The sequence below is a fragment of the Scomber scombrus genome, chromosome 9, assembly GCF_963691925.1.
Source record: "Scomber scombrus chromosome 9, fScoSco1.1, whole genome shotgun sequence".
NCBI classification, from domain to species: Eukaryota; Metazoa; Chordata; class Actinopteri; order Scombriformes; family Scombridae; genus Scomber; species Scomber scombrus.
The window spans coordinates 1,265,544-1,325,543 of NC_084978.1; the positions used below are offsets into that span (position 1 = coordinate 1,265,544).

The 60,000-nt window shown below is 40.4% G+C and overlaps 2 protein-coding genes across 2 annotated transcripts; both read left to right on the plus strand.

Annotated features, from left to right (window-relative positions):
* The first annotated feature begins 1,460 nt into the window (after window positions 1-1,460).
* Window positions 1,461-11,150, plus strand: LOC133985962 (NLR family CARD domain-containing protein 3-like). The gene is made up of 10 exons (XM_062425719.1): window positions 1,461-1,563; window positions 1,919-2,032; window positions 2,944-3,022; window positions 3,214-3,442; window positions 3,685-5,452; window positions 5,553-5,726; window positions 5,822-5,995; window positions 8,032-8,205; window positions 8,846-8,892; window positions 9,942-11,150. The coding sequence occupies exons 1-10, from the start codon at window positions 1,475-1,477 to the stop codon at window positions 10,505-10,507; spliced, it is 3,414 nt and encodes a 1,137-aa protein (XP_062281703.1). The 5' UTR covers window positions 1,461-1,474; the 3' UTR covers window positions 10,508-11,150.
* Window positions 11,151-19,676: 8,526 nt separating this feature from the next.
* Window positions 19,677-29,685, plus strand: LOC133985963 (NLR family CARD domain-containing protein 3-like). The gene is made up of 10 exons (XM_062425720.1): window positions 19,677-19,783; window positions 20,932-21,039; window positions 21,173-21,251; window positions 21,443-21,671; window positions 21,922-23,704; window positions 23,803-23,976; window positions 24,067-24,240; window positions 25,814-25,987; window positions 26,925-26,971; window positions 29,117-29,685. Exons 1-10 carry the CDS (start codon window positions 19,695-19,697, stop codon window positions 29,683-29,685), a joined length of 3,426 nt encoding a protein of 1,141 aa, XP_062281704.1. The 5' UTR covers window positions 19,677-19,694.
* Window positions 29,686-60,000: the final 30,315 nt, after the last annotated feature.

The following is a 60,000-nucleotide window of genomic DNA, read 5'->3' on the forward strand; positions in this document are numbered from 1 at the left end:
GTGTATTAATAAAGATATGATGAATATGATGTAAAGTGAGAAATGTATTTAACCCTGTAGAAAGCAGAGAAATCTCTCCGTATATTCACACTGTAATGAAGGTTTCCAGAGAACTGATTGCAGATATAATGATCAGTCATCACGACATTAAGCAGGACGCTGGTTTGGCTGCTATGAAGTAAAGCTTTCATCATTTTATTCAACTTACTGATTATAGCCTCATTTTATATTTATTGTTAAACCATCTCCAATATAGTTTGTCCCAGTTTTTACCACATTAAGAGTTTGGTTAGAGTACAGGCCTTTGTTTCTAAGGCTTTATCTTCATTTTCACATTCTTTTTCTTTTCTTGTCATTATTTAAAGCGGGCTTGGTGCAGTTCTAGAGCTCTATCTAAATCATCCAGGAGTTATGAGCTCCATATAAATTCAGAGATGTCCTTTTTGTGTGTTTCTAGTATAACACTGGTTGCCTGTATTTCAGTGGATACTTGCTTATGATGTGTGATCTTCTGAGAGTGTACTGCTGTTTTCTTTTCTCTATTTTTGGGTTCAAAGCTTTATTAGGAGCCTCCATTCCTGCCTGTGTATTTCAGCTGTTTGTATCAAGTGATTTAGTCAGTGCTGCATGTTTTTAAAGTGTTACTGAGCAGTTAGTTGTTCATGTGTGAACTCTGTCACACTATTACTAATAATAATGTACATTGATGTTAATATTACTACTGTACTACCCATTGTTCCACTATGACAGCACTATGTAAACTTTCACTGACTGTTAATACCATAAAATGAGTTATATGAGTATGAACATGTAATATACAGTATGTACCTGATATAATATAAAGATTAGATTCATCTTTTGGGTCATTTTCAAATGGTACAGCACCCTGCCCAACAACTGAAACTGGCTGTTAAAGGGTTTGGGTACGATGACATTCATTGTACTAAACGTTAGCTAAATAGGCTAAAGTGATTGACTGTTGTTTTTGTAAAACTGTTTCTTGAAGTCAGTAATTGTGTGTTTGATTCATTGAATTGGTCATATCAAAGGTCACCTCATTCAGTCATCTTGAACCTGACAAACATTATGACAGTTATTATAATAACTAATCCACAGTCCAACAAGAAGAGGTTGTTTAACAGGTGGGACGGTTAGTGATTAACAGGTAATACAAGTCATATGATAATATACTATGAAATATTTTCAAAGAAGATGACAGAAATACTGTTGAAAACATCTTTTCATTCATGATATTCAGTTATTTAATCAGGCAAATGAAAAGTCAGTGGAACATTTATAAACTAAGTTATTAAACATTACATTTCAGTGAAAGTCTTTAAATAGTTGGATACTTTGGCTCCATCTGGTGGTGGAATGAATAATGACAGGATGTTAGACAGCAGTGCGGTGTGATGTGCAGCTGGTTGTAATGAATGAGCATGTTGTTGTGTTTGTGTGAAGGTGTTTCTCTGCTATGGATCAGTGTGAGGACAGAGAGGAGGGAGTCCCTCCCTCTAAAAGCTCTCTGTGTGGGGAACATGACAGCCAGACCAAAGCTCAGAGGTGAGATGAGGATCTCTAACTGTCCGTCACTGTTCTCCACTCACATCATTCCACCATCATTATTCACACTCACTGTCACATCTGACACTCAACTACTGAATAATAAGTCACAATAACTCAGAATGAACTACTAACTTTGTGAGTTAACAAAGAGCTCAACCACTGATTAGTCAACTAATCAACTAAGATGAGACAGCATCTTTCATCAGATGAGAGTTTGATGAACAGGAGAACGTTTCTCATCCACTGTCTTCTTACTGATTTTCATTCTGCTTCTAAAACTTCAGCTGCTGACAGTCTGCTCAAAATTCATCTTTTTAAACTTTTTAATTTGTTCATTGTTCGATTGTTTCAGGATGCAGCAGCAGAGAGCAGACTCTCCTGAACCCAGCTGTGTGTCCATGAAGAGTGACCGGTCTATGGATCATCCTCCTATTAAGTTTAAAGATGGACAACCTTTTGATGGAAGGTAAGAATTTAAAAATGGTTGGTTGGTTGTTTGGGCTGAATAAACCTCCTGTGTTATGCGGGACAGAGCACTATAGTGCTCAAAAACCAACAGACAGGCTCACAGACCATAAAGGGAAAGCAGTTCAAAGGTTGAAACCAGCAGGAACAGGTAACAAGAGGAACAGGAACAGACAGGAACAGCATCACAATCTAGTTTTCTAGAATGAAAGAAAATGACTGAGAGCAGTATATGTAGTGAGGAGCTGATGAGGGAATTACACAGTGGCAGCAGGTGAGCAGGTGGGTTTGAAACTGAAGGCAGGGACAGAAACAGACAGGACAACACAAACAGAGCTTAAACAGGAATCATGACACTCGCCCCCTCAAGGGACAGCTCCCAAATGTCCCTCCAGGCTGGTCAGGAGGGAGAAAACACAGAGGAGAAAGTACGTAGGACAGATGGACAGGACCACTCTGGAGGCTGAAAGAGCTGCTCAGGACAGAAACTTTGGGGGATCAAGGTGTCAACAAAACCACTTAGAAAGGAAACCAAGAGACAGGAGGACCTCAGCAGGGTGGTAGGTGGCTGGGTGTCTGTGTAGGCACTGAGCAGCAGAGACTCAGTGAAGCTGGACAGCAGTTCTTTGGTGTTAACTACATGCTTTTTTTCACTTCTTTATTCATATCAGGATAAAGAAGAAAGCAGACTCTCCTGAACCCAGCTGTGTGTCCATGAAGAGTGACTGGTCTATGGAGCCTCCTCTTGTGTTTAGAGATGGACAACGTGCTGATGGAAGGTAAGAATTTGACATCCGGTAATCAGAGCAGCATTTACAGGAGTTCATTTAGTCATCATGACAGAACATCTTTAATAAGCTGAGTGCAGATTTGAGTCATTAAATGTCCTTAAACGTGATGTTTTGTCCACAGATTTCATCAGCAGAGCTCAGAGGTTCCCAGTGATCAGTCTGCACAGCAGCATCAAACACAGCTGGACGCCATATTTATGGTGTGTACATGTAAAAACACACCTTTTACTATTAACTCCATCAACCACAGATGAAATACTAAAGGAACATTCAGGTCCTAACAGTGTCAATGCTGCTATGTTTAGACCAGCAGGCCTTCAGACTGACACATGAATCACATGTTGTGTTCTACCAGTTTAAATGAAAGGTTCACTTTATCTTTCTGTTCCAGCTGCTGGAGGAGAACATCGTCACTTTTGTGAAGAACGAGCTGAAGAGAGTCCAGAGGGGTCTGAGTCCAGATGACCCAGGATGCTTAGAGAGTCAGAGTGATGATGAGGAGGTGTTGGACGGTGAGGAGGAAGAGCAGAGGAGGAGCAGCAGAGAGGCATTTCTGAAGATCACAGTGCACTTCCTGAGGAGAATGAAGCAGGAGGAGCTGGCTGATCGTCTGCAAAGCAGTAAGAGGATTTTAACAGATTTAACATGATGGAGAGGAAATAGAGGCAACATGGGAGAGGTTTATATTTCAAACTCTGCTGTAAATATGCTGCACACATCTGCATCAGATCAGAGGCTGTTCGTCCTCCACTGATGAGCTGAATAAAACTGATGGAGGAGGAAAAACTACACAGTCACACTTACATTTTTAGACTTTCTGTAGGATCCACTCACTGATTTCATTTGTTGTTTGTTCATTCAGGAGCTCGTGCTGCAAAGTGTCGACTTAAACTCAAGTCTAACCTGCAGGAGAAGTTCCAGTGTGTGTTTGAGGGGATCGCTAAAGCAGGAAACCCAACTCTTCTGAATCAGATCTACACACCGCTCTACATCACAGAGGGAGGGACTGCAGAGGTCAATGATGAACATGAGATCAGACAGATTGAAACAGCATCCAGGAAACCAGACAGACCAGAAACAACAATCAGACAAGAAGACATCTTTAAAGTCTCACCTGGAAGAGATGAACCAATCAGAACAGTGATGACAAAGGGAGTGGCTGGCATTGGGAAAACAGTCTTAACACAGAAGTTCACTCTGGACTGGGCTGAAGACAAAGCCAACCAGGACATACACTTCACATTTCCATTCACTTTCAGAGAGCTGAATGTGCTGAAAGAGAAAAAGTACAGCTTGGTGGAACTTGTTCATCACTTCTTTACTGAAACCAAAGAAGCAGGAATCTGCAGGTTTGAAGAGTTCCCGGTTGTGTTCATCTTTGACGGTCTGGATGAGTGTCGACTTCCTCTGGACTTCCACAACACTGAGATCCTGACTGATGTTACAGAGTCCACCTCAGTGGATGTGCTGCTGACAAACCTCATCGGGGGGAAACTGCTTCCCTCTGCTCGCCTCTGGATAACCACACGACCTGCAGCAGCCAATCAGATCCCTCCTGAGTGTGTCGACATGATGACAGAGGTCAGAGGGTTCACTGACCCACAGAAGGAGGAGTACTTCAGGAAGAGATTCAGAGATAAGAAGCAGGCCAGAGCCATCATCTCCCACATCAAGACATCACGAAGCCTCCACATCATGTGCCACATCCCAGTCTTCTGCTGGATCACTGCTACAGTTCTGGAGGATGTGTTGAAAAGCAGACAGAGAGGAAAGCTGCCCAAGACCCTGACTGAGATGTACATCCACTTCCTGGTGGTTCAGACCAAACTGAAGAACATCAAGTATGATGGAGGAGCTGAGACAGATCCACACTGGAGTCCAGAGAGCAATAAGATGATTGAGTCTCTGGGAAAACTGGCTTTCGAGCAGCTGCAGAAAGGCAACCTGATCTTCTATGAATCAGACCTGACAGAGTGTGGTATCGATATCAGAGCAGCCTCAGTGTACTCAGGAGTGTTCACACAGGTCTTTAAAGAGGAGAGAGGGCTGTACCAGGACAAGGTGTTTTGCTTTGTCCATCTGAGTGTTCAGGAGTTTCTGGCCGCTCTTCATGTCCATCTGACATTCATCAACTCTCGAGTCAATCTGCTGGAAGAAGGACAAACATGCCAGACACCTCTTTACCAGAGAGCTGTGGACGAGGCCTTAAAGAGTCCAAATGGACACCTGGACTTGTTCCTGCGCTTCCTCCTGGGTCTTTCACTGCAGACCAATCAGACTCTCCTACGAGTTCTGCTGACACAGACAGGAAGTAACTCACAGACCAATCAGAAAACAGTTGAGTACATCAAGAAGAAGATCAGTGAGAATGTGTCTGCAGAGAGAAGCATCAATCTGTTCCACTGTCTGAATGAACTGAATGACCATTCTCTAGTGGAGCAGATCCAACGGTCCCTGAGATCAGGAATTCTCTCCAGAAAGAAAATGTCTCCTGCTCAGTGGTCAGCTCTGGTCTTCATCTTACTGTCATCAAAAAAATATCTGGACGTGTTTGACTTGAAGAAATACTCTGCCTCAGAGGAGGCTCTTCTGAGGCTGCTGCCAGTGGTCAACGCCTCCAACAAAGCTCTGTAAGTGCACACAGAACTATCCAGATTAATGTACTTTAATCTTTGCTCAATGAAGAAAAGTAATGTTTGCAATTCTTTTGTTCTGCTGATTCTTCTTCAGGTTGAATGACTGTAACCTCTCAGAGAGAAGCTGTGCAGCTCTGTCCTCAGTTCTCAGCTCCCAGTCCTCTAGTCTGAGAGATCTGGACCTGAGTAACAACAACCTGCAGGATTCAGGAGTGAAGCAGCTTTCTGCTGGACTGGAGAGTCCACACTGTGGACTGGAAACTCTCAGGTCAGGATTCAACTGTCTGTAAAAGTTTGCCCACCAATCTATTATTGTCTTTATATATTGGATCTGTGAATTAACTTATTAAAATTCTTCTCCAGGTTGACTGACTGTAACCTCTCAGAGAGAAGCTGTGCAGCTCTGTCCTCAGTTCTCAGCTCCCAGTCCTCTAGTCTGAGAGATCTGGACCTGAATAACAACAACCTGCAGGATTCAGGAGTGAAGCAGCTTTCTGCTGGACTGGAGAGTCCACACTGTGGACTGGAAACTCTCAGGTCAGTTTTATTACTGTGTATATAAAATAATACTTTTGGCTTCTCCCAGTTTGTAGTTTACATGAAGAGTTTTTGATACCAAAAATATTTTTTGTACTGTCTGAGCTGAGGTGATGTAACATCAGGTAAGTAAAATTCCTTCCACACCAACTTGTGAGTCAGGAAATATGTTTCTGTCATTTAATCTTCAGTGAAGACTCAATGTGCCGGATGCAAGAACAGCATTTTTTTCTTAAATCAGTTTTCTCGGGAGGTGGAACTTACGAATCTGCCACGTCGGAATGATCAAACACGCGTATCACCAGGAAACAGTTTAAATGAAATTCATAAACATGATGAATCCCACCTGTTCTCAATGAACGTGTGTTTAGAGAATAGTAAATTAACATGAATGATGCACCCAAATTACCACATAAGGTCAGACATCCGGCAGGCTGTAGAATTACATTCATGTTTCTACATGCAGGTGAACATAAAAAGCAGATCTGCTGCTCAGGAAATGTTGAACATAATTTTCTTTACATTTAACCTTTTTGTGGAAAATACAAATTAAATGTTTAAACACTAAGTTGCCTAATTAAATGATTGTGATCACACAGTGAACAATGTTGGAATGCAAAACAAGAACTAAGTTTAAGCATCAGTATCTAACTTTAATGGCTTTTCTTCTGCCAGCATAAATCAGAATTCAGCCTCCATTTCACTCCTTCTAACCTAAAATGTATCTGCATAACACCAACATACAGCAGGGGGCGCTGTGAGTAAAAATAAAGGCCTGAAGGATAAAATCCTCTTTATTGAGTAGAGAATTTTTAAAATCTCATCAGAACTGGTGTGTGTGTTCACACACCTTGACCAGAAGGGGGCGTACGTGAGAATGCTTTTTATTGATTACAGCTCGGCATTCAATACCATCGTCCCCAGCAGACTCATCACCAGACTGCTTGGCCCGGGTCTCAATGGCACTCTGTGTGGATTAAAAAAATTCTTTCCCATCTCCCACAGACAGTCAGACTTGGCACACTTCTCTCTCCCAGTCTGCCCCTCAGCACTGGGGAACCACAGGGTTGTGTTCTGAGTCCAATGCTTTATTCACTGTACACATCTGACTGCACTCCCACATACCTCACAAACACAATAATCAGATTTGCAGATGACACAACAGTGGTGGGACTAATTTCAAACAACAATGAAACATACTACAGAGAGCAAATACATATTTTTGACTTCAGGACACTGTGAGGACCACACTCCCCTAACCATCCGTAGACAGGAAGTGGACAGGGTCACCAGCTTTAGGTATCTGAGGACACACATCAGTGAGGACCTCACATGGAGAACCAACTCCTCTGTCCTAATTAAAAAGGCTCAACAGCAGCTCTACTTCTTACACACTCTGAAAAAGAACAACCTGTCTGCAGAGCTGCTCAGAACCTTTTACCACTGTTCCACAGAAAGTGTTCTAACATACTGTCTAACAGCTGGACTCTGAACTGTACAGAGGCAGACCGGAAAAGTTTCCACAGACTTATAAAAACCTCAATCATTAGACTCACCCGGCCCTCTATGGAGGACATCTTCAGGACCTGCTGCCTCCTCAGAACTGACAACATCCTGAAGGATGCAACCCACCCCTGTCATCACCTGTTCTCTCTGTTACCCTCTGGGAGGCGCTACAGAGCACTTAAAGCTCATACCTCCAGACTGAAGGACAACTTTTAACCCTAACCCATCACTGAACTGAACAAACGCTGCCCCACCACTGTGTCATGAACTGTACTGAGAATCATTTTTCTACAACCTCAAACTCAAAGTGCAATATTGTTTATATTCTTGTGCAACACTGCTTTCTATCTGCTTTTAATGATTTTTTAAATATATATATATATATATATATATATATATATATATATATATATATTAATTGGTGTATGTTGATTTCCTTTTTTTTATATTTAGGCATGGTACGGTAAGTTTCGTTGTACTTCTTGGTAACTTTATTGCAATGACAATAAAGTTTATTCTATTCTATTCAGTCTGTCAGGATGTCTGATCACAGAGGAAGGCTGTGCTTCTCTGGCCTCAGCTCTGAGCTCCAACCCCTCCCATCTGAGAGAGCTGGACCTGAGATACAATCATCCAGGAGACTCAGGAGAGAAGATCCTGTCTGCTGGACTGAAGGATCCACACTGGAGACTGGACACTCTCAGGTATGGACAGACAGGTGGACACTCTCAGGTATGGACAGACAGATGGACACTCTCAGGTATGGACAGACAGATGGACACTCTCAGGTATGGACAGACAGGTAGACACTCTCAGGTATGGACAGACAGATGGACACTCTCAGGTATGGACAGACAGATGGACACTCTCAGGTATGGACAGACAGGTGGACACTCTCAGGTATGGACAGACAGATGGACACTCTCAGGTATGGACAGACAGGTGGACACTCTCAGGTATGGACAGACAGATGGACACTCTCAGGTATGGACAGACAGATGGACACTCTCAGGTATGGACAGACAGGTGGACACTCTCAGGTATGGACAGACAGGTGGACACTCTCAGGTACGGACAGACAGGTGGACAATCTCAGGTATGGACAGACAGATGGACATTCTCAGGTATGGACAGACAGGTGGACTCTCTCAGGTATAGACAGGCGGACACTCTCAGGTATGGACAGACAGATGGACACTCTCAGGTACGGACGGACAGATGGACACTCTCAGGTATGGACAGATGGACAGACACTCTGACTAACTGAGGGACTTTGGTTCATGTTTAATGGTGGATATGAGTGAAGGTGTATGAAGCTGATTGTGTCTTTGTCTCTTCCTCCAGGATGGACCATGGTGGACTGCAGAGACTGAAACCTGGTCTGAGGAAGTGTGAGTGTGTTTTCAGTTTGATTCATGAGAACTTTGAGAAAAACTGGATGAAATATGTAAAAGAAGTGAAAATAGTTCAAAATGATGGAAAATGTGTTTTGGCAGAAATGGGCGTGGCCTAAACTTACATTCATCTTGAACCAATGAATCCATGAAACAGAAATTTCCTTCTGTTGGTCACAGTTCAGGAGTTAAAAGAGAAATGTTTTATAAATGTCCACATGGTGGCGCTACCTGCTCCAAAATGTGCCTCATGTCTCTCCTGCAGATAAAGTTCATTCATTCATACTGACTTCAGCTGTTTGGAGCATTTGGACAAAAATGTGTTTGTAACAGACGACAGTTTGAGATGAAAATAACAGACTTGATGTGCAAAGACCTTCACTTTACACCAAACACATGAAAAAAACTTGAATATTGTAGTGGCCAAAAACCTCCAGATGAGTCTGTCCTTTAACTCCTGTCCTATTTATGTTTTACCAAGGTGGAGTGAGCAGTGTGTCTGACGCGCAGTCACAAAAGATCCAGTGAGCAGTGTTGTTCTCAGATGAATTTATTGTCAAAACATGAAAAAAATAAATAAAGCAAAATATGACGTTTTCTTATGAGTCCATTGATCTGATGATGCTGCGGTCAATGACAGTATCACTGCTTCCGGCTGCCAATCCCCCGTCTTACATCAGCCTTCAAAACGTAAAGGTTAAGCCCGCCCTCACCACCTGAGGAGGGAGGAGGGCGCACTCTTACTGCTACAAATAAAATTCATTGTTTTTAATCAATAATTCATCTTAAATAATCAATATATCCTGTAAACAGAAATAAACTAAATAACCTTAAATGTCATGTTGACTGTTAATGTTCTAACTGAACTGTTAAAGGTCCACTTACTCTGTATGTCCAAAGCTTTCAGTCACATCTCATGGTCTTCCTCAGTTGTCATGGAGATGGTTTAAGTTTGAATGGTTTCATTTCAGTGCTTGTCAGTAAAGTTGTTCATAAATCAACAGATGATAAACTGCAGCTGTATTGTGTCTCGTTCTCTCCATCAGATGCCTGTGAACTGGAACTGGATCCAAACACAATGAACAGAAAACTCAAACTGTCTGATAACAACAGGAAGGTGAGACGTGTGGAGAAGGATCAGCCATATCCTGATCATCCAGAAAGATTTGATGACTATCTTCAGCTGCTGTGTAGAAATGATCTGACTGGTCACTGTTACTGGGAGGTCGAGTGGAGAGGAACAGTTTTTATATCAGTGAGTTACAGAAGAATCAGCAGGAAAGGAAACAGTTATGACTGTTGGTTTGGATGTAATGATCAGTCCTGGAGTCTGAGATGCTCTGATGAGGGTCGTTACTATGTCTGGCACAATAAGAGAGAAACACTCATCTCCTCCTCCTCCTCCTCCTCCTCCTCCTCCTCCTCCTCCTCCTCTGTCTCTAACAGAATAGCAGTGTATGTGGACTATCCTGCTGGCACTCTGTCCTTCTACAGAGTCTCCTCTGACACACTGATCCACCTCCACACCTTCAACACCACATTCACTGAACCTCTGTGTGCTGGGTTTGGGTTCTGGTGGCCTGGTTCCTCAGTCTCTCTGTGTCCTCTGTAGGAGGGAGAGTCTCTCTGTGTCCTCTGTAGGAGGGAGAGTCTCTCTGTGTCTCTGTAGGAGGGAGAGTCTCTCTGTGTCCTCTGTAGGAGGGAGAGTCTCTCTGTGTCCTCTGTAGGAGGGAGAGTCTCTCTGTGTCTCTGTAGGAGGGAGAGTCTCTCTGTGTCCTCTGTAGGAGGGAGAGTCTCTCTGTGTCTCTGTAGGAGGGAGAGTCTCTCTGTGTCCTCTGTAGGAGGGAGAGTCTCTCTGTGTCCTCTGTAGGAGGGAGAGTCTCTCAGACAGAAACTCTGCTGAGTGAAGATCAGCTGTTGGAATCAAACATCACACACACTCTGCACTGTGAAGCAGATCTGTCTCAGACTCAAACACTCAGTTATTTTTCCTTCTACATGATTCATTGATTAGTGTCAGTTGACTCTGCTGTTGTTACTGTCAGGATCCAATGAGCAGCATGCAGCTCTATTCATGTTTCAATCCAATAACATCTCTCACTGTGTTTTTGTGCTTCTCACATGTATTTTATCTCTGCATCATCAATAAAAACTATTGATGGTATTATTGTTGAACGCATCCTCACTTTACTGACACAAAAAGCAGTGTGTAGTCGGCTCACATTTCAGATGTCTATGAGTTGTTAACAGCTCCGCCAAATAGTGATCTTTCTCTCTAAACTTCTCACATGCTTTCATTTCAATAAATGTTCAAATGATCCAATATTTCAGCAAAAATCAAACATTATTTGGTCTTGTGAATTCATGCATACACTTTGGAAAGACATTATCTTCTTTATGTTAACAATGTTTTCTCTGACTTTATTCTTTACTACAGAAATTTTATATTTGGTTGTTATGATCACAGTAATAAGGACAATAATGCATTTTTCCTCATCAGTCTGATCTTACTTCTTGCCAAACTTCACATTCAAAACCATGTCAGCTGTCATCAGGTAACAGCATTCAGCCTCACGTTGAAGAGCATTCACAACATTGAACATTTTCCTCATGTTTAATCAGCCGTAAGTTTTATTTTACTCTGAAGTTTCTCTTAATGGTATTAAACCCAATTATTCCCACTGTACCTGTTTGTTGAAATTTCACAATAAAACACTGTTTTCGCTATGCTGTTTTTGTTCCTTATGTTATTTTCAGGGGGCTTTAGAGGGGTGGGCTTTAATTTTGTTTTATTTTATTCATTTGTTGGTTGTTAACAGTTGTTGTGGTCGGTAACTCTAAATATCATCTCCTATCATTCATGAAATCTAGAAATATTCTACTTGAATTTTGACTTTATGGTCAAAACCAAGTCAAAAGATCTAAATGTTATTCTGACTTTGACCTTTTCCCAGACTAATTCCTTTATAGGTTATAGTTAGTTTTTAGTTCTTCATTATCATCCATCTACTTCAGGATGTCTTACTCTATCACAGCTACACATTTGGTTACATTTCACTGCAGCAAAGTAGAGAAATCTCACCTCAAAAATAAATAAACTCTATTTACAGTATCCTAACCTTTGACCTTACATCAAACTAATTTCTTCATAGGTTAGTTGATCATTGTCTTTGCATCTACTTCCTGATGTCTTACTCTATCTCAGCTACACATTTGGTTACATGTCACTGCAGCAAAGTGGAGAATCGCTACGTGAACCAAACTCACAAACAGCAGCTGACTTTACTGCAGTCAGTTGTCCATGTCTGTCTGACAGACTGTCATCAATCAACCTCTGAAATTACATTTGGTGCTGGACTCAAAATCCTAATCCAGCCTATCATTTATACAATAATGTTTCTGTCTTCTTCGTAAAAGAAAACAGCCACTATTGAACTTCTGATTTAAATGCTTCAATGGCGCCACCTGCTGGACAAGTGAAGAGTTAAAAGCAGTTTGTGTGTGAAGCAGTGAGAGTTTCCGTTTCCGTTTCCTAATTTCATCTTTAAATCTCTACCAGTGTTTGAAGAAAGGAATAATCCAAATGTACGTCTTTTAAGATTTAGTGGTTGCGTTTCCCTTTTGTTAAATGAAACACCTGCTTAACAAACACAACAACGCCTCAGCTCTCTGTTGTGTTAGCTTCAATGAGTTCACCTCTCCATGAAAGAAAGAAAGAAAGAAAGAAGACATCAGGTGAGTCAGATACACTTTCTCTCTGATGGTTAAACATCTCTGTGTCTGCTGAACAAAGCAGCAGAGATCAAATAATGAGCTGCAGGTAGTTTTAATTGAGTTTAATTGACTTCAGTCAGTTGTTGATGTTGTGTGATTTGTGTATCAGTGTGAAGGAGGTCTGACTGCTGCTTAGTGACACTTTCTTCTTTTTTAAACTGAGCTGTTTAAAGTTTAAAGACTGTGTAAAGTGAATTCAGACATTTTCTTCTAAACACATTAAATAGGTCATAAATGTATTTCTTATGTTGTGGGGCTGTCATGGTTGACACGACTCTGCAACATCGCGTGGACATCGGGGGCAGTGCCTCTGGATTGGCAAACTGGGGTGGTGGTCCCTCTTTTTAAGAAGGGGGACCGGAGGGTGTGTTCCAACTATAGGGGGATCACACTCCTCAGCCTCCCTAGTAAGGTCTATTCGGGGGTACTGGAGAGGAGGGTCCGTCGGATAGTCGAACCTCGGATTCAGGAGGAGCAATGTGGTTTTCGTCCGGGTCGTGGAACTGTGGAACTGTGGACCAGCTCTACACCCTCTGCAGGATCCTTGAGGGTGCATGGGAGTTTGCCCAACCAGTCCACATGTGCTTTGTGGACTTGGAAAAGGCATTCGACCGTGTCCCTCGAGGGTCCTGTGGGGGGTTCTCCGGGAGTACGGGGTATCGGACCCCCTGATACAGGCCGTCCGTTCCCTGTACGACCGGTGTCAGAGCTTGGTCCGCATAGCTGGTAGTAAGTCGGACTCGTTTCCGGTGGGGGTTGGACTCCGCCAGGGCTGCCCTTTGTCACCGATCCTGTTCATAATTTTTATGGACAGGATTTCTAGGCGCAGCCAGGGCGTTGAAAGGTTCCGGTTTGGTGACCTCAGGATTGGGTCACTGCTTTTTGCAGATGATGTGGTCCTGTTGGCTTCATCAGACCGTGACCTCCAACTCTCACTGGATCGGTTCGCCGCCGAGTGTGAAGCGGCCGGGATGAGAATCAGCACCTCCAAATCCGAGTCCATGGTACTCAGCCGGAAAAGGGTGGAGTGCACCCTTCGGGTCGGGGATGAGATCCTGCCCCAAGTGGAGGAGTTCAAGTACCTCGGGATCTTGTTCACGAGTGAGGGAAGGATGGAGCGGGAGATTGACAGGCGGATCGGTGCGGCGTCTGCAGTAATGCGGGCTCTGCACAGATCCGTCGTGGTGAAGAGAGAGCTGAGCCGAAAGGCGAAGCTCGAGATTTACCAGTCGATCTTCGTTCCTACCCTCAGCTATGGTCATGAGCTTTGGGTAGTGACCGAAAGAACGAGATCGCGGGTACAAGCGGCCGAAATGAGCTTCCTCCGTAGGGTGGCTGGGCTCTCCCTTAGAGATAGGGTGAGAAGCTCGGTCATCCGGGAGGAGCTCGGAGTAGACCCGCTTCTCCTCCGCGTTGAAAGAGCCAGATGAGGTGGCTCGGGCATCTAGTTAGGATGCCTCCCGGACGCCTCCCGGGTGAGGTGTTCAGGGCACGTCCCACCGGTAGGAGACCCCGGGGAAGACCCAGGACATGCTGGAGAGACTATGTCTCTCGGCTGGCCTGGGAACGCCTCGGGATCCCCCGTGAAGAGCTGGACGAAGTGGCTGGGGAGAGGGAAGTCTGGGTTTCCCTGCTTAGGCTGCTGCCCCCGCGACACGACCCCGGATAAGCGGAAAGAAGATGGATGGATGGATGGAAATGTATTTCTAAAAAAGGCTTCACAAACTGTGTTTCAAGATTTCTGTGTCTGGATTTAATGGGCGGGTCTGAAAATCACTGCTGCGTTACGTAACGGTTTAGCATAAACCCGCTCCTGCTGATGTACTTATAAAAACATTCAGCGCACACTACTACTACAGTCTACAGTTAGCCAGTTAGCTGAGTTAGCTGCCGAGCTAGCAACTGAGCTAGCCGCCGAGTTAGTTGCCAAGCTAGCAGCTGAAATAGCCGCCGGGCTAACGGCTGAGCTAGCAGCAGAAAGCTCTCAGACGTAGCTCCATGTTTCTGGTAGAGGTGGTGACTATGATTGACAGGTGACACTTTGTAGGGGGCGGGGCTTCAGCTGACTTGGCGGGCACTCCCACAGCGTAATTTTCCGAACTTTCCTCATTGTTCTACCTATTCTATGATTTGCCCTTTACCCACTTTGTCACGGTATCCAAATTACTGATGATTATTTGTCAAAAATTGCATTATGTGAATATTTTGTGAAGGCACCAACAGTCATCCCTACAATATAGTTGTGATATTGATATCGAAGTATTTGGTCCAAAATATTGTGATATTTGATTTTATCCATATTGCACTTTGAGAGGGAAATTAAGAGGTTATATCTATTTAAAAAAGTTGTCTTTTAAGTCCTTTTTGGATTTATTAAACCAAACATATCTTTTTCTACATTGTGTTTGTTCAATGTAGAAAACTAATTGTCTTTACTTCTCAATTAAAAGACTTCCAGATGTCTTGGAAGTGCAGCAGGCGCCAGAGTATTTTTTGTGGTTCAACTATGGTGGGGCTAACCCATACAGCGGTGGGGCTCAAATCAATGCCAGATCACCCAATTCAACACAACACAATACTACCACACAACAGCCAAGAGTCAAAACACTTCTCCAACAAATTAAATATGCTAATTAAGCAACAAGACCGAAGCAAGGAAGGAACAGACAACACGCAAAACGCAATAACAAAGTCAGCAAAGTTTCCAAAAACAATATTAAAACTCACCAGATTGAGATTTTCAAATGAGTACAATCCGCCGGGTTTTTTTTCGCTCACATGAGTAAGGTACGGACTGACAGGTTCCCCACTGATCTCAGGACAGTGACAGTCCATGTTGATTAATAATAACGGCGATACTGGAGGCCGACTCTTAATGAACCCATATCAGTGACAGTTGTCATCGCAGCTGCCTGAATGCCGTTACGACGTGGAGGCGCTGTTGCCCTCCGCACTTTTCTTGGTTGTTTTATGGTAGGGCTAACACAATTCTTGATGGGGCTATAGCCCAACCAAGCCCTACCCTGGCGCCGTTTATGTAGAAGTGGATCATTTAGTTCCCCTATCCACTTGCCGTGCCCGTTTGTTTTTGATCTTTTACTGTGAAGGCGTCATGAGCAAAACAGGAAGTGGACGTAACGGTTGTCTTGGAGACGTTGCCTTGACAACGCAAAGGGCCCGTCAGTTAACAGTGTTAAGGAAAGATTATGAAGTTATTATTTATGAAAAGGTTTTACATCTATGATCAAGTGACCTAGCCGGAAAGGGAACCAGGTATTGTTTGTTTTGCTGTATTTTATTAATAGTGTAAATATAATATATTTATGTTAAGTCATATTTGGGTTTTATTAGACTCATTTATAACGGTTGAAGGCAACGGATGAATGAATAACGGTTAAATGCTAATGTTAAAACATTTCTTGTGATTTTATATGATAAATATGTTAGTGAAAGTTTCTATTGATGCCTATCTGTACATTTTAATGGAGTCTGATTGATGTTTGTGCTTGTGTCTTATATACGCTCATTTATTTATTTGTTGATTTATTTTGCTGTAGCTCTTACGGTGTTTTTGGAAGAAAAGAAAAGGATAATTATTAATGTTCAAAGCAAAGGAAACGGTGAACATAAGTAATAAAGTCTTCTTAAGAAACATCAGTAGCTTCACCCACTCTCTGTCTGCTCCGCTACACACTTTGAGAGACAAATTAAGATTATATCTATTCACAAAAAGTTGTCTTTTAAGTCCTTTTTGGACTTATTAAACCAAACTTATCTTTTTCTACATTGTGTTTGTTCAATGTAGAAAACTCTTTACTTCTCAATAAAAGACTTCCAGATGTCTTAGAAGTGGATCAGGATCAGAATTGATTTAATGTAAAGATGGAAATAAAGAAGATCTCTCATCAGTGGTGATTTTAGACCCTTTTTAGGATTGCTCAAGCGCCCCTTAATTTGATCTCAGCACCCCTAAAAATAAGTTAATTATTATTGTATTTTTTTCCCTAAAAATGATTTTATACAACTTTAATTAATTAGCAGCCTATCTGTTAGAAATGAGACAAACACTTATGCTACAGGTTCAATGGTTTTATTTTAACAGCTTTAATGTACTTTGGATAGTTCTGTTATTAATATTGTCTTTCCTTCAGAGTTCAATAACTATCTTATGGTCCTCTCTGTAGAAATCTGTTATTATTATCATACATCATAGTAGACCACTCTACTATGTGTTAATATTTATTGTTGTAATTTACGTTATCGTCGTTAGAGAAGGACTTCAGCACTGCTGAAAAGTCTTTTCTCCTTGGCGTTCAGCCACAGCTAGGCGAGAATCCTTGGCTCTTATTTTATTTTATTGTATTTTTATCTTTACTTTTACTCTTTTTTAAATTGAGCTCTTATTATTCCTTTACTGTTTTATTTATTATTATATTTGTGTCTGATTATATTGTATTTTAATAACTGTACAGCACTTTGGTTCAACTGAGGTTGTTTTTAAATGTGCTTTATAAATAAGGTTTGACTTGACTTGGAGGAGGTAGAGAAGGAGAGGCTGGAAGAGATAGAGGAGGGGAAGCTGGAGGAGAACAAGGAGGAGAGGCTGGAGGAGGTAGAGAAGGAGAGGCTGGAAGAGATTAAGGTGGAGAGGCTGGAGGAGGTAGAGAAGGAGAGGCTGGAAGAGATAGAGGAGGAGAAGCTGGAGGAAAACAAGGAGGAGAGGCTGGAGGAGGTAGAGAAGGAGAGGCTGGAAGAGATGAAGGAGGAGAGGCTGGAGGAGGTAGAGAAGGAGAGGCTGGAAGAGATAGAGGAGGAGAAGCTGGAGGAGAACAAGGAGGAGAGGCTGGAAGAGATGAAGGAGAGGCTGGAAGAGATGAAGGAGAGGCTGGAAGAGGTAGAGAAGGAGAGGCTGGAAGAGATGAAGGAGGAGAGGCTGGAAATTCACAGGTGAGGTTAAATAATGATGAATATGTTTGTCATGTGATTCAGCAATGTGTCAAATGTTAGTGTGATGATGACCTGAATAACAATATATTACTAGTGTGTATGTGTTTGCAGTAGTTGCTATAGAGTGGTCAAATGTATACTGTGATTTCTTCATGAGGAAACTGATCCACCTGGAGAGAGCAGCATGGAGAGGGTCAGTAATCAGGAAGATGTTCTGAACAAGCCAAACCAACCTCACCCACATTACATTCCAGTTCAACAGCTGCCACACAAGATCCTCCATTTTCAAAAGAGTTGGTTCAAGCAGTATCCATGGCTGCACTATAGCCCTTCCATCAAGGGGTTCTCTGTTTTCACATATTCTCTTTAGATATTCAGATATGCATTATAAACATGTCAATTAGGCCTACTGATGTTTGATTTATTTATTTATGTTTTTTAAATTTTTTTTATTATGATTGCAAATGCAAAAAACCATCAACTTTCAGGAGTGGTGCCTTGGAGCACTTTTATGTCCCCACCAATGTCCAAATCAAACCTACTCCCTTGGGTCCTAGAAACCTGTCTCTCATTAAGTCTTTGCTTTTTTTTTAATTTATTTTTTTACAATGAACCAACTAAAGTAACATAAAGCTGCTGCTGTGTGCTCTCTCTCTCTCTCTCTCTCTCTCTCTCTCTCTCTCTCTCTCTCTCTCTCTCTCTCTCTCTCTCTCTCTCTCTCTCTCTCTCTCTCTCTCTCTCTCTCTCTCTCTCTCTCTTCACCTGTCTGCACAACAAGGAAGTAAAGCGAATACTTGTTAGACTGCACCAAACCTTTCACTCACTCTGCGTGTCTTCACCTGTAGAGACACAGAGACTCAGAAAAGATTTCACTTTTTCTTTCCACAGCGACGTCAGACGGACTTTTTTGTTGTGTACGGCCATGAATAAGTAAGTTACAAAGTCTTTTAAGTTTGTTATGGTCTGTGATAGTGAGTGCAATAAAGGAGTTAATTGGTGTTTCTTCCATCCGAAATATCATTGTTAAGAGCTAGCTGCTGGATTGTGTTAATTGATGATAGTTAATGAGAGTTATAGCTAGTTAAGTGTTGTACATTGTATTTGCTATTTTATGTGTTAATATGAATGTACACTGTAAACCTGGTGACTGTTATTGAGCATTTATTCATTGTTGCCTATTTGATCTTTTACACTAATGTTAATAGCTTTCAGTTCTGATGTTAGCTGTTATATATGCATAATTATGTCTTGTATTGATGTTTATGTCAGATTGTAATTATTAATCAATCTGCATTGTTGTTTTCTGTTGTTTGCTGCCACACCTGATCAGTCACATTCTTCCACACAAGTATTAATCGTGACATAAATGCGTGTGAAACAGGTTTTGGAAAGTTACGCCCATCTGATTTGATTACAGTGTGAATCGGAGGGAGACGCACCTCAAGGACGAGGTAAGCAGTGTATTAATAAAGATATGATGAATATGATGTAAAGTGAGGAATGTATTTAACCCTGTAGAAAGCAGAGAATGTATGTTTTTAAAGTGTTACTGAGCAGTTAGCTCAACATGTGTGAACTCTGTCACACTATTACTAATAATAATGTACATTGATGTTAATATTACTACTGTACTGCCCATTGTTCCACTATGACAGCACTATGTAAACCTTCACTGACTGTTAATACTATAAAATGAGTTATATGAGTATGAACATGTAATATACAGTATGTACCTGATATAATATAAAGATTAGACTCATCTTTTGGATCATTTTCAAATGGTACAGCACCCTGCCCAACAACTGAAACTGGCTGTTAAAGGGGTTGGGTACGATGACATTCATTCATTAGTGTTGTTTTTGTAAAACTGTTTCTTGAAGTCAGTAATTGTGTGTTTGATTCATTTAATTGGCTGAATCAAAGCAGTGAAAGTCTTTAAATAGTTTGTTAATTTGGCTCCATCTGGTGGTGGAATGAATAATGACAGGATGTTAGACAGCAGTGCAGACCTGTGTGATGTGCAGCTGGTTGTAATGAATGAGCATGTTGTTGTGTTTGTGTGAAGGTGTTTCTCTGCTATGGATCAGTGTGAGGACAGAGAGGAGGGAGTCCCTCCCTCTAAAAGCTCTCTGTGTGGGGAACATGACAGCCAGACCAAAGCTCAGAGGTGAGATGAGGATCTCTAACTGTCCATCACTGTTCTCCACTCACATCACTCCACCATCATTATTCACACTCACTGTCACATCTGACACTCAACTACTGAATAATAAGTCACAATAACTCAGAATGAACTACTAACTTTGTGAGTTAACAAAGAGCTCAACCACTGATTAGTCAACTAATCAACTAAGATGAGACAGCATCTTTCATCAGATGAGAGTTTGATGAATAGGAGAACGTTTCTCATCCACTGTCATCTTACTGATTTAATTCTGCTTCTAAAACTTCAGCTGCTGACAGTCTGCTCAAAATTCATCTTTTTAAACTCTTTGATTTGTTCATTGTTTGTTTGTATCAGGATGCAGCAGCAGAGAGCAGACTCTCCTGAACCCAGCTGTGTGTCCATGAAAAGTGACGTGTCTATGAAGCCTCCTTTTGTGTTTAAAGATGGACAACCTGCTGATGGAAGGTAAGAATTTAAAAATGGTTGGTTGGCTGTTTGGGCTGAATAAACCTCCTGTGTTATGCAGGACGGAGCACTATAGTGCTCAAAAAACAACAAACAGGCTTACAGACCATAAAGGGAAAGCAGTTCAAATAAGGTTGAAACCAGCAGGAACAGGTAACAAGAGGAACAGGAACAGACAGGAACAGCATCACAATCTAGTGTCTAGAATGAAAGAAAATGACTGAGAGCAGTATATGTAGTGAGGAGCTGATGAGGGAATTACACAGTGGCAGCAGGTGAGCAGGTGGGTTTGAAACTGAAGGCAGGGACAGAAACAGACAGGACAACACAAACAGAGCTTAAACAGGAATCATGACAGTCGCCCCTCAAGGGACAGCTCCCAAATGTTCCTCCAGGCTGGTCAGGAGGGAGAAAACAAAGAGGAGAAAGAAGGCAGGACAGATGGACAGGACCACTCTGGAGGCTGAAAGAGCTGCTCAGGACAGAAACTTTGGAGACCAAGGTGTCAACAAAACCACGTAGAAAGGAGTCCAAGAGACAGGAGGACCTTAGCAAGGATGGCTGAAGTTTTGGGAGCTGGCTGGGTGTCTGTGGTGGCACTGGGCAGCAGAGACTCAGTGAAGCTGGGCAGCAGTTCTTTGGTGTTAACTACATGCTTTTTTTCACTTCTTTATTCATATCAGGATACAGAAGAAAGCAGACTCTCCTGAACCCAGCTGTGTGTCCATGAAGAGTGACCGGTCTATGGGTCATCCTATTGAGTTTAAAGATGGACAACCTTTTGATGGAAGGTAAGAATTTGACATCCAGTAATCAGAGCAGCATTTACAGGAGTTCATTTAGTCATCATGACAGAACATCTTTAATAAGCTGAGTGCAGATTTGAGTCATTAAATGTCCTTAAACGTGATGTTTTGTCCACAGAGTTCAACAGCAGAGCTCAGAGGTTCCCAGTGATCAGTCTGCACAGCAGCATCAAACACAGCTGGACTCCATATTTATGGTGTGTACATGTACAAACACATCTTTTACTATTAACTCCATCAACCACAGATGAAATACTAAAGTAGCATTCAGGTCCTAACAGTGTCCATGCTGCTCTGTTTAGACCAGCAGGCCTTCAGACTGACACATGAATCACATGTTGTGTTCTACCAGTTTAAATGAAATGTTCACTTTATCTTTCTGTTCCAGCTGCTGGAGGAGAACATTGTCACTTTTGTTAAGAACGAGCTGAAGAGAGTCCACAGGGGTCTGAGCCAAGGTTACCCAGAATGCTTAGAGAGTCAGAGTGAGGATGAGGAGGTGTTGGATGGTGAGGAGGAAGAGCAGAGGAGGAGCAGCAGAGACGCATTTCTGAAGATCACACTGCACTTCCTGAGGAGAATGAAGCAGGATGAGCTGGCTGAGCGTCTGCAGAGCAGTAAGAGGATTTTAACAGATTTAACATGATGGAGAGGAAATGGAGGGAACATGGGAGAGGTTTATATTTCAAACTCTGCTGTAAATATGCTGCACACATCTGCATCAGATCAGAGGCTGTTTGTCCTCCACTGATGAGCTGAATAAATCTGATGGAGGAGGAAAAACAACACAGACACACTTACATGTTCAGATTTCTAGACTTTCTGTGGGATCCACTCACTGATTTCATTTGTTGTTTCTTCATTCAGGAGCTCGTGCTGCAGAGTGTCGACGTAAACTCAAGTCTAACCTGCAGGAGAAGTTCCAGTGTGTGTTTGAGGGGATCGCTAAAGCAGGAAACCCAACCCTTCTGAATCAGATCTACACACCGCTCTACATCACAGAGGGAGGGACTGCAGAGGTCAATGATGAACATGAGGTCAGACAGATTGAAACAGCATCCAGGAAACCAGACAGACCAGAAACAACAATCAGACATGAAGACATCTTTAAAGCCTCACCTGGAAGAGATGAACCAATCAGAACAGTGATGACAAAGGGAGTGGCTGGCATTGGGAAAACAGTCTTAACACAGAAGTTCACTCTGGACTGGGCTGAAGACAAAGCCAACCAGGACATACACTTCACATTTCCATTCACTTTCAGAGAGCTGAATGTGCTGAAAGAGAAAAAGTACAGCTTGGTGGAACTTGTTCATCACTTCTTTACTGAAACCAAAGAAGCAGGAATCTGCAGGTTTGAAGAGTTCCAGGTTGTGTTCATCTTTGACGGTCTGGATGAGTGTCGACTTCCTCTGGACTTCCACAACAATGAGATCCTGACTGATGTTACAGAGTCCACCTCAGTGGATGTGCTGCTGACAAACCTCATCAGGGGGAAACTGCTTCCCTCTGCTCGCCTCTGGATAACCACACGACCTGCAGCAGCCAATCAGATCCCTCCTGAGTGTGTCGGCATGGTGACAGAGGTCAGAGGGTTCACTGACCCACAGAAGGAGGAGTACTTCAGGAAGAGATTCAGAGATGAGGAGCAGGCCAGCACCATCATCTCCCACATCAAGACATCACGAAGCCTCCACATCATGTGCCACATCCCAGTCTTCTGCTGGATCACTGCTACAGTTCTGGAGGATGTGTTGAAAAGCAGAGTGGGAGGAGCGCTGCCCAAGACCCTTACTGAGATGTACATCCACTTCCTGGTGGTTCAGTCCAAACTGAAGAACGTCAAGTATGATGGAGGAGCTGAGACAGATCCACACTGGAGTCCAGAGAGCAAGAAGATGATTGAGTCTCTGGGAAAACTGGCTTTTGAGCAGCTGCAGAAAGGCAACCTGATCTTCTATGAATCAGACCTGACAGAGTGTGGCATCGATATCAGAGCAGCCTCAGTGTACTCAGGAGTGTTCACACAGGTTTTTAAAGAGGAGAGAGGGCTGTACCAGGACAAGGTGTTCTGCTTCATCCATCTGAGTGTTCAGGAGTTTCTGGCTGCTCTTCATGTCCATCTGACAATCATCAAGTCTGGAGTCAATCTGCTGGCAGAACAACAAACATCATCCTCATCATCAGCACGTTTCTACCAGAGTGCTGTGGACGAGGCCTTAAAGAGTCCAAAAGGACACCTGGACTTGTTCCTGCGCTTCCTCCTGGGTCTTTCACTGCAGACCAATCAGACTCTCCTACGAGGCCTGCTGATATTGACAGGAAGTAGCTCACAGACCAATCAGAAAACAGTCGAATACATAAAGAAAAAGATCAGTGAGAATCTGTCTGCAGAGAGAAGCATCAATCTGTTCCACTGTCTGAATGAACTGAATGATCGTTCTCTAGTGGAGGAGATCCAACAGTACCTAGATCCTAGATCAGGATGTCTCTCCAGATATAAACTGTCTCCTGCTCAGTGGTCAGTACTGGTCTTCATCTTACTGTCATCAGAAAAAGATCTGGATGTGTTTGACCTGAAGAAATACTCTGCTTCAGAGGAGGCTCTTCTGAGGCTGCTGCCAGTGGTCAAAGCCTCCAACAAAGCTCTGTAAGTACTCTGAACTATCCAGATTAATGTGGTTTAATCTTTGCTCAATGAAGAAAACAAATGTTTGCAATTCTTTTGTTCTGCTGATTCTTCTTCAGGCTGAGTGGCTGTAACCTCTCAGAGAGAAGCTGTGTAGCTCTGTCCTCAGTTCTCAGCTCCCAGTCCTCTAGTCTGAGAGATCTGGACCTGAGTAACAACAACCTGCAGGATTCAGGAGTGAAGCAGCTTTCTGCTGGACTGGAGAGTCCACACTGTGGACTGGAAACTCTCAGGTCAGTATTCAACTGTCTGTAAAAGTTTACCCACTAAGCTTTTATTGTCTTTATATATTGAATCTGTGAATTATAAAAATTCTCCTCCAGGTTGAGTATTTGTATCCTCTCAGAGAGAAGCTGTGCGGTTCTGTCCTCAGTTCTTAGCTCCCAGTCTTCTAGTCTGAGAGATCTGGACCTGAGTAACAACAACCTGAAGGATTCAGGAGTGAAGCAGCTTTCTGCTGGACTAGAGAGTCCACACTGTGGACTGGAAACTCTCAGGTCAGTTTTATTACTTTGTATATAAAGTAATATTCTCTGAGTTTCTAGTTTACATGAAGAGTTTATGATACCAAAAAGATTTTTTGTACAGTTTGAGCTGAGGTGATGTAACATCAAGTAAGTAAAATTCCTTCCACACCAACATGTGAGTCAGGATATATGTTTTTGTCATTTAATCTTCAATGAAGACTCAATGGGCCAGATGTAAATCTGTTTTTCGGGAGGTGGAATTTAGGAGTGAGCCACGTCGGATTCAACAAACACTCGTATCACAAGGAAACAGTCGAAATGACATTTGTAACAATTATGAATCCCACCTGTTCTAAATGAACACACGTTCCATGAGAATAATAATTAACATGAATGATGCCCCCAAATACCATATAAGACGACCAGCAGGTTGTATAGAAGCTCCATTCATGGAAATGACACTAAAGATTAAGAAGAAGAACTTTACGAGCTCTCAGTCTGAGGTCCCGCTCTCAGAAATAGATCAACAGAAAAACAGATTATTATTTTAGTGTTAGTGGAATTAAAGGTCCATAGAAATTCAAAGAATGAGGAATAATGACCCATGCTGTGAACACTGTCTCAGCTGTTACACTGTCACAGAAATAAAAACAAAAGTGATTTAACATGAATTAGATTCCAAAAACATTTCACCAGAAGGGGGCGTACACGAGAATGCTTTTTATTGATTACAGCTCGGCATTCAATACCATCGTCCCCAAACTGCTTGGCCCGGGTGTCAGTGGCACTCTGTGTGGATTAAAGACTTTCTTTCCAAACGCCCACAGACAGTCAGACTTGGCACACTTCTCTCTCCCAGTCTGACCCTCAGCACTGGGGAACCACAGGGTTGTGTTCTGTGTCCCATGCTTTATTAACTCTACACATCTGACTGTACTCCCACATCCCACAACCAACTCCTCTGTCCTGGTTAAAAAGGCTCAACAGCAGCTCTACTTCTTACAGACTCTGAAAAAGAACAACTTGTCTGCAGAGCTGCCCAGAACCTTTTACCACCGTTTCATAGAAAGTGTTCAAACATACTGTCTAACAGCTGGACTCTGAACTGTACAGAGGCAGACCGGAAAAGTCTCCAGAGAGATAAAAACCTTAATCATTGGACTCACCCGGCCCTCTCTGGAGGACGTCTTCAGGACCTGCTGACTCTGCAGAGCTAACAACATCCTGAAGGATGCAACCCACCCCTGTTCTCCCTGTTACCTTTTGGGAGGCGCTACAGAGCACTCAAAGCTTGTACCTCTAGACTGAAGGACAACTTTTATCCAAGATCCATCAACCATGAACTGAAGAAACGCTGCCCCACCACTGTGTCATGAACTATACTGAGAATAATTTTACTACAACCTAACTCAAAGTGCAATATTGTTTATATACTTGTGCAACACTGCTTTCAAGCTGCTTTTAATGCTTTTAAAAATATATATAAATTTATTAATGTATGTTTATATTCTCTTTTTTATATTTAGGCACGGTAGGGCAAATTTCACTGTACCTCTTGGTAACTTTATTACAATGCCAATAAAGTTTATTCTATTCTATTCAGTCTGTCAGGATGTCTGATCACAGAGGAAGGCTGTGCTTCTCTGGCCTCAGCTCTGAGCTCCAACCCCTCCCATCTGAGAGAGCTGGACCTGAGCTACAATCATCCAGGAGACTCAGGAGAGAAGCTACTGTCTGCTGGACTGAAGGATCCACACTGGAGACTGGACACTCTCAGGTATGGACAGACAGATGGTTACTCTCAGGTATGGACAGACAGATGGTTACTCTCAGGTATGGACAGACAGGTGGACACTCTCAGGTATGGGCAGACAGGTGGACACTCTCAGGTATCGACAGACAGGTGGACACTCTCAGGTATGGACAGACAGATGGACACTCTCAGGTATCGACAGACAGGTGGACACTTTCAGGTATGGACAGACAGGTGGACACTCTCAGGTATGGACAGACAGGTGGACACTCTCAGGTATGGACAGACAGGTGGACACTCAGGTACAGACAGGTGGACACTCTCAGGTATGGACAGACAGGTGGACACTCTCAGGTATGGACAGACAGGTGGACACTCTCAGGTATGGACAGACAGGTGGACACTCAGGTACAGACAGGTGGACACGCTCAGGTATGGACGGACATGTGGACACACAGGTTTGGATAGACAGGCGGACACTCAGATACAGACAGATGGACAGACACTCCACAGGCAGCAGCAATCTAGTTATTCCTCGCACAAAAACTAAGGAAGGGGAGGCAGCTTTTTGTGTTTATGACCCACACAGGTGGAACACCCTGCCTGAAATAGTCAGTGGCGCCACATCAGTGGCCACTTTTAAAAGCAAGTGAAAAACTTTTCTTTTTATGACAGTGTTTGGTTAGGTGTGTGTGTGTGTATAGGTGTGTGCACATGTGTGTTTGTGTGTGTTTGATTGGACTTGTTTATCTTGTTTTACACTTGCACTGTGTTGTTATTTATTTTATTATGATTGTTTGCTGTTAAGCACATTGAGTTTACCTTGTGTATAAAATGCGCTTTATAAATAACATTTGACTTGACTTGACACTCTGACTAACTGAGGGACTCTGGTTCATGTTTAATGGTGGATATGAGTGAAGGTGTATGAAGCTGATTGTGTCTTTGTCTCTTCCTCCAGGATGGACCATGGTGGACCGCAGACACTGAAACCTGGTCTGAGGAAGTGTGAGTGTGTTTGATTCATGAGAACTTTGAGAAAAACTGGATGAATAGAATAGAATAGAATATCCTTTATTGTCATTGTACAACAGGTGTCACAATGAGATTGGTACGGGGTCTCTTCCCGTGGTGCAATAAAAGTCCAAATAAAAGTCCAAATAAAAGTCCAAATAAAAATAAAGAAGTCTAAATAAATGTAACTATTATACATAAGAACAATGAAATACTTCAAAAGCAATTTACACACACACACACACACACACACACACACACACACACACACACACACACACACACACACACACACACATACACAGTCACAGTCTATTGCACATATTGCACTTATGCCTATGTAACCTGAGGTAGGTGTTGAATACAGTACTTTATACAAGGTGCTGAGTAGAGGTGCTGGGGGTGGGGGTGGGTGGTTAACTATTCAGGAGCCTGATGGCCCAGGTATAGAAAGTGTTTTTGAGCCGGTTTGTGCGTGTCTTCAGGACCCTGTATCTTCTGCCAGAGGGCAGAAGTTTGAAGAGGCCTTGGCCAGGGTGAGATGGGTCAGATAGGATCTTCCTTGCCCTGTTTAGCCCCCGAGCGTCTGCAATGTCCTCCAGGGAGGGCAGGGGGCAGCCAATGATTTTGTGTGCCGTCTTGATGACCCCCTGCAGGGCTTTTCTGTCCTTGGCTGTGCAGCCGGCATACCACACCGTGATGCAGTACGCCAGCACGCTTTCTATTGTGGAGCGATAGAAGGTCTGCAGCAGCTTTGCCTCCAGGTGGCATTTTTTCAGAAGTCTTAAAAAGTGCAGTCTCTGCTGAGCCTTGCCCACAACCGCTGAGGTGTTGGTGTGCCATGTTAGGTCGTCAGCCACATGCACACCGAGAAACCTGAAAGAAGAGACTCTCTCCACACAGACACTGTCTATCTGTAGTGGGGTGGGGTCCACTCTCTTCCTCCTCCAGTCCATCACCATCTCCTTGTTTTTTTTATTAGTGTTCAGCAACAGGTTGTTTGCTGAACACCAGGCTACGAGCCTCTGGACCTCCTCCCTGTATGCTGTTTCGTCGCCGTCAGAGATGAGACCCACCACTGTAGTGTCGTCTGTGAACTTGACGATGATGTTAGAGTGGTGGGAGGAGACACAGTCACGTGTGTATAAACCATACAGGAAGGGGCTCAGCACACAGCCCTGAGGGGGGAAATATGTAAAAGAAGTGAAAAAAGTACAAAATGATGGAAAATGTGTTTTGTCAGAAATGGGCGTGGCCTAAACTGACATTTATCTTGAACCAATGAATCCATGAAACAGAAATTTCCTTCTGTTCGTCACAGTTCAGGAGTTAAAAGAGAAATGTTTTATAAATGTCCACATGGTGGCGCTATCTGCTCCAAAATGTGCCTCGTGTCTCTCCTGCAGATAAAGTTCATTCATTCATACTGATGTGCAAAGACCTTCACTTTATACCAAACACATGAAAAAAACTTGAATATTGTAGTGGCCAAAAACCTCCAGATGAGTCTGTCCTTTAACTCCTGTCCTATTTATGTTTTACCAAGGTGGAGTGAGCAGTGTGTCTGACGCGCAGTCACAAAAGATCCAGTGAACAGTGTTGTTCTCAGATGAATGTATTGTAAAAAACATGAAAAAAACAAAAATGTAAAGCAAAATATGACGTTTCTTATGAGTCCATTGATCTGATGATGCTGCGGTCAATTACAGTATCACTGCTTCCGGCTGCCAATCCCCCGTATTAAATCAGCCTTCAAAACTTAAAGGTTAAGCCCCGCCCTCACCACCTGAGGAGGGAGGAGGGCACACTCTTACTGCTACAAATAAAATTCATTGTTTTTAATCAATAATTCATCCTAAATAATCAATATATCCTGTAAACAGAAATAAACTAAATAACCTTAAATGCGGCTCCTACAAATATGACTGAATATCACAGTCATGTTGACTGTTCATGACTCTGTTAAAGGTCCACTTACTCTGTATGTCCAAATCTTTCAGTCACATCTCATGGTCTTCCTCAGTTGTCATGGAGATGGTTTAAGTTTGAATGGTTTCATTTCAGTGATTGTCTGTAAAGTTGTTCATAAATCAACAGATGATAAACTGCAGCTGTATTGTGTCTCGTTCTCTCCATCAGATGCCTGTGAACTGGAACTGGATCCAAACACAATGAACAGAAACCTCAAACTGTCTGATAACAACAGGAAGGTGACATGTGTGGAGGAGTATCAATCATATCCTGATCATCCAGACAGATTTGATCACTGGCCTCAGCTGCTGTGTAGAAATGATCTGACTGGTCGCTGTTACTGGGAGGTTGAGTGGAGAAGAAGAGTCTCTATGTCAGTGAGTTACAGAAGAATCAGAAGGAAAGGAGGCAGTGAAGACTGTTGGTTTGGATATAATGATCAGTCCTGGAGTCTGAGCTGCTCTGATGGTGGTTACTCTGTCTGTCACAATAAGAGAGTAACACCCATCTTCTTCTCCTCCTCCTCCTCCTCCTCCTCCTCCTCCTCCTCCTCTGTCTCTAACAGAGTAGCAGTTTATGTAGACTGTCCTGCTGGCACTCTGTCCTTCTACAGAGTCTCCTCTGACACACTGATCCACCTCCACACCTTCAACACCACATTCACTGAACCTCTGTATGCTGGGTTTGGGTTCTGGTCTCTCAGTCCTGGTGCTTCAGTGTCTCTGTGTCCTCTGTAGCAGGGAGAGTCTCTCTGTGTCCTCTGTAGGAGGGAGAGTCTCTCTGTGTCTCTGTAGGAGGGAGAGTCTCTCTGTGTCTCTGTAGGAGGGAGAGTCTCTCTGTGTCCTCTGTAGGAGGGATAGTCTCTCAGACAGAAACTCTGCTGACTGAAGATCAGCTGCTGAAATCAAACATCACACACACTCTGCACTGTGAAGCAGATCTGTCTCAGACTCAAACACTCAGTTATTTTTCCTTCTACATGATTCATTGATTAGTGTCAGTTGACTCTGCTGTTGTTACTGTCAGGATCCAATGAGCAGCATGCAGCTCTATTCATGTTTCAATCTAATAACATCTGTCACTGTGTTTTTGTGCTTCTCACATGTATTTTATCTCTGCATCATCAATAAAAACTACTGATGGTATTATTGTTGAACGCATCCTCACTTTACTGACACAAAAAGCAGTGTGTAGTCGGCTCACATTTCAGATGTCTATGAGTTGTTAACAGCTCCACCAAATACTGATTTTTCCCTCTAAACTTCTCACATGCTTTCATTTCAATAAATGTTCAAATGATCCAATATTTCAGCAAAAATCAAACATTATTGGGGCTTGTGAATTCATGCATAAACTTTGGAAAGACATTAGATTTTTTATTGTTAACAATGTTTTCTCTGACTTTATTCTTTACTACAGAAATGTTATATTTGGTTGTTATGATCACAGTAATAAGGACAATAATGCATTTTTCCTCATCAGTCTGATCTTACTTCTTGCCAAACTTCACATTCAAAACCATGTCAGCTGTCATCAGGTAACAGCATTCAGCCTCACGATGAAGAGCATTCACAACATTGAACATTTTCCTCATGTTTAATCAGCCGTAAGTTTTATTTTACTCTGAAGTTTCTCTTAATGGTATTAAACCCAATTATTCCCACTGTACCTGTTTGTTGAAATTTCACAATAAAACACTGTTTTCGCTATGCTGTTTTTGTTCCTTATGTTATTTTCAGGGGGCTTTAGAGGGGTGGGCTTTAATTTTGTTTTATTTTATTCATTTGTTGGTTGTTAACAGTTGTTGTGGTCGGTAACTCCAAATATCATCTCTTATCATTCATGAAATCTGGAAATATTCTACTTGAATTTTGACTTTATGGTCAAAACCAAGTCAAAATATCTAAATGTTATTCTGACTTTGACCTTTTACCAGACTAATTCCTTTATAGGTTAGTTAATCATTATCATCCATCTACTTCCTGATGTCTTACTCTATCTCAGCTACACATTAGGTTACATTTCACTGCAGCAAAGTGGAGAATCGCTACGTGAACCAAACTCACAAACAGCAGCTGACTTTACTGCAGTCAGTTGTCCATGTCTGTCTGACAGACTGTCATCAATCAACCTCTGAAATTACATTTGGTGCTGGACTCAGAATCCTAATCCAGCCTATCATTTATACAATAATGTTTCTGTCTTCTTCTGTAAAATCAAAAAAATCCACTATTGAACTTCTGATTTAAATGCTTCAATGGCGCCACCTGCTGGACAAGTGAGTTAAAAGCAGTTTGTGTGTGAAGGAGTGAGAGTTTCTGTTTCCTTATTTCATCTTTAAATCTCTACCAGTGTTTGCAAGAAAGGAATAATCCAAATTTACTTCTTTTAAGATTTAGTGGTTGAGTTTCCCTTTTTTTTAATCGAGCAGTGGATTAAATGAAACACCTGCTTAACAAACACAACAACGCCTCACCTCTCTGTGGTGTTAGCTTCAATGACTTCATCTCTCCATGAAAGAAAGAAAGAAAGAAAGAAAGAAGACATCAGGTGAGTCAGATACACTTTCTCTCTGATGGTTAAACATCTCTGTGTCTGCTGAACAAAGCAGCAGAGATCAAATAATGAGCTTCAGGTAGTTTTAATTGAGTTTAATTGACTTCAGTCAGTTGTTGATGTTGTTGTGTGATTTGTGTATCAGTGTGCAGGTCTGACTGCTGCTTAGTGACACTTTCTTCATTTTTAAGCTGAGCTGTTGGTTATATTGAGTCATGAGTTTAAAGACTGTGTAAAGTGAATTCAGACATTTTCTTCTAAACACATTAAATAGGTCATAAATGTATTTGTAAAAAAGACTTCACAAACTGTGTTTCAAGATTTCTGTGTCTGGATTAAATGGGCGGGTCTGAAAATTGGCATAAACTGCTGCTGTAGGTATGTAGGTAAAACATTCAGCGCACACTACTACTACAGTCTACAGTTAGCCAGTTAGCTGAGTTAGCCGCCAAGCTAGCAGCTGAGCTAGCCGCCGAGTTAGCCGCCAAGCTAGCAGCTGAGCTAGCCGCCGGGCTAGCGGCTGAGCTAGCAGCAGGAAGCTGTCAGACGTAGCTCCATGTTTCTGGTAGAGGTGGTGAGTTTGATTGACAGGTGACACTTGGTAGGGGGCGGGGCTTCAGCGAACTCGGCGGGCACGAGAGCAGAGAAAGAGGCTGAGTTTTACACAACTTTGAAGCCTTATTTCATATATTTAGCGATGTTTTTAATCATTCAAATTTGGTACGGTGGTTAACAACACACTTTTCTGTGGTATGTCAAACTCAGAAGACATATTTATTCTTACTTTGCACGGACTTTAAACTATCTATTATTTAGAGTTTTTACATGCTAACATTAACCAGAACAGTGTTAACATGTCAGCTTTTGTAGGTTATTGTTTGGTATGTGGTGCATTTAGATAAAGGATTGTAAGTCATGTATTTGTTACATCCATTAATATACTTTTAGTGTTCAGCACTGATCTGTATCAGATTATAAACTCTGTGGTACTTTATATATTTCTGTACACTAATAAAAGACACAGTAAAAACAGTTGGTAGTATTTGAGTAGTAGTTTAAAATGTTAGGCTCATGGATGGAAGACATGGTTGTTATCCAACATCAATATTAGACAAAAAAGGTCAGTTTTTATGTCAGGAAGGGACTTTGACACTGGATTACTCTAAAAGTACTCAGTAAAAATAGTTAATCATATTTGTGTATGTAGTTTGGTTGAGTCCTCAACTAAAAAGGATCTTTTAAGTCTTAAGTCTTCTGATTTGTGCATTAAAATGATCCTTGATTTGAGATAATTCAGGTTAAAATGATGCCTCTGAAGTTATGATTATTCATTACAACTACACACCTACAGCTCCCAGTACAACCTGTGTGTAAAATAAACTGGTGGGACTGGAATCGGATGGTTCTTGTTTCAGTTATTAGACTTTAAAGATGATCTGCTGCAGGCGGCTGTTTGATTTATTCTCATTGTTGCTTCCTAACTCTGCACCTTCGTCTCATCTGCCTCATATTAACCTATTACATCATATTTTATGTCAATTTAAAGGTTTATCTTTTTTGTAAAATGTTAACATTATTTGTAGTTAGGGCCCAACTAATAATGATTTTTGTTATTGATCATACTGTTGATCATTTTATCTATAATTGACTAATTGTTTGTTCCATAAAATGGTAAAAAAAATGCTTCTTAAAGTCCAACCTGATGTCATCATATGTCTCAAAGATCGATAATTTGATTAGTTGATTAGTTGATTAGTTGATTGGTTGATTAGTTGACACACAATAAAGTGATGATCTTTGATTTGTAGACTTGAGCTTTTGGAAAACAGTGATCAACATTTTTCTCCATTTTTCTGACATGTTATAGACCAAACAACTAATTAATGAATTGTGATGATGGAGATTAGCAGATTAATTATGATGAAAATAATCATAAATTGCAGTTTATTCAGTTTAATGTCACAGAGGACTAAAATACTAGAAACTAGAAAATATTCATTTAAGAAGCTGGAATCAGAGAATTTGGACATTTTTATTATTTAAAAAAAAAATCAAAAAATTAATAATGATAGATAGATTGTACTACTAAAACAAATATATGTATATGCATGTAATAAATAATGATAAAATACCAATAAAGGTGCTCTGCAGTATCTAAAAGCGCAGTTTTTATCTAATAAAACACACAGATATTCTCACTTATTTCACTTATTTTGCAGCTTGATTCAGATTTGAAGGATACATTTGCCTCAGCAGGTTTATAATATATATAATATATTATTTACAGGTTATTCTGCAGTGGTTTTACTGGTCAGGCCCATTTGAGATTAAACTAAAATGAGTTTGACACTCCTGCTCTACAGTGATCAAGGCTGAGATCTATCAGCTGATCAGCTCTCAGGTTAATCAATCAGGTTAATCAATCAGTTTATTCAGTTTACGGTCACAGAAGACTAAAATGAAACCAGATAATATTTAAGACATTTAAGAAGCTGAATCAGAGAATTTGGATAATTTTATTCTTTAAAAAAGACTCAAAATGATTACATGATCATGAAAATAGTTGGCGATCAATATGATAATCAATAGTTGACTTGTAAAATTTAAATATCTTTGACTTTGAAATTATGAATCAACTTAAAGATATGCTCTGAGCATCATCCTGCTGCAGTTTCTCCAGTGTTTTCTGCTTTTTCTTCTTTATTTGATTATAAACTGAATATAATAAATACTTAACCTTTGACTGTTATAGTTAAATTATTATTTTTAATCAGTATTCATTAATAATTCTTAGTTGCAGCTCAAATCTAAACACAGCAGCAGCAGTAGTAATGATGATGATAATGTGGTTGAAGGTGTAATACGCTGATGTGTCCACTAGAGGGCGATCTCATCCTTCAGTTCATTTACTGTAGAGGTGAAGTTGAGACATATGTATTGTTAGTGGTTAAGTTTTATGATTTGAATCTCCATAAATTTGATATATTTATTAATGCTAATAAAATAATCTATGTATATATTTTTAAAAAGCACACATAGGTCTGAAATTACAAATAAATGATTATTATTATGATGTTATCTTTTTAAAAATAACATTCTTATGATGTTATAGGGAGAATATTTGACTTAGATCCTTCATAGAAAATATACTTTGATAAGTTGAAATCTCTTTTGGCAGTAACGTTTTAAGCTGATAATAAATAAATAAATAATAAAAAAATAAATTAAGATAAAAAAAGATTATGAATAATAAAGACAAGTAATAAATGATGAAAATGTGACTTAAAAACAATAAATAGTTTTTAAAAACTGGAAAATAGATCATGACAAATAAAATGGATAAGAGATAGTAAACATTTTAAAACATTATACATGTATATTGATAGTTGATAGTATATAAATGTGTATATTATAGTTTTAATGGTTGATAGTATATAAATGTGTATATTATAGTTTTAATGGTTGATAGTATATAAATGTGTATATTATAGTTTTAATGGTTGATAATATAAATGTGTATATTATAGTTTTAATAGTATATATATATAATAATAGCTGCAGTAGTCATTGTGAGATATTAAACAGACTCTCAGTAACGAGGCAGCTGTTGAGCGTCTGGGGGAAAGTTAACAGCGTTTTATTTTAGGATATTTCGTGTCTCGGGGCATCTCGGGGGTTAAATGCCCCTCGGATGGTGGAAGTGGGTTTGCGACCCCTCACAGCAGGAGGTCTGCAGGCTTCAGGATCCTCTGAGCCAACACGCTTTGATTCCAGATCTCACTAGATAAAAAGACGGATTTGTTTGGATTTTCACTTTTTTTTTTTTTCTTCTTTCTGCCGTGTGTGTGTGTGTGTGTGTGTGTGTGTGTGTGTGTGTGTGTCTGTGTGTGTGTGTGTGTGTGTGTGTGTGGGTATTCCTCATGTTGTGGGGACTTCTGATCATGCGTCACTGTTGGGGGAAAAGCAATTTTAGGGTGAAGTTTGCAGTGAAATCTTGGTTTATGGTTAAGTTGAGGTGATGTTGAGTCTCTAGGAAATGAATGTAAGTCAGTGTAAAGTCTTCTGAAGTGTTTAACTTGTTGCTGGACTATAGATTGATCACATTTTTATGCTCGGCAAGGCAGAGAACGTGCACTCAGTTTGGCTACAAGTGTTCATGGTTTCAAAGATAGAGCTTCAACTTTCACTGTTAGTGTTTAAACATTGAGAAGAGACTGTAACATAACAAGGTTTATTCTTTATGCACTTTATTAGGTTGTGTGTTTTTTATAACAGGTTTTCATGCTTATATTGAGCTGAATTTCACATCGGGATCAATAAAGTGACTATCTATCTATCTATCTATCTATCTATCTATCTATCTATCTATCTATCTATCTATCTATCTATCTATCTATCTATCTATCTATCTATCTACCTAGCATTGACTGTGATGGAGATGGTTTATAACCACTATAAGTAAACCATATTGCCTCATATTATGTCTTATAGTATCTTATTTAGTTTATTATTATCTTATCCTAATGTACCTTATCTTATAGTATCTTATCTTATCGTATCTTATCGTATCGTATCGTATCGTATCACATAGTATCTTATCTTCTGGTATCTTATAGTATCTTATCATATGTTATGGCATCTGATCTTATCGTAACGTACTCTATCCTATGGTGTCATAGTGTATCTTCTTGTATCTCATGGTATCTTAGTTTCTCATATCTTATTGTATCTTATCTTATCGTAACGTACTCTATCTTATGGTGTCATAGTGTATCTTCTTGTATCTTCTTGTATCTTATCTTTTGATATCTAATTTATAGGTTGAGCGTAGATGGAATATTTTTGGGCGCTGGACTGTCGTCATGTTGTGCTACAGCATCATTTGCCTCAGGACTTTAATTTTTATCATATCTTATGGTATCTTATCTTATCGTATCGTGTCTCGTGTCTCGTGTCTCGTGTCTCGTGTCTCGTGTCTCGTGTCTCGTGTCTTGTCTCGTGTCTCGTATCGTACCGTATCGTCTCGTCTCTTATCTTATGGACCCCATTGTATCTTATCGTATCTCATCTTATCTTTTTCGTATCTCATCGCATCTTATTGACAGTCTCCTGTCTCGTCACACCTGATGCTCATATCAGAGCTGGGTCATGACAATCGCATCGTATCTTATCTCATGATATCGTATCGCATCGTATCTCATCGTATCTCATCGTATCTCATGATATCTTCTCTCCTTATGATTTATAGATTAAACAATGAATTGACTGAATCAAGAAAACAATTGAATCAAAACTGAACATAATAATAGTTGCAGCCTGATTTATATCTCTGAGTTAGATTCAGTAAAAAAGTTCAACCCTTTATTTCTATCAATAAGCACATTTATATTAAAGTCTGCTGCTGTCAGGCTCATTTGTTGGTTAAATGTTTCCTGATGCTTTTAATGTGATACTGTATATACATAACAGAGCCGACCATCTGGACTCGCTTCATTTAATTTAAATTAACTGTAAAATCTCAAAACTGGAGGAGAAAAACATACGTTTGACAGCATGTTTGTACAAATGTGACAAATCCTGAAACAAGCTGGTTTGTGTTGGAAACTGCTGATAGGAACACATCTGTGGAAGATTTGTGCATTTATTTAAAGAAGACTTTATGACTCAATAATTGGAATATAGGTCTGGTGATTTTCTTTATTTTTCTTCATGTTTGGATCCGAACCAACAATGAACTGATCTACTAACTAAGTATTGTGTGTGTGTGTGTGTGTGTGTATCAGAGCTGATATATCTTATTATTATATCCCTTGTTGTCTAGGAACTATTAAAAACACGTCAGTCATGTTGCTTCACCTCCATGAACGCACACACACACACACACACACACACACTGCAGTTTATTTATACACACCGTCCCGCTGCCAGAAACACTCACCAGAGCACCGACTGTGGATTCATCCGCCGCTGAAAGTAGTCCCCAACAAAGTCACTGTTTCCTGCTGTTTGACTGTTTGTTAGAAACTACAGTGACCGGCTGTTTCAGGGAATCATTGACTGCTTTTTAAACAGGGAACTACTACTAATATTAGTGAGCTGTTTTTAATAGGATCCAATGAGCCTGAAGCTGAGAAACACAGATATGAGGAGGACTTTACGCAGGGTTTATTATCAATAAGAAGAGTATAAGACACAGACCAGTGTGGACTAGAGCAGGGCGATATGGACAGAATCAAATATCATCATATTTTTGACCAAACAGCTCGATATCAATATTGTGACAGTATTGTAGGGGTGACTATTGGTGCTTTCAGAAAATAATGAATGAGATATTTGATAAATAATCATCAGTGATGTGGATATAATGAATAAGTGGATAAAGGCAGATAATAGAACAGTCTGTTAAACTCAGAAAATGACATTTTTACTGTAATGCAGCCTTTAAAAGCAGGAAAAGAACAACACTTATCCCATATAATGATATTATGATAGTCAAAAAATCTAAGAAGAAATCTACAAAATATCACGATATCGATATAATATTGATTATAATCTAATAACTAATAATCACTGGCTTCAAATCTGACCCAGTTTGGTTCAAATAGCACCAACTCAAAGACAGTTTAAAGACAGTTTTAGTGTTATTCTGTATTTTACTGTTGGTTATTTACCCAAACTAAAGATTCATATAATCTACTCTGCTCTCTTTAAACTGACATGTCACACTTTGTTATTGATTGTTAATAATTTGTGTATCTGCATGTCGTTTTCTACAAGAACCAACAAAGTCACAGTTTCCTCCTGTTTGACTGTTTGTTAGAAACTACAGTGACCAAATGTTTCAGGGAATCACTGAATATTATGAGTATATATTTATATGTAACTCACAGCTTAGAGACACTGGGGAAGGCAGTAGAAAGGGCTACAGGTGTTAAGCTACCAGCCGTTATGAACAATCCCAAACGCCTTCTGTACAACACCTTCAAAATGCAGGAGAGCAATGCTGGCAGCAGGAAGCTCATCTCACTACGCTCTAAGACTGGTTCAGGTTCAGAAGGTCCTTTGTACCTGCAGACATCAGACTTTACAATAAAATCATTAGATAGTCACAGGGGCCACTGCAATACTGGTCAATACTGGTCAATACTAGACAATACTGGTCAATACTGGACAATACTGGACAATACTAGACAATACTGGTCAATACTGGACAATACTAGACAATACTAGACAATACCGGACAATACCGGACAATACTGGTCAATACTGGTCAATATCGGGCAATACTAGACAATACTGGACAATACTAGACAATACTAGACAATACCGGACAATACCGGACAATACTGGTCAATACTGGTCAATATCGGGCAATACTAGACACTACTGGACAATACTGGACAATACTGGACAATACTAGACAATACTGGACAATACTGGAAAATACTGGACAATATCGGGCAATACTAGACAATACTGGACAATACTAGATGATACTGGACTATGTACCTTCATTTCAAAGTCTATTCTATTTGATCTATCTATCCATCTATCCATCTATCTATCTATCTATCTATCCATCTATCTCTCTATCTATCTATCCATCTATCCATCTATCTATCTATCCATCTATCCATCTATCTATCTATCTATCTATCCATCTATCCATCTATCCATCTATCCATCTATCCATCTATCTATCCATCTATCCATCTATCTATCTATCTATCCATCTATCTATCTATCTATCTATCTATCCATCTATCCATCTATCCATCTATCCATCTATCCATCTATCCATCTATCCATCTATCCATCTATCCATCTATCCATCTATCCATCTATCCATCTATCTATCATTTGGTTTATTGTCAAAAGTATAGAATACAGACCAGTATGGACACTAAGAATCACTGGCTTCAAATCTTCAAATAGCACCAACACAATACTGTTAATGTTGTTTTGAGACAGTTTTAGTGTTATTTTGTATTTTACTGTTGGTTATTTACCCAAACTAAAGCTTCATATAATCTACTCTGCTCTCCTTAAACTGACCTGTGACACTTTATTATTGATTATTAATCATTTGTCGTTTTCTACAAGAACCAAAAGATCTGTGACAGTTTTTAAAGCTCATTCTGTGTAACACCGGATCACAATAACACTGGTGTATTGGTGATATATTGATCCAGATGTATGGGTCCAATTATAATTCAGTGATTTTTTTAGTGTGTAAACCAACTTGACTCAAACTTCAAATCAAAAGGCACCACAGGATATCTGGATATCATGTTCAGAGGTGACAGAAGTCAACTGAACAAATCTTTTTCTGTTTTTTGAGGTTTATTTATGAAAAGCAAACAAGAAACCCATCATCACTAACCTGAGGTACCCAGATCCTCACTATTAACTAAAGATAAATAACAGAACACTGAACTAAACTGATAGAGTATAAGACGGCATTCATCGTCTAAATAAAGCAAATATTCAATTTAAAAGTTACAAAGTTCTTCACAAAGCAGCAAAATACACAAATCATGAAATAATCGTGTTTATAAAAGAGAACAAATAAAAACAAGCAAGAAAAGACAAACCCTCCAACATTATTATAAACTATAAACCAATAAATAGCATCTAAAACCAGACCGATCCTTTAATGTCTTCTGATGTCAGAGTTTCTCATCATGACTTATAAAAAACCATCAAATCTAACAGCTGTTTAATGTCCAGAGAAACATTTAAAGAATGAAACGTCTTGTTGATTTCAGGTTGTAAACTGATGAAATAAGATCATTTTATTGGTGTGTTTTCTCTTTGGTTGTAGGACTTTAGTCTTAACAGTTTGTCTTCAGTACTTATGTTTTGGGGGAATTTTCCTCCAGGTTGAATAATGAGTATATATTTATTATTCTTGGAAATTATTAATTTAATATAATCGTTCTTTCTGTGTCTGTAAAGATCTGAAATCCCTACATCAGTCTTTAAAAAGCTTACAAAGAGACTCTTTTCCCTCCACGTTAGTTCAACATCCAGATAAACATTTAGAACAATTAAACTTCTGGAAACAAGCTGATTTATGTTGTAAACTGATTTAAATAAGATTATTTTATTGGTGTATTTTTTCATAAATTGTAGGACTTCATAAAGACAAAGTGACTCTTAGTAATTAAAGTGTTGGTGTATTTTCCTCCAGATTGAATATTGAGTTTATATTTATTATTCTTGTAAATTATAAATTGTATTATAATCTTTCTTTCTGTGTCTGTAAATGTCTTAAATTCTTTCATCAGTCTTTAAAAAGCTTACAAACACTCTTCTTCCCTCCACGTTAGTTTCGTACCTGCAGTACCGGTTCCGTCCACTGGGAGGCGCCCTGTGCCCGCACACTGAGCCCTGCAGCTCACATTAAACTGCCGGTGAATTTATTCTCAGAACAAAGTGCCATCTGTGTTTCACACATGACAGATTATCCTGTTTATTATGAGAGCAGAGGAATTAATAAAGTCATTAAGTTAAAATAAAAAACAGGTAAATCAACATGAAGAGGCTCCGCAGCGAGGTCCTTCAGATGCTGCTGTAATCCTGCTGCTCTGGAGTGTGTCAGTATGTTCCTTTCTGCTAAAGGTTCTGCAGACATTAGAGAACCGTTCTCAGGCAATAAACTGAGCCACGCTGGTAGATTTTTTAAAAGGTAATATTTCTGTGCATTTATTAATTTATGTGTGAATTTATGCAGGCAGAAATGGATCGTACTCGTTCATTTCAAACCACATTTAGTTCATTTTTAATGTTCCACTGTGGTTCTGCAATGATCAGGGACGATGCAAAGGGTTCCACTGGTCTGAAGGAGGTTCTAGTGCAGGGTCCATGTGGGTTTATTGCCATTTGGACAAGATTAAATTAGTTTTTAAATGGGTCTAAGGATATAAACATAGATATAATAATGTGTTGGGGGTTCTGGGAGAACATGAGGAGTTCAGTGAGGTCTTAGAGATATATTTAAGGGTTCTTGAGTGGGTGACACAAGCTTTAAAGGACGTTCCGGGTGTTCTTAAGGGTTCTTGAGTGTGTTCAGGCGTTCTACGTGAGGGGACAGAAGTACTGGAAGTTGTTCCTCGTGTAATTTTTAAGGAGCTCCAGGAGATCTGGAGGAGGTGTGAACGGGTTCAACGAGCTCTCAGAGGCATTTGGGTTCTCGAGTGGGTTCCACTGGTGTTCTTCAGGGATTTTCAGAAGGATTGAGGCTCTGACATCACAGTCCAGATGTATTTAAGGATGTTTTAGGGTTTTATTAGGGGGTTCCCCAACATCTGGAGGAGATTCTGTGAGTTTTAAATGAGGTTCTGCTCATTTTTGGGTGTCTGTGCGGGTTCTAGAGGATGTTCGGGTGACTTTGGGTGGATTCAACAGGCTTTAAATAAAGTTCTTAAAGGATTTCCAGCAGGTTCTAACATGAGAATCAGTTCAGGTTCTAGGAGGACTTGTAGTATTCTCTGTGGAGGGTTTTAAGGGCTCTCGCCTGTTAGAGCTGTAATGAAGGTTTTTGGGTTTTTCTGGGATCTGTGAAGGATTTTAAAGGATCATCTAATTTATTTCATGTTCCAGCTTCAGATGAGATGTTAAAGGGTTCTAACAGTGATGCTGGAACATTTTAACATGTTTAGATTCAACAGAACTGGACCTGAAATAACATTAAATTAATACAATTAATGATGAAAAGGAAACAAACACACACATCTGCAATTATTACAAATTACATCCAGCGTGTTCTGGTGTTGTGTGACAGAAAATATGTAATAATTATAATTATTATTATTATTATGAGAATAATCACGTCATTATTCTCCTTCTGTCTTTTTCTCTCTCTTACATTTATTCTCTTACATTTTTATTAGCAGCAGTATAAAGTCATTATATTGATTTGAAGCGTAATTTCTTGCTTATATTATAACACTTATAAAATAATAATTATAATAATGTTATTTATTATGAGACGGGCCGGAGAGCCTGTTGCCCGCGCGCTTTCTGATCCGGACCCGTCTTCATCTTCATCATCATCCTCTTCTTCATCATCGCCAACATGTTTGCAGCGTCTCATTGACTTTTTCTCTCCTCCTGCACAGAAATATTTTTCCAGGCTTTCCAGACGTTTCTGTTTCCCTGGAGGAAGGCAGCGGGCTAAAGGAGGATAAATATTTAATCAGCGCTGCTCTGGAGTTTTTTGCTTAATTAGAGGAATTCTGCTCCTGCCACGAAAATGAACAAAAATGACTGCTGGAGATGTAAAAAACCCGCAAAAACATCAAGCAAGATGATCAGAGACAACCTCAAATTATTATTAATCATAATAATTATATTGTTATTATTATTAAGGGCTATTATAATTATTATAGATCCACGTGAAGGTGCCGACTTTGTTTAAAATCTGAAATTAAAGACATTTATTTTATATTACGGTGTCAAATAAAACACTCACAGCAAAAAACAGCGCTTATTAGCAGCTTTCCCTCCACCGTGTGTGTGTGTGTGTCTCAGTGTGTGTGTGTGTGTGTCAGGGTGTGTGTGAGAGCCATATGTCCGTGCGTAAATTGGTGCCAAATGTGCGAGCAGCCCGTGTCAGTCAGCCTGAACGCGGGATGACAGAGGAGATTATTCCACATGAAACCAGTTAATCCCACCAAATCTGAAGAATCTGTGAGGTTGGAGGAAGTGAATACAGATTTCTGTTACTGATGAGGTTCAGTATAACAGTCTCACATCCACACAAATGTGTTTTTTGGGAGGATAAAGGGGGGTTTGTGCAGGAAACAGCGCGCGGAAGGTTTAAATAAAGGAGATTGAGCTGCTTCTGTCTCTCTGCTGCTGCTGCAGCCTGTCAACCTCAACAATTCATTTAATCATTGATTCAGGCGTAAAAACCCCAAATTCCTAAACAGAAGTGACAGAAGCTGCCACTGTGGTGACATTAGTTTGAGGGATTTGTGCAGAAACAAAGAGTCAAGTGTTGAAATCAGGCAGAAATGATGCGTAAATGGGTTTAAAAGAAGGGAAAAAAGACGTGTGTGTGACTGTGTGTGTGTGTGTGTGTGTGTGTGACTGTGTGTGTGTGTGTGTGTGTGTGTGTGTGTGTGTGTGTGTGTGTGTGTGTGTGTGTGTGTGTGTGTGTGTGTGTGTGTGTGTGTGTTGCTGCAGAGAAGAGAAGACAAGAAGTGGTTTTCATCTCACCACATCAACAGATTCCTTCACTAGCTGCGGGCTTTAAGAGGTTTTAAGACTTCACTCATGACTTGAACGATGGACAGAAGCGTCATTTAGCTGCTTCCGGTCTAAATTTCACATGTCAGTCTGTTTTATTTTAAACGTTTCAAAATGTGTGTTTTGCACCTTCAGCACTCAGCTCTGTTTATCTCATTAACGGGAAATCTCAACTTTAAAAAATGTAAACCTCATTTTTTACAGTGCAAACACGCGGAAACCCTTATTTGGCGCAAGCTTCGAAAAAAACAGTGACGCAACGCGCCACTTGCACCAATGAGACTACAGAGGTGCGACCAATATTCAAATGAGCTGTCCTTATTTGGGCATGTCCACGCCTCCTCCAGGTCCACGCTGGTCCCCCGGGAGCTGCCGAGCCCCGGACCCCGGGAGAAGGAGCTCTCCGCCGGGACAGAGGAGCCATAAAGAGCCGGGGAGGGAGGGGATGAGATTTCTCGCTGCCCAATCCCCCTTTTCCCCCGGGAGCAGCAGCCTTCCACGGTCCGTCCCTCCCTCTTGTTTGCTAATCATTTCATTTTACTCCTTTTTGAAGCAGTGGCTTGTTTTTTTTATCCCACTTTTCATTTCTCTACAATCCGCGGCTGCTCGCCTCCCTCTGATCCCGGCTCTCCCTGCTCCGTTCTCCCGGCGTCAGGCTCTCTGGATCCCGGCTGAATCTCCTCCATCTCTCTTTCTACTCTCCCCTCTCTCTTTCTACTCCCTCTCTCTCTCTGTGTCGGGCTCCTCTGAGATGCTCTCCCCGCTCTGTGCTCCTCTCTCCTCCCTCTTTTAACTTCACAGAGACGCCGGGTTTTTTAAAGACCGGGCTGCTGCGAGCCGTAGCTGGGATCTAAAACAACCCCGGAGAAACCCAGAGGGATCCGGGGCTCTTCTCTGGATCAGGACCCGGTACTTTGGGGAAGCTCGCTCTTGTGTCCCCCCCACCACCACCACCAGCACCACCTCCTCCTCCTCCTCCCCTCCTTCCTCCTCCTCATCGCTCCTATTCTCTCCACCTTAATCCAGGTGGTCCTTTTGGCTTTTTTTGAGTGGCTGGTACGGGAGGATTATTCTTCTTCTTTCTTGTTTCTGGTGAAGACAAAGCTCCCAGAAGGACACTTTGATGTTCTCCATCCAGGACAGCCTCCCCCGGGGGGCCCTGACCATGAAGGAGGAGCCGCTCCCCACCGGCATGACCCCGGTCCGCTCCTGGATGCAGGGCGCAGGGATTTTGGACGCCAACACAGCGGCTCAGAGGTAAAAAAAAAAAAAAAAAAATCCACCGAAACCAACTTTTTCATGTGTGCGCGCTGCGGTGCCAATCAGCTGATTTAATGCCACAGTTAGAAAAAGTCCAGCGTGAAGGTGAAAGTCATGTTTTGCATCTTCCAGGATTTGAAGTGAGACGTGCACGGAGCGGTGCAGTCTGCAGGGCATGCAACAAAAACAGCAGAAAGAGAAAGAAAGAGAAAGAAAGAAAGGAAAGAAAGGAAAGAGGAGAAAAACAGCAAAGTTAGATTCAATCTCTCGCTTAAAGCTTCCGATCCTGCTCGCAGAGTTTCAGCTCTTTACAGTTTTTAATCTGACATTTAACAGCAGAGAGAAATCCCAAACATCACATTTTAAACTGAGACTAAGAGTCGCGTGCACATTGCACAAGACTTTCTTTCCTCTAAAGGATAAAAACACTCAAAAACCTGCAAAACTTTAAAACAAATGACGCGCAAACAAAACGACACTGAAGATTTTTAGCTCCTTAAAATGAAAAGACACGTGACATGTTTGAGTTTAAATTTCAAGAAAAAGAAAAAAAAGAAAGAAAGAAAGAAAGAAAAGAAAAAGAAAAAGTAAAAGCAGATAATTGTTATTTTTGGAGTGAAAGCAGACAGAATGAGCAGATGAACTCTTCACTGCTCTGCTTCGGTGATGTGAACCAGCAGCAGCGGTGATTCCTCCCCTCAGCAATCCGATCACCTCGCTCTCTGCGGCGGATTCGGGCTCAGCAGCTGCCCCGGTGTGCGCGGAGAGGACACACTCACACATGCACATGCACACACACACACACACATGCACACTCACACACATGCACACACGCACGCACACACGCACACCGAGCTGCTCTGACTCTTCTTCACGTCTTTAACAAAACCCCAAAAAACTCGGCGCGAAATCAGCTTTTCCTGACCTGATGATTCATGAAACACACCGGGACTCTACCGGACGTCTAACCGGCTGTTTAAGATCATAATTAACACAATAAATCCTTTTAATAAAAAAATAACACATAAAGAAATCCTCCAGTAGATTACACTTTCTAACGCGGGAGTCTAATTTTGAAGAAGAAAAAAAAAGTGAATTTAAGCGCTATATTTTATTTATGAAGCAACTGCAGCAGGAAATAAAGCGGGATGTAATAACTGGGTCACAGGTTAAATTAAAAAGACTGCAGCTTCTTACATGCACGATATAAAATATATAAATATATATATTATAATGTTTGATGTGAGACACGCTGAGCTTCACTGTGAAATACATCGATTTTAATTTTAACACGTTTAAAGTTATTAAAGCAAGCAAATAAATAATAATACAAAGATATTAAATGAAAAGGAGACAGTGTGTGCAGGAAGGTGAATTACTAAAATTACACAATCAGTAATTTAAATAGTGAAATATATGATGTGTTTTAAAATGATGCAACATCTTTACGGACTTCTCACTGATCACTAATTCTCTTTTATTTCTGAGTTGAAGCTCTAAAGTTGTTTTCTCTTCTCTTCTCTTCTTGATAAACTTTAATGATGTCAGGTTTTTATTTATTTTAGGAGGGGAGGGGAGGGGGGTGGGGGGGGGGTTAAACTGTTAAAATGTCTCTGCGGGGGGAGACACAGGTGAAGCTGGAGTGAAATTTGAGTGCTTTACACACAAATAAATCAATGTCGGATTTGCAGCGCGAAGCCTCAGGTTTTAAAAATCACCTGAAACAAAAATCTATCAGCAGTGTGCACGCATCTAAACACGCATCTAAACCCGCATTTAAACCCGCATCCAACACACACACACTCACACACACAGCGTCTCTTATATCTCCTCGTGCATCATTTTAAATATCTTCACATTCCTGCAAAAAAAAAATGATTTCTTCTCTAAAATCTGCAACAATTAAACCCAAAAACTTCCCTTTAATTTGCAGAGTTTTAAACATATTATATTATATTTTAAACACCTGTTTTCTAATCAGCTGTATTGATCCAACATGTGAACAGATGACATTATAACACAGATGTTACAGGTGTGCAAATGTGTGTGTTTTACTGTTTAATGCACATATAAAACATACAGTGTGTCAAATTAAAGCTGCAACTAAACAATTATAAGTCGTTGTAAATGACTCAGTTTGTCTATAAAATGTGAAATAGGTTAATTATTTGTTGGTTTTTTATGACTATTTAAATAAAAAGCTCTAATGATGATATTTAAGCAGCTGGAAACTGACATTTTGAACATAATGTAGATTAAACAGTTCAAACACACAGAGAACATGTTGGTGAATATTGTGTTTAATCAGCTGTTATATTGTTCAGCATGTAAGACTTTAAATCTGACACTTTTTAATATGTGACATGAATGTTAAACAGCTGCAAAAATGAAGTTGATTTAATTTATGCACCTGACAAACCTGCATGTGAAGCTTCTTTACAATCAGTGAAACATGCACGACTTCTCTCCTTCCTTTAACTCTTTATTTAGATGCTTTAAAAAAAATACAAAATATAAAAAAGGAGGGAAAAGAGAGCAGGACCTGTCGTGTCTCAGAGGAGTTTAAAAAGGAAATACGTCTCTGTGTGTTTTCAAACCTTTGATTTAAAGTCTAAAACTGAGCGTTAAACATCATAATTAAGCTGCTGAGACTCCAAACTGCAGATTTCACAAGATAAGTGAAGTTTTATCACAAAGGAAACGATGAAAAACCTGCAAGAATAAAAAGACAAATGTAAAGCGTGAGAAGCTGATGTGACTCTGACTCTTCTTCATCGGCGTCAAACGTTCATTTCACCTTTTAAATCTCAGTGTCAGTTTCAGCCTCATTTATTTATTTATTTATTTATTCACCTTTTTAAATAAACTGCACTTAAACGCCTCATCTGAACATTAGAGAGTGAAAGAGAAGAAGTCTCCATGATTCATGAATCAGTGAGTGTGACCCTGAACGGGTGAAAATGAAGCCTGAAGCTGCAGCAGCCAGTCAGAGAGAGAAGTAGAGAGGTAGTGAGTTAGTGAGTTAGTGAGACGCTCTGATGTTTAATGATTCAGAGGAGATTCAACATGAAGTGAAGCAAACGTCTGTTTAATTAAAGCAACGATATTAAAACGTATCAATGTGAGAGTTCATGTAAAGCAGAGAGACTGTCGTGTGTGTGTGTGTGTGTGTGTGTGTGTTATTTTTGGAGGGAAAGCTGCAGATGTTTGGATGTATGAGAGATAAATAATGAAACTTTCTTCTTGTTGTTGTGTTTCCTGCTGGGACTCACAGGAAGATGCTGCTTTAAAATCATAAAAATCATAAAAATCATAAAAATCATAAAAATCGAGTCAATTTGTTTAATTTTGCATCTAAAAAAATCCGATCTTTGTAACGTTAGACGCCTTCGATCGCCTCAGTTTAGATAAAAACAGCAGATTTCACTCATTCATCTCTCTGACTGTGTGAATAAATGTTTAGTTTCTTTACTAGATGAGTGTGTGCATGTGTTTGTGCACGTGTAACATCTTTAAATAAAGAGAGAAAACGTTAGAAAAACACAGAAAGAAGACAGATTTATAAAAAGGTAGAACCAGGAGGAGGACAGAATGAAGCTTTAAAATGATTTAAAGGTTTATTTTAAAGGGTTTTAAGTGATTGTGATAAAGTAAGAGAGAAGATGAGCTGCTGGAATAAAAGATTTAAAGCTTGAAATGATAAAAAGTGAAGCGTTCACTGAGGGAAAAATGTAAAAATGGGATTTTTTTTTCATGGAGCTGAAATGTACAAACACAGATTTAACTTTTTAACAACCTCGGAACATTTGACACATAATAATCTGCTTCATGTGATCAATGAAGACGATAGAAAGTTATTATTTTTATATGTTTTGGACGTTTTTTGGCTTCTTTTAAACAGAAGAGAGGAGGCAGGAAATGAGGAGGAGGAGGAGGAGGAGGAGGAGGAGGAAGATTTAGGAGGAAAAACATGAACGTTGTTATTCCAGCAGTCAGATAATCTCATCTTCAGCTCGGTTATTGATCAGTGATCAGTTATTACCTGATCAGTCACTTATTGAACTTGTTTTAAAGTCACTGTGACAAATAGAAGGTTTTTTTTTATGATGATTTATTTGAGAGGAAAGTTTTTTTTTTTTTACATGATTTCACAGAAGAAGCAATAAAATAGATTTCAGATCGAGGAGATAATGAACTAAACATTAAACTCGTAGCCATGAATACATTTTTTTTTCTCCCTGGAGGAAATGTGGTCTACCAAACTACCTTTTGATCTGCTAATTAAAGTCTGTGTAGAATCCCTTTAAAATCAGTCTTTAAATAATCCTGGATCGGACCACGAGCGCTCCTCTTCCTCTTCCTCCTCTTCCTCCTCTTCCTCCTCTTCTTCCTCTTCTTCTTCTTCTTTGTGTGTTTTTTTGTGTGTTAATATATCCGTTAAAATATCCAAGAAACACAAACATCCTCTGCAGCTGAGATTATCATAAAGGTTACTACAGGTCAAGTTAGAAAAAACAGAACAAAACAACATCATCACACATCACAGTCCATCATGGATCCCAGTTTATACAGAAATGTTGATTTAAACTGACTCATATCTGCTTTAAGTGTGTAAAGAAGAGACTCATGCTCCAATAAAACCCATTTCTCAGTCAGATAAGTTGAGTGTTAAAAGATAAACGGACCGGTTTGAACGTCTCTATGATTCAGTTTAACACCAGCAGCAGCTTCATCTTCATCTTTAAGCTTCATCTTCATCTTTAAGCTTCATTTGACATCAGAATCTTCTCTTCAGCTTAAATGTGAAGCGGCTGCAGCCTCCGAAACACGGCGATGTCGTCGCTCCTCCTGCAGGAATATAAAGGGTTAAACACGACATTATGCACAGTGTGAGATTGTTGTGCAGCTTTGTTTTAATGCAGAATAGAGAAGATTAGTTTACTGTCATTATTCAGGTGGATCAGAGCATTATGCATTATATTTACACATGAATCCAAAACATTATAACACTTTTATATCATTATAAAATCCTCCTGATATTTCCTTTTTATATCAGAAGACAGTTTTTAGATATATATCAGTGTATCTTGTGTCAAATAGTTTCAGAATTAGTAGATTTTTCTACTCTTAGATTGTAGTTTTTATTCTTCTGCATCATTTAAAGCATCATAAACATAATTAAACTATTAGAAATATTGTTTTATTAATGCCACATTAATATCAGTAACATGTATTTAGTGTCACTCTGTCACTGACCTTTTAGTGGATTTCACAAAGAGGTTCTTCCTTGTGATTTTGCCCCCCCCCCCCACCCCCCCCCCTCATGTTGACTTCAATGTGTGTAGAAGAAGAGATGAATGTGATCAGGTCAACGTTACACTGCTGCATCCTGCAACGATGCTTCTGCTGCAGCTCAGATAGAAAGAGATTTAAAAAGAGTCAACATTTACATTTAGGTTAAAATCACACAAACACACACAAGTCCACTCATGCATCTACACACGATGCTTAATATCAATATATACTGAGAGATGCTGCTTGTATTATAAAGATAAATAAGAATATTGTACTTTATTGTGCAGGATTGTGTATGAAGCAGCGTCATTTAGTGCCGTGTTCATTATAGTGATGCATCATGAGTGTGTGTGTGTGTGTGTGTGTGTGTGTGTGTGTGTGTGTGTGTGTGTGTGTGTGTGCATGCTGTGATTGACCTGTAGCTCAGTTTGATTTAATGCAGAATATAAAATAATAGTTTTATTGTCATTAATCAGGTGTATAAAACAACATGTCTGCTGCACCGACTGAGTAGAGCTCAGATAGAAACACACTTAGAAGAGTCTAAATAAAATAATATATAAATACAGAATGTTAAATACCTGCATATACAGACATATACTGCTTGTGTTGCTCTTGTATTAAATAAATAAATAATAATATAGTATTTATTGTGCAGGATAGTGTATGAATCAGTATGCTATGATTGATCCGTAGCTCCTTCCTGAGGGCAGAGGGGTCAGTATAGGGTCAGCAGGATTACATCATATATATATATTTATATCTATATGTAACATCTGCTGTTGTGTAAACTTCTCAACTTATATTAAATATTTCTCCTCACTCAGAAACAAACTGTTCAAACTGTAGATTTCTATCCTGTAATCAATGATTCATGTTTATTAAACCTGCAGATTTACACCAATAACATGTCAGAAATAATAATAATATAATAATAATAATAATAATAATATAATAATAATAACGATGATAATAATAATAATATAATAATAATATAATAATAATAATAATAATAATATAATGTAATAATAATAATAATAATAATATAATAATAATAATAATAATAATAATAATAATATAATAACGGGCGTGTCGAGCAGTCAGAGGAAGAAGAGAAAAGATGCATTCAGTCAGAAATGAGCAAAAATATGATTTAAAAAAAAGGAAAACTGAAGATAAATAAAGTTTAAATTATCCTGAGATGAGTCTTCAGCTGTGTTTATGTGTGTGTGTGTGTGTGTGTGTGTGTGTATGTGTGTGTGTGTGTGTGTGTGTGTGTGTGTGTGTGTGTGTGTGTGTGTGTGTGTATTGAAGACGTCGACTTGATCTCGTGTGATGAACGTCTGTCAGTTTGTGTCATGATGTGAAAAAGTGTAAAAACACACAACGTGTATGAACATGTTGCAGGTGTGTGTGTGTGTTGTTGTGTTAAAGGTGTGTATTCGAGTAGTGTGTCGTGTTGGAGGACGGCATTATATTGCAAGTGTGTGTTGGGTAGTACAGGTGTGTGTTGTGTTGGAGGTGTGTGTTGTGTTGGAGGTGTGTGTTGTGTTGGAGGTGTGTGTTGTGTTGGAGGTGTGTGTTGTGTTGGAGGTGTGTGTTGTCTTGTTTTGAAGGCGTGTGTTGTTATATTTTAGGTGTGTATATTTAAAGTGTGTGTTGTGTAGTACAGGTGTGTGTTGTGTAGTACAGGTGTGTGTTGTGTAGTACAGGTGTGTATTGTGTAGTACAGGTGTGTGTTGTGTAGTACAGGTGTGTTGTGTAGTACAGGTGTGTGTTGTGTAGTACAGGTGTGTGTTGTGTAGTACAGGTGTGTGTTGTGTAGTACAGGTGTGTATTGTGTAGTACAGGTGTGTATTGTGTAGTATAGGTGTGTATTGTGTAGTACAGGTGTGTGTTGTGTAGTACAGGTGTGTTGTGTAGTACAGGTGTGTGTTGTGTAGTACAGGTGTGTGTTGTGTAGTACAGGTGTGTGTTGTGTAGTACAGGTGTGTTGTGTAGTACAGGTGTGTGTTGTGTAGTACAGGTGTGTGTTGTGTAGTACAGGTGTGTGTTGTGTAGTACAGGTGTGTATTGTGTAGTACAGGTGTGTATTGTGTAGTATAGGTGTGTATTGTGTAGTACAGGTGTGTGTTGTGTAGTACAGGTGTGTATTGTGTAGTAGAGGCATCACTTCCTCTCTGATCTCAATCATTAGTTAAATCTTGTTTCAGCCGTTAGATAAATTCTCAGATCAGCTGATTTCTCTCTGACGTTAACTTCATGATTCACTTCCTCTCCACGTTGTTCTCTGACATCACAGACAGACACATTTCTCTCCTCCACATGTTTCATATGTTTTAGTGTTTTAAGTGTTTTATGTTTCACACGTCTGACTCACGTGTTACAGATTAACTTCACAGCTTTAAATCCACATGTTGCCTGTTCTTGTAATGTGGTGTATGAGGTCAAAGGTCAGACGTGTGTGTGTGTGGGGGGGGGGGAGAGTTGTGATTGAAAATATACAAAGTTAAAAAAAAGAGTAAATCCCACGAAGCCAGTGAATCACAGATGAAGTCAGATAGAAGCTGGTCTGAGTTTACAGAGTTTAAAGTTTGATTTTAGTGAATTTAAAATCATATTCTGAAGCTTTGTGTGTTTTATCAGCTGTGATTGAAACACTTTGAATATAATGCTTCATATATATATTTATCTTTATATACAGTCACTGTTCTCTTCATTAGGAAAACCTGCTTTATGTTTATTACTGAGCTCATAGTGAGTGATGGAGGTGTGTTAACGTGCTTTATATTGACCGGTGTTCCTATTATTTTGTCCACTCCATTAACAGACATGAGAGGGACAAAATAATAGGAACACTAGTGAATATAAAGCAACCCAACGTATTATATTATTCACCTTTATAAATGTAGAATTATAGCAGAGCTGTTGGATTGGATTAGAGTGAAGAGGCGAGTGTGTGTGTATATATGTATAAATATATATATCTATCTATATATATATAGATATATATAGATAGATATATATATTTATATCTATATCTGTATGTATGTATGTATGCGCATAACTGTATATGACTTCCTTACTTGTTCTTGTAATGTTGCGCAAGAGGTCAAAGGTTGTGTGTGTGTGTGTGTGTGTGTGTGTGTGTGTGTGTGTGTGTGTGTGTGTGTGTGTGTGTGTGGAGAACAGAACCAGGTTTAATGCATCAGTGTTTAGATGTGTGAATCGGTTGTAAAGTGACATTTTAAATAGTTTAAAGTTGAATTTTAGTGGATTTAAAATCATATTTAAATCAGTATTGAAGCCTCGTGTGTGTCTCTGTTACTGTGTGTGATGTATTTACATGCGTGCAGATGTTATATGACTTTATAAATGATATATCTTAGTTTAGTTACTGGTGTAAAAGCAGCTCATTGACAGTCGGCAGCTCACAGAACAAACAGTAGAATAAATATGAAGAGATGAATGAAAGGTTGATGTCAAACAAGAGAACGTAGTAATATCCATGAAGTGGTGGAGAAAGAAAAAAAATCTTTATTTAAAGTCTTTAGTGGAAGTTAAAGTTAAAGTATCAGTGTGATGTTAAAATATTCAGAGTATCAGCAGAAGAAGTTTAAAGTCTGTCGGCTTCAGTTTGAACTCGAGTCTGATAAACACAAAGACAGCAGCAGCTTGAATGTGCATAATAATAATAATAATAATAATAATAATAATAATATAATAATAATAATAATAATAATAATAATAATAATAATAATAATAATAATAATAATAATAATAATATAATAATAATAATAATAATAATAATAATAATAATAATAATAATAATAATAATAATAATAATAATAATAATACTACTACTACTAATAATATATAATGCACATTTTTATCTATTATTGCTGCAAAATGAATGAACCCGTCGTGTCTTTTTCTTTTGCATCCGTGTTTCGTAAAGGCATTATTTTTCTGGCGCTGGTGTGTGTGTGTGTGTAATATAGGTGTGTGTGTGTGTGTGTGTGTGTGTGTGTGTGTGTGTGTCGAAGCTTCAGGTGAACAGATTTAACTCGACTCCGCCGTGGAAAGAAAAGAAAAGAGAGAAACGGTAGAAACAGACGGAGCAGAGTGAGCGATCCTGCTCTCCGTACCTTATCTTTGTCCTGTGGGGGGGGGGGGGTCACATGCTGAGGGAGGGGGGGTTAGTGTGAGTCCAGGTGGGGGATTCCTCACTTCATTCGTCATCAGCTCAATCATCGGGGGGGCGTTTGGCGTTTCTCTCGGCGCTCCCCGGGTGGGAGGCTTATTGGGAACGTGGGAAAGAAAGAAAGAAAGAAAGAAAGAAAGAAAGAAAGAAAGAAAGTAAGAAGGAAAGGAAAGAAAATCTCTATTTGTACAAGGAGACGATTTCCTGAGCGGTCGGGCGGTGATGGAGACGGAGCGATGATGGAGAGGGTCAGCCGAGGCCTTTCCCTTTCCTCCTCCTCCTCCTCCTCCTCCTCCTCCTCCTCCTCCTCCTCCTCCTTTTTCTCCTTTTTCTTCTTCTATCCTATTTTTTAAATGTCTTGTTTTTCAACCCGGGTGAGAAAACATCCACTTCCTCCTGCATCTGCATCTGCATCTGCATTTGCATTTGTCAACACCCTCCCTTCATCCCTCCTTCCCTCCCTCCTCCCTCCCTCCCTCCTTCCTCATGCACGCACAATTAAACTCTCCTGAACGCCTTAAAAAACGTGTTAGATAATTAAACAGCGTCAGCCTTGTCACTGTAAATTCCTCTTGAAACCTTCACCCTCTTCCTCCTCCTCCTCCTCTTCACCACCGCCGCCGCCGCCGTGGTTGAAGTGAAGTTGACTCGTGTAAATAAATAAAGCGTCGACACTGGAGCGTGCGGTGTGTGTGTGTGTGTGTGTGTGTGTGTGTGTGTCTCCTGGAGGTCTGTGCAGAGTGTCAGACGCCTGCAGGCCGCTCTCATAATCAGAAGCAGCGCTGCGGTTTGCAAAAAAGAAAGAAAGGCTGCAAACAATTAACCCGAGCTGCATCTGAGAGGAGCAGGTGACCACAGTAATGAGCTCAGAGTGTGTGTGTGTGTGTGTGTGTGTGTGTGTGTGTGTGTGTGTGTGTGTGGGACCTCATGGGGACCCAACGCTCGGTCCTAATGAGGTAAACTGTCATTTCTGAGGTTCTGTTTTAAGGTGGAATTGAATGCATCGTCCCAACATGGATATCTGCACAAGGTTCTGATTTTTATTGCAATATTCAGCCGGTGAAATCATTCAGTGTGTGTGTGTGTGTGTGTGTGTGTGTGTGTGTGTGTGTGTGTGTGTGTGTGTGTGTGTGTGACAGGCTATGTGTGTGTGTGTGTGTGTGTGTGTGTGTGTAAAGGATGTGTTTTGAGGAGGAAACAGCTGAGTAGAGGAAACGTGCAGCTGGGTTTTTCTGTGACTCTCCATTCATCCTCATCACACACACACACACACACACACACACACACACACACACACACACACACACACACACACACATAGAGGTAAAAATATTAAAACATTACGAAAAAAAGAAAAACAATCTTTACAACCAAATAAATCTTCAGCATCACTGAATCACACAGACTGAATATCATTTTTCTACATCTGGAAACATCTGCTTGACCTGCAGATTTACTGAACCCTTGAACGCACCACGGTGAATAAAACACGTTTTTTTTTAAAGTTAAACGAATAATAAAAAAATAAAAAAAAGTTTAAAAGAATCTGATGAGAAACACTGTTAGTTAGTTCGTGTCACCAAATCTGTAAAATCAGCTGTTTTTACATTTTTAAGTGTTTTCTTCTTTTTTCTTTTTTTCTGTATTTCTCACTTAGTTTGAAAGTGTCAATCAGATCAGTTTAACACAATCACAAACACGTCTAAACTCAGTATTTTACAGGTTTTTATAAAAAGATGACATTATGATGACACTTTTGTGCTTTTACAGCTTTTTGCACGTCGTCACTTCTTTGTTTAAATGTCACAACGAGCAAAAAGAATCAGCGATGAGTAACAGAGACAAGGAGACTGAGTTTTACTGAGTGGACCCTGAACGCACCACAGCATTCACATCCAGCTGGAAAAATTAGTTTTTTACTTTTTTTAACGTTGAATTTTCTTTATTTTTCTTTAATTCTGTTTGAAAGTAATCAGATTACATCTCTAAATCTGCTTCATGTGTATTTTTTAGTTTTTAGTGATTATGAGTTTACTGCAGGAACAAACAGACTCCCTTACTTCCTTCCTTCCGTCTGTCCTCCCTCCCTCATTCTTTCCTTCCCTCCTTCCTTCCTTCCTTCCTTCTTTCCTCTGTCCTTCTTTCCTTCTTTCCTTCCTTCCTCTTTTGCTTTCTCCCTCCCTCCCTTCTTTCCTCCCTCCCTCCTACCTTCCTTCCTTCTTCCCTCCCTCCTTCCTTCTTTACTCCCTCCCTCCTCCCTTCCTTCCTTCCTTCTTTCCTCACTTCCTTCTTTCCTCCCTCCCTCCTTCTCTCTTTCCTTCTTCCCTCCCTCCAACCTTCCTTCCTTCCTTTCCTTCCTCCCTTCCTTTATTTGCTTTCATCCTTTCCTTCCTTCCTTCTTTCCTTTCCTCCTTCCCATCCTTCCTTCCTCCCTCCTTTCCTTCCTTCTTCCTTCCTCCTTTCCTTCTTTCCTTTCCTTCTTTCCATCCTTCCTTCCTCCCTCCTTTCCATCCTTCCTTCCTCCCTCCTTTCCTTCTTTCTTCCTTCTTTCCTTTCCTCCTTTCCATCCTTCCTTCCTCCCTCCTTTCCTTCCTTCTTCCTTCCTCCATCCTTCCTTCCTCCCTCCTTTCCATCCTTCCTTCCTCCCTCCTTTCCTTCCTTCTTCCTTCCTCCCTTTCTGTTGTTTCTCGTGTTGGTTTGAGGCTGGTGGCTCCATCACAAATGCATTGTGGGGGTTTTTTTTCTTCTTTTTTTGGTCCGCTGTGGGTTGGATGGCGGCGGCGCCCGTCGGGGAGGAAACGCCCGCTGACTGATTTCCATTTGTGCACCTTAATAGTGTGTGTCATTCCTAATTAGGGCGACTGGCTCGGGGAAACGGTGGCTCGATGCTGGAATGGCTGCTCCTGTCATGCTGCAATTACCAACAAATTAGTCTTTAGACTGAGGGGCTTCTGCACGCGCTCAGACACTCTGACTCTGTGTGTGTGTGTGTGTGGTGTGTGTGTGTGTGTGTGTGTGTGAGAGCAGTACGCACTAATTAGTACTTTCTGTGAGGTGTTCAATGTGTGAAAATGCATCTAAGTGTAAAAGCAGACAAGGTTTTTTTTTCTTTTTTCTTTTTTCGCGGACGTCAACTCCCGACCTGCAGCTGTTTGTTCTGCCAACAACATAGTCTGCAAACATTTACATTAAAGCTGCTGCTGCTGCTGCTGCTGCTGCTGCCTGCTGCTGCTGCTGCTCTGAGGTCTGAGGACAGAGGAAAGGAGTTTAAACTCTTATCAGTTTAATCCACTAAAGATAAAACTGACTGAAGCTTTACATCCTGTTCAGGTCAGATTTAACAGCTTGTAAAAAACACCCGAAAGTTGCCTAAAATACACAAAAATGCAAGATATTCTTGTATAGATGCTACAAATGTTTGTCCATTGAGCTGTTCCTTCTTTCCTTTCCTCCCTCCCTCCCTTCCTTCCTTCCTTCCTTCCTTCTTCCTTCTTCCTTCCTCCCTTCCTTCCTTCCCTCCTTCCTTTCTCCCTCCTTTCCTTACTTCTTACTCCCTCCTACCTTCCTTCCTTCTTTCCTTCCTCCCTCCCTCCCTTCATTCCTCCCTTCCTTCTACCTCTGTCATTCGTTCCCTTCCTTCCTTCCCTCCTTCCTTTCTCCCTCCTTTCCTTACTTCTTACTCCCTCCTACCTTCCTTCCTTCCTTTCCTTCCTCCCTCCCTTCCTTCCTTCTTCCTTCCTTCCTTCCTCCCTTCCTTCCTTCCTCCCTCCCTCCCTCCTTTCCTTCCTTCTTCCTCCCTTCATTCCTCCCTTCCTTCTTTCCTCTGTCATTCTTTCCTTCCTTCCATCCCTCCTCCTTCCTTTCCTTACTTCTTACTCCCTCCTACCTTCCTTCCTTCCTTTCCTTCCTCTCTTCCTTCTTTCCTTTCCTCCCTCCTTCCTTCCTCCTTTCCTTTCCTTCCTCCCTTCTTTCCTTCCTTCCTTCCCTTCCTCCTTTCATTCCTTCTTCCTTCCTCCTTTCCTTCCTTCTTCCTTCCTCCCTTCCTTCGAGGAACAAACACTCTCTCAGTCAGATCCACTTTTGATGCTTTCTAAACACTATGAACAGTATTTAAAGGGTTAAACTCTGAAACTCAGTAACTGGACTAAAGAGCTGCAGCCTCTTCAGCTGTAATGTGATTAACAGCTAATTAGCTCCAGCTGATAATAATATACACTGATATGATGGAGACATGAAGGCAGGATGTGAGTGTCGGAGGAATCGGAGCGTCGCTTTAAAAATAAGACGTGAATGGAAATAGGAAACGTGATGTCAGGGATGATCGTCTGTAGCAACCTTTTTCACTTCCTTTGCTTCCTATAAATATTAATATGAGACAGAATCCAGACTTTGCTTTAACCCTCCTGTCGTCCTCCCGGTCAAATTGACCCCGTCTGTTTTGAATGTTCCTACCTTCCTTCCTTCCTTCTTCCTCCCTTCCTTCCTTCCCGGTCCTTCCTTCTGTCCTTCCTTCTTTCCTCTGTCCTTCCTTCCTTCCTTCCTTCCTCTTTTGCTTTCTCCCTCCCTCCTCCTTCCCTCTTTCCTTCCTCCCTTCCTTCCTTCCTTCCTTTTCTTCTTTCCTTTCCTCCTTTCCCTTCCTTCCTTCTTCCATTCCTCCTTTCCATCCTTCCTTCCTCCCTCCTTTCCTTCCTTTTCCTTCTTTCCTTTCCTCCCTCCTTCCTTCCTTCCTTCCTTTCCTTCCTCCCTTCCTTCTTTCCTTTACTCCTTTCCTTCCTTCCTTCCTTCTTTCTTTCCTTTCCTCCTTTCCATCCATCCTTACTCCTCCTTTCCTTCCTTCTTCCCCCTTCCCTTCCTTCCTCCCTCCCTTCCATCCTTCTCCCTTCCTTCCTTCTCCCTCCCTTCCTCCCTCCTTTCCTTCCTTCTTCTCCCTCCTTTCCTTCCTTCTTCCTCCCTTCCTTCCTTGAGGACAACAGGAGGGTTAATTATAAGACTTTTATTTACAGTAGTAAACTCAAAGTAGAGTCGTGCAGATTAAATTTGGTGATTGTGAGGTTTGGTTGTTGGATGAAGGAGAAAGCTGCAGGTTTAAACTCCTCGTGTGTGTGTCTCTGTTCAGTGTGAGACGTTTGTGTCAATAAAGTTAAATTGAATATGACAGATTTACCACAGAGTCAGTTTGTAGTGTTGATTTGAGACGAATGAGAGAAGAAGAGAAACGATGTGGAGAGAGATGTGAAACTTATTGATTAAAGTGATTGATGTTTTTATTCATTGATGAAATCAGCAGAGGAGGAGGACACACACACACACACACACACACACACACACACACACACACAACACACACACACACACACACACACACACACACACACACACACACACACAGCCTCCTGTCTTCTCACCATGTTTCAGCCTCCACTCATTAGTTCATATTACACGGCTAATAAGAGCTAACCAAACAGGTGTGTGTGTGTGTGTG

What these genes read in the sequence shown, in the direction of transcription:
- LOC133985962 (XM_062425719.1), top strand. Translation starts at nt 1,475, where the DNA reads ATGGATCAGTGTGAGGACAGAGAGGAGGGAGTCCCTCCCTCTAAAAGC. An exon ending in AGCCAGACCAAAGCTCAGAG is followed by an intron (nt 1,564 to 1,918) that starts GTGAGATGAGGA and finishes CGATTGTTTCAG; the next exon opens with GATGCAGCAGCAGAGAGCAG. An exon ending in GGACAACCTTTTGATGGAAG is followed by an intron (nt 2,033 to 2,943) that starts GTAAGAATTTAA and finishes TTTTGTCCACAG; the next exon opens with ATTTCATCAGCAGAGCTCAG.
- LOC133985963 (XM_062425720.1), top strand. Translation starts at nt 19,695, where the DNA reads ATGGATCAGTGTGAGGACAGAGAGGAGGGAGTCCCTCCCTCTAAAAGC. An exon ending in AAAGCCTCCAACAAAGCTCT is followed by an intron (nt 23,705 to 23,802) that starts GTAAGTACTCTG and finishes ATTCTTCTTCAG; the next exon opens with GCTGAGTGGCTGTAACCTCT. An exon ending in TGTGGACTGGAAACTCTCAG is followed by an intron (nt 23,977 to 24,066) that starts GTCAGTATTCAA and finishes ATTCTCCTCCAG; the next exon opens with GTTGAGTATTTGTATCCTCT.